The sequence below is a fragment of the Myotis daubentonii genome, chromosome 15 (assembly GCF_963259705.1).
Source record: "Myotis daubentonii chromosome 15, mMyoDau2.1, whole genome shotgun sequence".
NCBI classification, from domain to species: domain Eukaryota; kingdom Metazoa; phylum Chordata; class Mammalia; order Chiroptera; family Vespertilionidae; genus Myotis; species Myotis daubentonii.
In genome coordinates this window covers 6,438,157-6,499,104 of record NC_081854.1, presented here as the reverse complement: position 1 = coordinate 6,499,104, position 60,948 = coordinate 6,438,157, and the positions used below count along the sequence as shown (strand labels likewise).

The window sequence follows — 60,948 nt, the reverse complement described above, 5'->3', positions numbered from 1 at the left end:
ACCAGGACCAGTGATGACCACTGGGGGGCCACCCTCTCAACTTACACCTCATCTGTAAGGGGGTCACTTTCAGATTCACATCTGGATATGCCACTGAACCTCTGGGGGCCTCAGTATATTTACCTGCAGGCTCAGGAGGGGGGAGGGGAGATAGGAAGATTTCTCAGCCACCACACCCCCCAACTACTGTGTAGGCGAAGTTCCCCTTCCAGGACTATCCACAGTCTCTCCCCCTGGGCTTCCTGTTGGGGTATCCTCAGCTCCACCCAGAGCTGGCACTTTGCTCCCTGACACAGGGACCCGGACCTGCTCTGTGCTGAGAGAGGCAGACATGGTGCCCCTGTTGCTGCTGCTCCTGCTGTGGGGGGGTGAGTGGGCCCAGGGAGGGGGGGTGAGGAAGTGGGAGAGGGATGGGGCTGCCTCTGAGCCTCTGTGTCCCCCTCCCAGAATCTCTGGAGGAGCAGCAAGGCTTTGAGCTCCAAGTGCAGGAATCCGTGACGGTGCAGGAGGGTCTGTGCGTCCACGTGCCCTGCTCCTTCTCCTACCCCGGGAATTCATGGTCTTCCTCTAGTGAACTCTACACCTACTGGTACTGGAAAGAGGACAACATGCAGTACAATGAACTTGTGGCCTCAAATGACCCAAATAAACCAGCAAAGAGGGAGACCCAAGGCCGATTCCTCCTCCCAGACGCCAGGAACAACAACTGTTCCCTGCTCATCAGAGATGCCAGGAGGAGTGACACAGGAATATACATCTTCCGAATGGAGAGAGGAAGTGTGAAGTATAGTTACCAAGACAAGATGCTGAATTTGCAGGTGACAGGTAAGGCAGGGGTCCCGGAGAGAACTCTGAAATGTGGAACTTGGTCTTGAAACATGAACAGGACACTGGGTCACTCCCTGTCCAGGCCTTGGGCCCTGGGCAGTGGGAAGAGACACAGGGCCTGGGTGAGATTGGCCTGAGGCAGGGCCTCTCTCAGGGTCCCACTTCCTGGAGCTCAGGCACCTGCCTTTCTCCTGCAGCCCTGACAGAGAAATCCCACATCCGGATAAGGGAGCCCCTGGAGTCTGGCCACCCGACAGAGCTGGCCTGCAGCCTGCCAGGGGCCTGCGAAGGGGGACGACCTCTCACCTTCTCCTGGGCGGGAGCCGCTGTGGACTCGCTGAACCCCCAGACCCTCCGCTCCTCAGTGCTCACCTTCATCCCGAGGCCCCGGGACCATGGCACCAACCTCACCTGTCAGGTGAAACGGGAAGGGTCCCAGTGGACCACACAGAGAACCATCCGACTCAATGTCTCCTGTGAGTGTTGGGGGGATGGCTCGGTCTGTGTGGGTAATGGCACTGGCGAGTGTGTGTGTCTGTGTGTGTGTGTGTGTGTGTGTGTGTGTGTGTGTGTGCGTGTGTCTGTGTGTGTGTCTGTGTCTCAGGCTGAGCTATCCTGAGAACACCCATGCATGGATCTGCATATAGGTGGGGGGAGGGGGCCAGAAGGACAGCTCTCCCGCCTTCCTGGTTCCCACCACCCCTCCTTGGTGTTAGGGGTGTCTTCCATCCCACTCCTCCCCTCTGAACTGGGGTCATATTTTTCTATCCCAGATGCCCCACAGAACCTCACCATAGGCATCACCTTCAGAAACGCCACAGCGAGGCCTGGCCAGTGTGGCTCAGAAGTTGAGCTTCGACCCAGGAACCAAGAGGTCACAGGTTAGAATCTGAGTCAGGGCACATGCCTGGGTGGCGGGCTCTATCCCCAGTCGGGGGTGTGCAGGAGGCAGCCTATTGATAATGTTTCTCATCCATCTTTCCATCTCTCTATCCTCTCCCTTCATCTCTCTCTCTCTCTAAAAATCAATAAAAACATATTTTTTAAAAGAAATGTCAGAGATAGGAAAGAACCGCGCCTCTCTGGGCTGGGACCTGCCCCTGCAGACCATAGTGGAGCAGAGGGGGGAGTCTGAGTGTGAATGGGATCAGACTGGGGAAGGGCAAGGACTAAAATTATCACGCTTCCTCGCTTACATCCTGTTGGCGGTGCCTGTACCTGAGTTCCCCCTCCCCCTCCCCCTCTCCCTCTCCCTCCCCTTGTCTTCATTTCTCTACCCAAAGCCCTCAAGATTCTGCAGGCCACATCCCTTTCCATCCTGGAGGGAGAGGCCCTGAGGCTGCGCTGTGAGGCTGACAGCAACCCCCCTGCCGAGCTGAGCTGGTTCCGGGGGTCCCCAGGCCTGAGCGCCACCCCCCTCTCCAGCACCGCGATCCTGGAGCTGCCTCGCGTGGGGCCTGCACAGGAAGGAGAGGTCACCTGCCAAGCCCGGCACCCGCTGGGCTCCCACAGCGTCTCTCTCAGCCTCTCCGTGGTCTGTGAGTGGGGAGACCCCGGGGGGCAGGACAGCTGGGTTCTGGGGAGATTAGAGGCACCGCTGACCCTTCTGCTCGCTCCCCACAGACCCCCCGCAGCTGCTGGGACCCTCCTGCTCCTGGGAGGACCAGGGTCTGCACTGCAGCTGCTCCTCCAGGGCCCAGCCGGCCCCCTCCCTGCGCTGGCGGCTGGGGGCGGGGCTGCTGGAGGGGAACCATGGCAACGCGTCCCACGTGGTCAGCTCCAGCTCAGAGGGGCCCTGGACCAACAGCTCCCTGTTCCTCCATGAGGGGCTCAGCCCTGACCTCAGACTCAGCTGCAAGGCCTGGAATGTGCATGGGGCCCAGAGCGCCTCTGTCCTGCTGCTGCCGGGTCAGGGCCTGCTGGGGGCAGAGGCCACGGAGAAAGGAGTGGGTCAGAGAGAGGGTGGGGCTGGGGGAGGGGAGGGGGCTGTGGCCTGGACAGGGGGGATTGCTAGGACAGGGCCTGAATCTCCTGCCTGAACTGAACCGACAGCGGGTTCTGGGAGGAGGGGGAAGAGGAGAGACCAAGTCCCGTGAGTGGGTGTGTCACGCCCCTGTTCTCTGCAGGGAAGGCGGTTCTCCAGGCGGGAGTGGCTCCTGCGGCTCTCGGAGGTGCTGGAGCCCTGGCCCTGCTGTCCCTGTGCTTGTGTCTCCTCTCCTTTTGCAGGTGAGCCTCTGGGGCAGGGAGGCGCAGGGCGCTGTGTGGTAGGGAGCGCCCTGAGATGTCTCTGAATTTCACAAAAACAGAGCTTAGCACACCCAGAGGGGACATTTCTGTGGGGAGAGGGAGCGGCCGCTTTTTCACGGTGACATTTCCATGTATTTAAAGTGCACAGTTCAGTGACCCTAGTTCCGTCACAGAGCTGTACACCCAACACCACAATCAATTTAAAGAATTTTTTTTCATTCGCCCCAAATGAAAACATAGAAACGCTAGCCCCGGCAGGCGTTGCTCAGTGGTTAAGAGTCAAACTGTGACCAAAGGATCCTGGGTTGATTTCTGATCAAGGACAGAACCTGGGTTGCAGGTTGGGTCCCTGGCCGTGGTCAGGGCACGTGCAGGAGGCAACCAATTCATGTGTCTCTCTCACATCAATGTTTCTTTCTATTTCTCTTTTCCACCCCCTCCCATCCCTCCCTCACTTCTGTTTTCTCTAAAAATCAATGGAAAAAAATATACTCATGTGAGGATTAACAAAATAAAATAAAATAGAAACTCCACATCCATTCATTGTCATCCACCTCCATCCTCCCACAGCCCCACGCAACCACTATTTCTTGTTTCTCCGGATTTGCCCATTCTGACATTTCATAGAAATGCAATTATAAAATACATGTTTTTTATGACTGACTTCTTTCATGTAGCCTGAGATTTCCAAGGTTCATGTGTCAGCGCTGCATTGCATTTTATTTACAAATATATGCCATGATATGGATGGAGCACATTTTATTTGTCTGTTCATTCATTGGACATTGGGTTGCTTGGGCTTTTTGGCTGCCATGAAGTACTCTGATGATGGCTCGTGCACAGTCTCTGCGTGTGAGAGGGGCCTCGGTGATGAACATTCAGTCCTGGCCAAACCCTGGGCATCCAGGGAACGGGGTCCTCACCTGCACGTCAGGAGGGTCTCCGAGTCTGGCCTCGGGGCCTGGAAGCCTCTGTTGTCCCCACAGGAGGAAAGCAGCCGGGAGACCAAAGGTCACAAATGATGAAGAGCCTGTCATGGGCACAGTCACCTGGGTGAGTGACGGGGTGTCTCTTCATGCGGGTTAGGGGGGCCTGGGCATGTCCATTCAAGGAGGCCACACTGAGCTCCTGAGCAGCTCCCCACACCCGCTCCTCTGTGGTCAGCTGGACAGGCAGCTGGGAGTCGACTTCTCCCCTTCACCTCCCAAAGCCCATGGTCAGCCTCCTGCCTCAGGCCTGCTGACCACTGAGCCCACCTCACCGCTCTGATAGGCCCAGGCTGCCAGAACCATCTCCCCAAAACTGTTACTTTCTACCCATTGTGGGCATGTTACTTCACCTCTCCTCACCTCGGTTTCCCCATCTGTAAATGGGGATAAGAATATCATCCTTACTGGGTGTCTGTGAGGATGAAATGTGATGAGAGGCCCTCCATATGGTCTAATCGGTTGTAGTATTCCAGAATTTTAACTGAATGGGCAAATAGCTGAGTTTATAAGACAGGTGTGTGGAATAAGAGGATGACTGGAAAACTGTTCCTTCAGCCCAACTTCCCCTCGGGAAGTCTTATTCCTCTCTGACTCCCTACTCTCCTCCACTCAGGGCTCCAAGCAAAAACTTGGGCTAGACAAGCCCCCAAACCGAGGGCTGCCCACAGAGGACCCCCCTCTGTCAGAGGAACACTGGGAGGTCTACTACGGCAACCTCAGCTTCCATGGGATGAACCCACGGGAACCTGAGGACCCGGAGGCCACCAGCAGCATCAACGAGTACTCGGAGATCTAGGAGACAAGCACATGAGGACTCGCTCAGAGCCCGGTCCTGGCCAGGGGCATCCCACGCCCTCTGGGGGGAAGAAGTCAGGGACTCATTGCTGAAGCATGAGGAGGCCTTGTGGCACGAATAACATTAACTACTGTATGAGCAGCGCAGAAAGAAGACAGGTGACGAGATTACAGAGATGTGGTCTCAAACGCAGGCTTCAGCACATCCCAAGGCAGCGGCCGCCAACTGGTGGTCCATGAGGTCCGAAAGGTTGGCGACCGCCATCAAGGCTGTGTCTTCACGTGGTAATTGACTTCATGTCTCTGTTGCTCAGTGTCCCTCTGTGCAGAGGGCATGCATTGTGCTAAAAGCTGGTTGTTGCAGTAAATAAATCAGCACATGGACATCAACCAACATTGGTTCCGTTACAGACGTGCGCCCAGCACTGGCTGGTCTCTTTTCGAACAGGAAGGTCCTGCTGGCGAGTGCTCCTGAAGCCAGGGGTGAGAGGCACAGTGGACAGGGTGACAGCTTGTTGGTGTCATTTTCTATCCCAGAACGCTTCAAAGCCTCCCCAAGGATAGGCCACCCTCCTGACTTGGAATTTGGTTCATGAAATAGTTTCTTACCACTTCTCTGGGGTCATCTGGCCACACTTTTACCTGTTCATCCTCCCAGCACCTCCTGACCACCAGTCCCTCCCTTGTCTCATTTAAGGGCCCCACGGGGATCTTGCCAACATTTTGGGGACCATACCCAAAGCTGACCAGATATTGCATCACCAAACATGGTACAGGATTCCAGGGCAGGATGAATAGGGAAACTGAGACGGGAAAGTTAAAGGAGGCTAGACAGTGTGGGCAATTTGCAGCCAGCTTGTAACTAACAAGCCATTATCTTCTCTAGCCAAAGACACTTGAGAGAAATTGGTTAAAAACCTTCCTAAAGAGAGCATGCAGGAAGGGAAGGGAAAGGGGGAAAGGAAGAAAAGGACAGTTTTACTCCCTAAGCAGAGAAGTGTTATATTGTAAATCAGTGAGCTTAACAGAAGACACCTTACCTTAGTGAGCCAATTAATTTGGAGTCTTTTATTACGCTAGCAGGCCCAGACTGCTTCCAAAGTCTGAGCAAAGCAACATGGAGGAACTTCTCCCTTTATATCCCCCCTAGTCCCTTTGTCTCCAAAATATAGAGTTTCTGGACCTTTGCAAGTTTTCAAAGAGCCCCATGTATGCTTAGTAGCTATCTTGCAGGAAGCCTGTAACCTTGAGTACGACACAGTTCTATTCAGACAACTAACACACCTGGCATGAGAGTATGGGAGTATCAGTCCTTAGCCTACAAGGTCAGACGGCTAAGTTGATCTTCCCTATTATTCAAGTAAACTAAAAAGTGTATGTTTACAGAAGCTAATAAGCAGAGTTAATTAACAGAACAAGGAAATGTCTAAGAATAGCAGAGTTGACTCACAGAACAAGGGACCATCTAAAATAGCAGAGAATTTCAAACAGCAGTTTTACAAAAGAGAGATTACTGTGTTTCACCAGCAGTCTCAGGCCTGGCAAGATAAAGCTGCCAGGTGCTTCTCGTGAATTCTGGGAAGGCCACTCCAAGTTAAAAGGGACCTTGAGAATGAATCTGTACCAAGATATTCAGCAAAGGAATTTTGAAACCTATAGACAGGAGGGTATACAACGCCTCAGACCGGCTCACTTTTCTAAATTGGCCGGAAAAGCCCATCTGTGCTCCGAGCCGGGTGAAATACGACAGGTTTGCATGCTTTGCCTTTTCAATGAAGGTGCATGCTTTCATTGCTTTAATGAATTGGCCTTTCACAGCGCAGCCAAGGTCTTTGGTACAAATTCATTTACAGGAGGAGACAAGGATGGAGGTCAGGAGCAGCCCTCTCCCACTGACTCCGGGGCTGCCCAGTCGCATCTCTCCGGTGTTGGTGCCTCTAGCAAAAAGGACTTATTCAGGCAAAAAGAAAGCGCTGCCTTGTTATGGCGAGCCACGTGCACACATTGAGCAAGGGGAGAAGCCGGAAGGAAGCCCTTTTTAGAGGGGAAGCGGAAGTTAAGGGGCGGGGCTGAAAGGACCATAGAGCTCTGCTGTAACCATAGAGTGTATGCTGTAGGGCTCTCAGCGCTGCAGGGGGCACAAGACAGCGCCTCCCACAGGCCCTCCTGATTGCTGTCTGGGTGGCTCATTTGGAGAAGCCAGAGAGCTGACCCTGACTCTCTCCTACACACACCCCTTCCCGACTCCCAGGCTGTAGACAATACATCACAGGCACCTTCCCCGGCATTGATCGGCTCACCCGCCCTCTCCCCGTGGCCTTTTTCCTTAAATCCTCCACGACGGTTTGTACAAAAATCGTGGCCATTTGAGACCCCCTCTCCTGGAGGCCACACCTCCTCGCTTGCTTTCATCTGGTGCACACCTTCATGTCTTCAAACCTGCCCGTCAGCCCTTCTCTGTCCCACTGAAGGGCCCCGCGGGAATCTTCCCAACAGCCCGTGCGCCGTAACCAGAGCTGACCAGGTATTTCATCACCAAAAAGGACTTATTCGGGGAAGAAGAAAAGGTTGCGACACCCCCCACACAGTTACAGTGAGTCATGTGCACCCACAGAGCGGGGGGAAGAAGCAGGAAGGAAGCCCGTTTTTTTACCCAGGGGCAGCGGAAGTTAAGGGGCGGGGCTGAAAGGAACATAGAGCTCTGCTGTGACCATAGAGTGTTTCCTGTAGGGCTCTCAGCGCTGCAGGGGGTACGAGAGCGCCTCCCACAGGTCCTCCCGATTCCTGTCTCAGTGGCACATTTGGACAAACAAGAGGGATGACCCTGACTCTCTCCTACACACACCCCGCTTTCTGACTCCCCGACTGTAGACAATACGTCACAGGCACTTTCCCCCGGCATTGATCTACTCACCCACCCTCTCCCCGTGGCCTTTTTCCTTAAATCCTCCACGCCGGTTCGTACAAAAATCATTGCTATTTGAGACCCCTCTCCTGGAGGCCACACCTCCTTGCTTGCTTTCCTCTGGTGCACACGTTCATGTCCTCAAACGTGAGTGCTTGGACAGGCTTGAATTGAGAGGGTGGACTGAAGAAAGAGTGCATATCCTTTCTCCTCTAAAGTTGAACTAATTTTTTTAAAGAAAGTTCTAGAATGAATGCAGCCAAAAATTCGCCAGCAGTACTGTGGTTAGCGTAAGTGCCTAACAATAAACTTTTTTTAATCCTCATCCGAGGAGATTGTTCCTGATTTTTTTTAGAAAGAGGGGGAGAGGAGAGAGAGAGAGAGAGAGAGAGAGAGAGAGAGAGAGAGAGAGAGAGAGAGAGAGAGAGAGAGAGAGAGAGAGAAGAGAGAGAGAGAGAGAGAGGGAGAGAGAGAGAGAGAGAGAGAAAGAGAAACATTGATGTGAGAGAGAAACATCAGTTGGTTGTCTCCCATATGTGTCCCGACTGAGAATCTAAGCTGAAACGTAGGTATGTGCCTTGACCGGGAATTGAACCCCCAACCTTCTGGTGTACTAGAGACAATGCCCCGACCAACTGAGCCACACTGGCCAAGGCACAATAAATTATTTTGATTGTAAGTGCCTGACATTAAGCTATTGATTTCCAAAGCATCCATTTCAAAGGCAACCATGTTGCCAACTAGATAAACAGCCAGGTTGCCCCTCTAATGAAGTTCCCTTTTTTATTGTTTTTGTTAATCCTCACCTGAAGATATTTTCCATTGATTTTTAGAGAGAGTGGAAGGGGGAAGGAGAGACAGAGAGAAACGTCGATGTGAGAGACACACCGATTGATTGCCTCCCGCACACACCTCTACTGGGGACAGGGAACTGCAACCAAGGTACATGCCCTTGACCAGAAATGAGCCCAAGACTCTTCAGTCCTCAGGCCGAAGCGACTAAGGCATGAAGTTCCCTTTTAGAAAGCTCTGGGTGGCCTAGATAACTGATCATTTGAGTGACCCCACTTTTTTCTTCCTGAACTTTAATTCCTGCTCCTATGTTTGAAGTTCACCAATAGAGAATCTGCAAAACCCTAGGCACCACCACCTCCACCCCAATAGAGGCTGGACACTGGGTCCCCTCTGTCTCTCTACCTGCTGAGTGGCCCTCGGCGTGTTGTGTGTCCTCCAGGTCTTGTAAGTACAATTTCCCCCTTCTCCCCGGGAGCTATGCCCCAAGACGCCCAGTGGATGCTTTAAACTGCAGACAGTACCAAACCTTATATATAGTATGATTTTTTTCCCCCTATACACATCAAGGATAAATTTTGATGTGTAAATTAGAGATAACAATAATAATGAATATTATAATAGAAGAATTATAACATAGATACTGTACTGAAGGTTATGTGAATGTGGTCTCTCCCTCTCTCAAAATATCTCCTGGTACTGTACTCACCCTCCTGCCTGCGCTGATGGGAGATGACACACAATGCCTCCATGATGGACTGATGGGCGGTGAATGACGTAGGCCTTAGGCTACTATAAGGGTGACTTCAACACAAGCACCATGACACCAGGACAGTTGATCTGATAACCGAGACAGCTTCTAAGTGACTAACAGGTGGGTAGTGTATACCAGTGATGGCGAACCTATGACACGCGTGTCAGAGGTGACACGCGAACTCATTTTTTTTGGTTGATGTTTCTTTGTTAAATGGCATTTAAATATATAAAATAAATATCAAAAATATAAGTCTTTGTTTTACTATGGTTGCAAATATCAAAAAATTTCTATATGTGACACGGCACCAGAGTTAAGTTAGGGTTTTTCAAAATGCTGACACGCCGAGCTCAAAAGGTTCGCCATCGCTGGTGTACACAGTGTGGAGACACTGGACAAAGGCACCGTTCACCTCTTGGCAGGGCAGACCGTAAGTATGAGAGTCATCATATAATTCAGAACATTTTAAAACTTATGAATTGTTTATTTCTGCAATTTGTTATTTAGTATTTTCAGACCATGGTTGACCACAGGTAGCAGAAACCACGAAAAGCACAACTGGGGGAAAGTAGGAGGAGAACCACTGTAACAAACCTGGGTTTTCAATGTTCCGTTATTGTGTGGCCTTAGTGTGGCTTAAAATCATAGTAAGAACCACCAGGGCTGGTCCAGCCACAACACTGGCTCTGGTGGCCACAGTCCTATGGGCCCAGGTGACTGCCCCAGTGAACAAAACCAGCACCAAACCCAGGTAAGTTGTGCCCTAAACTTTAGAGAGTGGCCCCAAGGAAAGATGTGGACATTTACATGGTGGGACTAGGAGGGCATTGGCCCCCCACACCCACTACACAAACTCCACTGTCAGTGTGGTAAGAAGTTAACTTGTGACTCTTGTTTAACACCAAGTTAAATCATTCTGCTTAAGACTTGTGTTGAAAAATAACAAAATCCTTTGGGGGTAAAAAAAACAACAACAACAGTGAATAGAAAAAATAAAATCCCTCATTTTAAAAGCATAGAATAACTGAACGGAAAAGTAAATGGGACCTTATTAGGATGGAATTTTGAACAAGCTCAGATGCAGAAGATTAGGTAGAATATCGAAGCCAAAAATAACTCCCCACAGGCATTGCCCATACAGATCACATGAGCTTTGGTTTGTGGCCTCTGTGGCCTGGAGATGAGGAAGACAGGCCCTGTCCGAGGCGGGCAGTTTCAAAAGAGGCCACTCCCACGTTGAAGTTGAATAAGGGTAAGGGTGAGTCAAAGAAAACCAAAGACAAGGGGACAATCTGGACAGCAGCCAGAGAGGAAAAGACAGATTACATTCAAAAGAAGAGCCGTGTGATGGAATTATCTGTAGCAATGAGGGAAAGCAGAAGAAAGCAAATACTACCCATAAGTATCACTTTATAATCTATACTTAGTAGGGAGCATTAAAAAATGAGGAAGCAACACAGATCTTTAAAACAAAATGGGGAAAGTCATTGCCTATAGAATAAAACTACAGTTTTTAAATTCATGGCAATGATGACACCCAAGTCCAAACTGGTTGTGGTGATAGACACTGGCTGCCAGAACCATCTCCCCAAACAATTACTATCTACCCTTTGTGGACAGGGTACTTCACCTCCCCTCACCTCAGTTTCCCCATCTGTAAATGGGGATAATGAGTGTCACTCATGCTGGGTGATTAGTAAGCCCTCAATATGGTCTAGTCATTTGTAACATTACATTATGTTAAATGCATGTCCTGGTTAACCCTGAAGGCAGTGTCAAGTCAAATCTGCTTCGTTCACTTTTTTAAATCCTCACCTGAGGATATGCTTTTTATTTTTTTATTGTTGACTCTATTCCAGATGTGCCCCATCCCCCCACCTTGCCTCCCTCCACCCTCCACCCATCCCCCTAGGCCTTCACCACATTATTTTCTGTGTCCATGGGCTGGGCATATATGTACATATATATTCTTTGGCTGATCTCTTCACATCCTCTCTCCCCTCCTACCCTCTGAGATCCGTCCTTTTGTTCCATTTATCCATTCCTCTGGTCCTATTTTGTTCATCAGTTATTTTGTTCTTTAGATTCTACATTGATTTTTAGAGAGAAAGGAGGAGAGAGAGAGAGAGAGAGAGAGAGAGAGAGAGAGAGAGAGAGAGAGAGAGAGAAACATTGATCTGAGAAACATCAATTGGTTACCTCCCGTACATGACCCAACTGGGTTATAAAACCCAAACCTAGATATGTCCACTAATTGGGGATTGAACCCACAACCTCTTGGTACAGGGGAGGATGTTCCAACCAACTTAGCTGGACCAGGGCTGCTCAGTTCATTTTTAATCTCCTGCTCCTAGCACAGTGCAGGCAAATGCTCAAATGTATTTATGAATGTTTCAAAAGCTTTGCCTCCCCACAAATAGAGTTTATTATGAAAGATGAATTCCTATATTGCTGGTGCCCATGAGAAAACATTCAAACAGCTAACAGTCTTTCCAGCCTCTGAGCAATAAATGCATATGATCAATATTTCTTCTTGTTATTACTGGTGACTGCACATTCTTCCTCTTTTTAAAAAATATTTTTTATTGATTTCAGAGAGGAAGGGAGAGGGAGAGAGAGATAGAAACATCAATGATAATAGAGAAGCATCGATTGGCTGCCTCCTGCACACCCCCTACTGAGGATCGAGCCTGCACCCCAGGCACATGCTCTTGACTGGAATGGAACCTGGGACCCTTCGGTCCGCAGGCCAATTCTCTATCCACTGAGCCAAACCAGCCAGGGCCCATTCTTCCTCTTCATGTCCAGCTTCCTCCCCAGGCCCCTGCTTCTCCTTAACTGTCCTAACCTTCCCCCAAAACTACCCTCTCTGTAGGTCACCCTGAGATTTTAAATCCTAGTGGTGGCCTGAAAGCTTCGTAGATCCCCTAAGACATGTAGCAATTCACTGGGGAACTTCCTCTTTTGGGGACATTTCAGTGGTAAATGCTAAGTGGAATCTTAGCATTTCCTAGCACAAGTTCAAAAGAATAAGGCAACCAGAGAGGTGAGAGGAAAAGCACAGAGATGAGCCCAGCCCATTCCCACCCCTTCTCCTGACTTTTCCTTCCCAAGAGGAACCCAGCCTTTCCAAAGCTCCTCGGGGTTAGGTGTCCTGCTGGCCTAAGGCTGGGGACCTGGGGCTTGTGAGTTGGGATCCTTGGCAGAGCTGAGCCCAGGTGTGCTCCGGGACCACGGACAGCGCCAACCCTCTGGCCAGGAGCTCTCCAGCTGGATGGATTGCCCCCTGGAGGCCGAGCCTTGCCCTGTCTCCTGTGGAGGTAAGGCTGGGGAGTGAGACTGGTGACATTCTGTCCTACAGGACAGAGCTGCAGCCAAACTCCTCCTCAGTCTCCCCCTGGGACCTCCCTCATCCTAGGGAAGAGGAGACGGCTTCAGAGACACAGTGCATTTCTGAGAGGTCACTGGGCCCCTTGCCCCTCAGGGCTGAGTCTACCCTCACCCCCTCCAGAAAACCTGTCAGACTCCTGCCCTGCCCCTACTTCCTCCCCATCATTTTGCTTTTAAACCCTTCCATGTACTGTCACGGAGCTCTGGACAATGGAAAACATGAACAGTGATTCTTTTCTGTGCCTGGTACTGTGCCCAGTCCACTTCGTCAGCTCAAATGAAGAAATGAAGTATCAGAAGTTGGGTTGCGATATTGTATTTGGAGCTGGTAGGTCACACAAATAAATTCTAAGTTTTAATTTACATAAAGGTTAAATATTCAGATTGGGGGAAGGATCCTGTGGCCTTAGTGGACCACAGCATGGAGACAGTTGTCCTTAAGAGCAGAGCAAGCCAGGCCAAGGAGAAAAAAAAAAGAGAAAACTAGGAAAGCTGGATAAAAAAAATTTTTTTTTTAATGTTTGGAGTCAACAAAAAGAAAATTTGCACAGTGAAGAGGGAAGCAGCAGGAAGTCAACAGCGATGAGACAAGTATTTGGGGCCACTTTTTTATTCAAATAGACTGCTGACTCAGCAGTTACAGAGAAGCTAAGTAGAACATTCAAGAATCTCATGGGGCTCTAGCCGGTTTGGCTCAGTGGATAGAGCATCGGATTGCAGACTGAAGGGTCCTGGGTTTGATTCCCATCAAGGGCACATGCCTGGATTTTGGTTTCAGTCCCCGGTAGGGGGCGTGCAGGAGGCAGCTGATCAATGATTCTATCTCATGATTGATGTTTCTATCTCTCTCTCCCTCTCTCCCTTCCTCTCTGAAATCAATAAAAATGAGGAGGAGGAGGAGGAGGAGGAGGAGGAGGAGGAGGAGGAGGAGGAGGAGGAGGAAGAGGAGGAGGAGGAGGGCCAGAAACTGGGTTTTGAATTCCCTCGCTCCTTGATGGGATGGTAGTGACCCACCTGCTACAGGCCACAGTAACGATGCCTGGAGGAGGAGAGTCCCACCCAGGGTCTACACTGTAGTCTGTATTGCGCTTCAGACGGGGTGCGATCCTGGAGACAGCCACCCAGAGAACTATGAGAAGACGGGATTTATTAGAAAACCCAGACCTTAGACCATGTGCCAGGAGCCAGGAAGTGCTGTTCTGGAGGGCGCGGGAGGGTGAGAGACAGCGTCACGGAGCAGCTCACCTGCAGCACAGGTGCAGATGGACATGGGAGCCGGCCCATCCCGTCTCTCAAACCCCATCGCCTGTCTTCTTCCTGCTCTGCCTGGGGCTGCTCATCCAGCCGTTAATGTTAATCAGGCCACAAGGTCTCCTCACGCTTCAGCAATGAGTCCCGGACTTCTCTCCCCGGCGCCCCCACCCCCAGGGGCTGTGTATCCTCTGGCCAGCACCGAGCTCTGAGCGAGTCCTCATTGGCGTGCGCGCTTGACCTCTGAGTACTCGTGGGTGCTGGTGGCCGCCTGGTCCGGAGGCTCCCGTGGCTTCAGCCCCTCAAAGGTGAGGTTGGCGTAGTAGAGCTCCTGCGGCTCCCCCGACAGAGGGCCCTTCTCCGCAGGTGGCGCTTGGTCTGGGGGCGCGTCCGGCGGGAGGTTTTTCTTGGAGCCCTGAGTGAAGGGGAGAGAAGGGCATCCGAGAGGCATGAGGCAGACATGGTCCCAAAGAAAAGTGGGGCTGAGGGGACAGTTTTTTCCTTCATCTTCTTATTGCACAGACACTTCTCATAGACTCAACTATTCGCTTGTGCATTTTAAAAAATTTTGTTTTGGTTTTTGGGGGGTTGTGTTATTTTGGTGCAAAATGAAGGAGATTTATTCAGGTGCTGGGGCCTAGGAGAATGGTGGACTTTCATCTCGAAGACCATCCTCCTTCCTGCTCAAGCCTGCTGTTCTTTTCTTTTTAATTATTTTTTTGAGACTATTGCAGATGTTGATTAGACATATCAAAGGCCTACTGATCATATTCCATTCCCTCAGAAACCCAGTGAGCACGATGCTCTCATTATCCCCATTTACAGATACAGAAGCTGCGGGAAAGGGAGGTGAAGTCACATGCCCACAATGGGAAGGAAGTAATAGTTTGGGGAGATAGTTCTGGCAGTCTGTGCCTATCAGAGGGATGAGGTCGGCTCAGTGGTCCGTGTGGCTGGGGCAGGAGGCTGACCATGGGTTCCAGGAAATGAAAGGGAATTCAACTTCTGGCTGTCTGTCCAGCTGACCACAGAGGAGCGGGTGTGGACTCCTTGAATGGACATGCCCAGCCCCCCTACACGGCATGAGAAAACACCCCATCACTCACCCAGGTGACTGTGCCCATGACAGGCTCTTCATCATTCATGACCTTTGTTCTCCCGGCTGCTTGCCTCCTGCGGGCTTTCACTCTAAGGGAAGAAGTCAGCAGCCAGAATGGCTCAGGCACAGGAGGGCAGCTGCCCCCACTCCCTGATGGACAATGGAGGCATCCAGGCCCTGAGGCCAGACTCGGACCCTCCTGACATGCAGGTGAGGACCCCGTCCCCCTGGATGCCCAGGGGTTTGGCCAAGACTGAATGTTCATCACCGAGGCCTGCAGACTTGTGCACGAGCCATCATCAGAGTGATTCATGGCAGCCAAAACGTCCAAGCAACCCAATGTCCATCAATGAAGGAACGGACAAATCAAATGTGCCCCATCCAAAGCATGGAATATATTTGTAAATAAAAAGCAATGCAGAGCTGACACATGAACCTTGAAAATCTCAGGCTACATGCAAGAAGTCAGTCACAGTAAACATGTATCTTATGATGGCATTTCTATGAAATGGCAGAATGGGCAAATCTAGAGAAACAGAACATACTGGTTGCCTAGGGCTGGGGGAGGATGGAGGCGGGATGACAATACAGGGATGTGGAGTTTCTATCTCTCTTTTTTTTCAGACTAATAAAAAGTTATCAAACTTGACTGTGGTGATGGGTGCACAGCTGTATGACTGAAGTAAAAGCCATTGAATTGTACCGTTTAAATGCATTGGAGTTTTGCCCTAACCGGTTTGGCTCAGTGGATAGAGCGTCGGCCTGTGGACTCAAGGGTCCCAGGTTCGATTCCGGTCAAGGGCATGTACCTTGGTTATGGGTACATCCCCAGTAGGGGTGTGCAGGAGGCAGCTGATCGATGTTTCTCTCTCATTGATGTTTTTAATTCTCTATCCCTCTCCCTTCCTCTCTGTAAAAAATCCATAAAATATATTTTAAAATAAAAATAAATACAGCGGAGTTTTACCTCATTAAAGCTATTACCCCCGCCGTCCCTGCCCCCCCCCCCCCGATGTACTAAGCTTTGTGTTGGTGAAATTCTGTGACCTCTTCCAAACCCCTAGGACCCGGCTCCCTGCCCCAGAGGCTCACATGCAAAAGAAGATGAGACAGAAACATAGGGACAGCAGGGCCATGGCACCAGCTCCTCCAAGAGCCGCAGGAACCACGCCCGCCTGGGGCACGGCCTTCCCTGCAGAGGAGAGGGGCGTGAGACACCCACACCCGGACCTCGGTCTCTCCTCTTCCCCCTGCTCCCAGAACCCGGTGTCGGTTCTGTTCAGCCAGAGCCCAACTTACTCAGTAGATGAGCATCAACCTATGAAGCATGAGATCTTGGTTCGATTCTGGTCAAGGGCACATGGCCAAGTTGCGGGATCCAACCCAAGTAGGGGGCGTGCAGGAGGCAGCCAATCAATGATTCTCTCTCATCATTGATGTTTCTATGTCTCTCTCCCTCTCCCTTCCTCTCTGAAATCAATAATAATATTTTGGGGGGAAAACAGATGGAGTCCCTGCCCTACCAATCACTCCTGCCCAAGCCACAGCCCCTCTCCCCTAGCCACACCTTCTCTCTGATCCATTCCTTTCACACAAAGACTCTGCCCCCAGCAGGCCCTGACCTGGCAGCAGCAGGACAGAGACACTCTGGGTCCCGTGCACATTCCGGGCCTCGCAGCTGAGTCTGAGGTCAGGGCTGAGCCCCTCGCGGAGGATCAGGGAGCTGTTGGTCCAGGGCCCCTCTGAGCTGGAGGTGACCACGTGGGACGCGTTGCCATGGTTCCCCTCCAGCAGCCCTGCCCCCAACCACCAGCGCAGGGAGGGGGCCGGCTGGGCCCTGGAGGAGCAGCTGCAGTGCAGACCCTGGTCCTCCCAGGAGCAGGAGGGTCCCAGCAGCTGCGGGGGGGCTGTGGGGAGCGAGGAGAAGGGTCAGCGGTGCCTCTAATCTCCCCAGAACCCAGCTGTCCTGCCCCCCGGGGTCTCCCCACTCACAGACCACGGAGAGGCTGAGAGAGACGTTGTGGGAGCCCAGCGGGTGCCGAGCTTGGCAGGTGAACTGTCCTTCCTGTGCAGGCCCCACGCGAGGCAGCTCCAGGATCGCGGTGCTGGAGAGGGGGGTGGCGTTCAGGCCTGGGGACCCCCGGAACCAGCTCAACTCGGCAGGGGGGTTGCTGTCAGCCTCACAGCGCAGCCTCAGGGCCTCTCCCTCCAGGATGGGAAGGGATGTGGTTTGCAGATTCTTAAAGACTTGGGGGAGAACAGTTTTGAGAGAGAGAGAGAGAGAAAGAGAGGGAGAGAGAGAGAGAGAGAGAGAGAGAGAGAGAGAGAGAGAGAGAGAGATGTGTGGAACACAGGTCAGGCACCCACCCACCAGAGGTGAGGGACTGGGGTGATGACTTTCATCCCTGCCCTTCCCATGTCTCATCCCATTCAAAGTCCCGCTCCCCCCTCTGCCCCACCAGGGCCCCGGGAGCAAGTCCCACCCCAGAGAGGAGGGGTTCTTTCCTACCTGTGTCGTTTCTGAAGGAGACGCCTATGGTGAGGTTCCCTGGGGCATCTGGGATAGAAAGACAGGGCCCCCCTTCAGATGGAAGTCACCCCAACCCCAAGGAGGGGCAGTGGGAACACTCCCCACCTACATGCACATCCATGCCCGGGTGTTCTCAGGTTAGCTCAGCCTCCAGCACACACACACACACACACACACGTGCCCACAGGCCACTCCACTCTTCCCACAGACCCAAAAACCCCTTCAACACTCACAGGAGACATTGAGCTGGATGGTTCTCTGTGTGGTCCACTGGGACCCTTGCTGCTTCACCTGACAGGTGAAGTTGGTGCCATGGTCCCGGGGCCTCGGGGTGAAGGTGAGCACCGAGGAGTCGAGGGTCTGGCGGTTCAGTGAGTCCACAGCGGCTCCCGCCCAGGAGAAGGTGAGAGGTCGGCCCCCTTCGCAGGCCCCTGGCAGGCTGCAGGCCAGCTGTGTGGGGCGGCCGGACTCCAGGGGCTCCCGTACACGGATGTGGGGTTTCTCTGTCAGGGCTGCAGGGGAGAAAGGCAGGTGCCTGGGCTCCAGGGGTGGGGACTCAGAGCGGGACCCTGAGAGAGGCCCTGCCTCGGACTGAGCTCACCCAGACCCTGTGTCTCTTCCCACCACCCTAGGCCCACGGCCTGGACAGGGAGTGTCCAGTGTCCTGTTCCTGCTCTAAGACGGGTCCCCTGTCCCTGGGTCCTCTCCGGGGCCCCTGCCGTACCTGTCACCTGCAAATCCAGCATCTTATATTTGTAACTATATCCTTGGAAGTTATAACCTTGTACTTTTCCTTGGTGATTATATTCAGGATATCCTATCTCCACTCGGAGGAAGTAGCGTCCTCTGTCACTCTTCCTGGCGTCTCTGATTTGCAGGGAACAATTGTTGGTCGTGGGGTTTGCGAGGAGGAAGCGGCCTTGGGTCTCTGTCTTCACTGCTTTATCTGGATTGTTTGAGGCCACAGGAGCATGACGGTAAGTGTTCGCCCCGTTCTGGTACCAGTAGGTGTAGACTTTAGTAGAGGAATACCACGAACTCCACGGGTAGAAGGAACAGGGCACGTGGGCACACAGACCCTCCTGCACCATCACCGATTCCTGCACTTGGAGCTCATAGTCTTGCGGCTGCTGCACGGACCCTGGGGGAGAGAGGACACAGAGGCAAAGATGCAGCCTGAGCGCCTCCCCCACATTTTAACCCCCCCTCCTTCAGCCACTCACCCCCCCACAGCAGGGGCAGCAGCAGCAGGGGCACCATGTCTGCCTCTGGCAGGGCAGAGCTGGTCCAAGTCACTGTGTCAGGGAGGGAAGTGCCCAGCTCTGGGGTGGGGCCTAGGACACCCCAACAGGAAGCCCTGGGGGAGAGACTGTGGCCAGGCTGGAAGGGGAACTTGGCCTCCACTGGAGTTGGGGTGGTGGTGGTTGAGAAATCTTCCTGTCTGCCCTCCCCTCTGCCCCCATGACTCTGCAGGCAAATTTACTGAGACCCCCGGAAGTTGACTGGCTTGTCCAGAAAGTGACCCCCTTACAGAGGGTGTGTAAGTGGGGAGGGAGGTCGCCCAGGGGCCAGCACACTCAGAGCTGGTCCTGATGACTCTGGGGGACCCGACCTCCAGCTGAAATGGTTCAACATTCTGGAAAAGGATCATTTTAATATTTTTTTAGGCCAAGTGGGAGCAAAAGAGAGAGGAACTTAGACCCAAGTCCAGTGGAGGGTGGAACCCAGGGGCAGAGCTGAGTGGTAAAGGCCTTGGCTCTGAGGGCTTCTTGGGAACGTGAGACGCATCTGTGTTGGCTTCGAGGGTCTGAGGGTCTGTGGGACAGGAGGGCGCACAAGCCCCATTGGAAACGGACGCCCCATTTGGCAGGACCTCAGCACAGCAGCAGCACTGCTGCCTGAAAGTTCATGAAAATCCACCTTCCTGGCCCCTCATCGCTGGGTCCCTTTTCACAGCCCCACCCAGGCTGATGGGAAGTGTTCCCTTTCTGCTCCATCTGTGTCCCAACCCGGACATAACAAACCCTGACATTCCATTCCCACTGCGGGAGCACATAGTGGGGCTTCTGTGTGCCTCGCTGCCCTGGACTGATGGAATCTCAAGGGAGGAACCAGTGAGCGCGGGGGGATGTCAGAGGCCTTCAGGGTAACATCACAGTCAGCTAGGGATGCAGGAGGCTTCCCTGGTGGGATAGGGGGTGAGCTCAGCAAACTCCACACCTAACGCAGCAGCACCGGGTCCGATTCCAGCAAGGCAAGAGCAATAAGTAAAAGCTATGGAAATTCAAAACAAAATCAAGCTGACTTTCTCCATCGAGGATTGTGTCTTCATAGGGAAATCCACACGTACATACAGATGCATGTAGGGGCTTGAGAAGAGAATCAGCAAGGTTTCTAGAGACAAGATCAAATTGCAAAACTCAAATGCATCCGTATAGCACAGTGACCCACGAAACACAGGATGGTATAAAAGGTGTCATGGACACATCAAAACTGACGATGTTCCTGGAACATTCAGAGATGCATGTTACAGAGTAGGAAATTTTAGGCCTGCTTTATTACCCAGCCACCTCAGCAGCTTGACAGCCTGTGCAAAGTTTCTAGGAACTGAGCTCCCACACCTGAGCAACGGCCCACAAAGCACAGACAGATCAAAATTAAGAACAGTCCTGACCTTTAAGTTACCCAGAAACGAATAACAGGAGGAGGATGAATAGCTTGGCTAAAAACTACACGATTAGCTTTTGTAACTTGGCTTTGCTTGCTATGGGAACCTGAACACGGATGTAGTTGTCCCCTTTAAATATTGGACTCTGCAGATGGTCGGGGCCGCTTCTCTCTTGGGCTTCCCGAGTGGAGGAGCGGACACTGGCCAGTTAATAAAGGCTCTCTACATTTCAATCAGTCTGGAGTTCTGGTCATTCTGTCACTCAAGCTCCACACCATGCACATCACAAAAATATACTATGCACTTCTTCAGTGGAGGAAATCTTACATCTGTTTGGGAGGACATTACAGGTGTAGATAGATAGCCCTGGCCGGATGGCTCTGTTGGTGGAAGCATCATCCCTACAGCACATTGGTTGCAGGTTCAATTCCAGGTCAGGACACACACCTCGGTTTCCATACTAGCTCAGGGCAAGTATGGGAGGCAACCGATTTATGTTTCTCTCTCTCACATCTCTCTCTCTCTCTCTCTCTCTCTCTCTCTCTCTCTCTCTCTCTCTCCCCAAGCCACAAGGTATAGACAGAAAAGCAGAAGAGGAAATTTCCCCATGAGCTGTGTCAGGTAAGATGGGCTCGGGGACAGAGAAGGGGCCAGGCTGACTCACCTCAGAGCACAAGGCCCATCCTAAAGCAGCCCACACGAAAGCACTGGGGGAAGGAAGCAACTATTTCACATTCAAGAGGGGCCACAGAATCCATCCCAGAGAGAGGACTGTGTATGTGTATATGCATGTGTATGTGTGTGTGTGTGTGTGCACGATTTACAAATAAACTAATGCCAAAACTTTTGTGGAGGTGAGACTCACATAACATACAATTTCTAATGCTAGCTTTGGGTGTGTGACCTTCGGAGCTGCTTATCACTACACTTCCCCCATCACTTTCTGTACCGCGGGCCTACTATGCGCCTTCTCCATACCTTCCTTGTCCGTGTAGGAATCAGATTTGGGGTTTTGAATATTAATGCCCTGATGCACAGAGCAAAACTCCTACAGAGATAAGGAGTTCTTTTATGGTTCTTTAGGATTACTGATGTCGAGTCTCTTTTAATGACTTTGTTGGCCATTTGTACATCATCTTTGGAGAACTGTCTAGTCAAGGTTTAGGCCATTCTCCAATTGTGTTATTTTGACTTATTATGTTGTCTTGTATGAGTTTGTAATGTCTCTCTCTTCTCTTTTCTTTATTCTTTGTTTGTTAGTTTGTTTCATTAATCCGCACCCAAAGATATATTTTTCATTGTATTTAGAGAGAATGGAAGAGAGAGAGGGGGAGAGAGACTTCCAGCCTCCGGGTCTTGGAGCAATAAATTCCTGCTATTTATAAACTTTCAGCCCATAATCTTCTGATAAAATATCTGGAAAAATCTAAGACATTTGACCTTTTTTTTCAAATATATTGTTATTGATTTCAGAGAAGAAGGGAGAAGGAGAGGGAAATGGAAACATCAGTGATAAGAGAGAGATCACTGATCTGCCTCCTCCTGCGGGCCCCACACTCAGGATGGATCCTGCAACCACAAATGGAATGGTGATCTCATGATTCACAGGTTGACACTCAACCACTGAGCCAGGCCAGCTGGCCATGACCTTTTCTAATGCTATTATCCATCAATGGATATTTAGCTTGCTGTCTGACACCTTTTGACTAATGTGAATAATGCTGCTATAGATATGGGAGTGCAGGTATCTTTTTGAGGTCCTGCTTTCAGTTCTTTTGGATATACACTGAGTACCCAGATTATTATGACCACTCCATCAGTACAATGAAGTGAATTAGTTATGCTAATAATAATAATAATAATAATAATAATAATAATAATAAAACCTTGAGAGTATTTGCTTAGGAAGTTTTCAATATTCAGTATTTTTGGAAGTCTCAATGAAGTACTGATAGGGTGGTCATAATAATCTGGCCACTCAGTGTATAACCTCAAGAGGGGATGTTACATGTCATGGTAGTTCTATTTTTAATTTTTGGAGGAACTGCCATATTGTTTCCACAGCCAATACACCCTCTTACAATCCCACCAAATGTGCCTAACGGTTTCCATTTTGGAACATGCTCACCAGTGCTGATTATTTTCTGTGGTTTCAATTCACAGTGGCCATCCTAAAGGGTGTGAGGTGATCTCTCATTATAGTTTTGACTTATGCATTCCTTGGTTGTTTGTTGTATGTGCCCCAACCAGGATGGAACCGGCAAACTGGGTGTATCAGGAAGTCACCCACCAACTGAGCTACCCAGCCAGGGCTTTCATTTGTAGTTCTTTCATTCTACTGATGTTGCATCTCTCTTCATGACGTAGTTGGCCATTTGCACATCATCTTTGGAGAAATGTCTATTCAAGATTTTAGCCTTTTCTTCAATTGTGTTATTTGGTTTCTTATGTTGTCTTGTGTGAGTTTGTAATAGATGCTGGATATTAACTCCTGCACACATACAGCTTCTCTCCCATCCTGGAGGTGGCCTCTGGAATCTGGTGAGAGTGTCCTTTTGTGCTCAGGTGTTGAAGTTGGTACATCCCACTTGTCTATGTTTGCTTTCCTTGTCTGTGACTTTGATGGAAATACGTAGGAATTCATTGCAGAATCCAACGTCTCGGGCTGTCCCCCTATGTTTCCCTCTAAGAGTTTTATAGTTGTCTGTATTAAATTTAGGTCTTTAATATATTTTAGTTAGTTTCTATATAGAGGAAAGTGATTCTCTGATGGAAACCCAGAACTGCATGGAAGAAACAAAACTGTGAGGGGTATTTTTCAAAATAGTCATTGTTTATCTGCAGTGTGTTCTCCCAGTGGGGTCTGAAGACGCTGAGCTCACAGAAAGAGAGGAGAATGGTGATGATGGGGAGATGTTGGTCAAGGGTAACTTTTAGCTCAAGATGAAAAATTCCTGGGGATGTACTGGACAGCATGATGTCTATAATTAACAGTATTGTATTCTATCCCTGAAAGTTGTTATGGTTATACATCATGTGTATTATAATCATAACAAAGATAATTATGAGAGTATGGAAGTGTTACGCTTGCATGCATTCTGTTTAAAAAATTATCGCTCTGACCAGTTTGGCTCAGTGGCGCGTTGGCTTGTGGACTGAAGAGTCCCAGGTTTGATTCCAGTCAAGGGCATGTACCTTGGTTGTGGGCACATCCCCAGTAGGGGGTGTGCAAGAGGCAGCTGATCAATGTTTCTCTCTCGTTGATGTTTCTAACTCTCTATCCCTCTCCCTTCCTCTCTGTAAAAAACCAATAAAATATATTTTTTAAATATCTCAATAAATCTGGAAAAAAATAATTGTTTACATCCAAGTAATTATGAATGTTCTATAAAGTTTATCAAATTGATAGATGTAAGATAATTGAACATAATAATACAAAATGGTGAGAGGAAGTGTCTTAAATATTGCATTTTTTATTATTCAAGAATAGATATAGCCTGGCCCATGTGGCTCAAAAGTTGAGTGTCGACCAATGAACCAGGAGGTCAGAGTTCGATTCCCAGTCAGGCTACATGCCTGGGTTACGGGCTTCCACCCCAGTAGGCGACATGGAGGAGGCATCCAGTCAATGATTCTCTCTCATCATTGATTTCTCTCTCTCTCTCTCTCTCTCTCTCTCTCTCTCTCTCTCACTCTCTCCCTCTTCTTCCCTCTGAAAAATCAATAAAAATATTTCAAAAAATAAGAAGAGATATAAATACCAATTGAAGAAGAATTACAAGAATAAACAAAACCCCGTGATGCAAAAGGTTCAACAGCAGCAACAACAAGAGGAGATCCAGATGTAATTGGACTCAAGAAACTCCCACAGACACTAAAGAGTAAAATCAATTGTCATGTGATATCACAGAAACGTTCTCATTTATGATTAAATGCTGGGATGTGTTATGACAATAATTCTGAGGTTGGGGTCTATGCACATGGAGAGGAGAGTGGCTCCTAACTCTACTGCGTATCAGCACCTACAGATGGGAGACCAGAAGCTCAGGTGGTGACCAGGTAACTCCTGGGCAAGGTGAGGATAAGCTGCCAACTTCAGTCCGTCTCTGGGCTGAGCATGGAGAGAGAGGACCAGGGGGTCGGGGGATAAGTGGGCAGAACCAACAGAGAGAAAAAAAGGGGGCGGGCAGGGGAACAAGTCAAATGGGAGAAGCACAGGCTGAAACAAGGGGGCCATAGTGGGTGTGTATTATTGTTTATTTCTGCATCTTATGATGTTTTGAGCCATTAAACAGATCGGAAGTCATGGAGAGACAAGGCCTCCCAGGGCCCGCCCATTCTCAGGACAGCAAAGAACTTCAGATGCAAACCAACCCATCCTGAGCCCGTATTCCCAGCCTCCCCACCTGCCCCAAATCACCCAGGACCTGGGACCAGACACACGGAGACCACGCCACAGGCCCATCCCCCAGACTGATACACACCAGCTGGTCCTGAACTGCTCACCCTGCCCTGCCTGCGTTTCCCATGGAAACCCCAATCAAGGCCTTCGCTAGGCGGCCCTGCACCTGCATCTGCTTCCTGAGGAAATCCGGGGCTTCCGGGCACAGCGGCCCCTCCTCTCAGGAGGTGAAAGGAGGGAAAGTCTTCTCTCCATGGCACTGACTCCCCTTGGCGTCACTCAGTCACGTCCACAGACTGAAACCCCAGGGGCACATTAGAGGCAGGTGAGTCAAGAGCTTCCAGGGAGAAGGTGACGTTGACGCCCCAGGAAGGTCCCTCTCGCCTGGTGTCCGCACCTCAGTCCCATCCTGAGAGGAAGGAGGATCCATCAGGAGCTCTGCCTCCTGCTCCGGGGGCCTCCACACCTGCGGGGCCCACACAGGTGTCAGCTCAGAGACTCGGTCACTTTGGCTCTAACTCCAGGCAGAGCCGGACAGCTCGGCCCCACCTGGACCTCAGGGCCAATCCCTGACCTTCCCCGGGAGAGACAGGCCTGCTCACCTGGTGTAGTAGAGCCAGGTGAGGACGTAGGTGAGGAGGAAGCCAGCCCCCATGAGGGCCCCTCTGATCAGGGTGAAGACCAGGGGCCAGGACCCCTGCTGCTCCTCGGTCACACATCTGCTGGAGTGAGGGCTGCCTGGGGACGCGGGAGAAGGGTGACGTGTTGTCCAGGTGTCAGTCCACCCACAGCCCGACACCTGACCAGGCGGCCGACCCACACCTGTCCTGCACCTCACTCTGCACAGAGAGGCTGAAGGAGACGTACTGGGAGCCCAGCGGGTGCTGAGCCAGCAGGTGAACTCCCCTCCGCCTCCAGCCCCACATGGGGCAGCTCCGGGAGCCCTGGTGCTGAGGGCTGGAGGGGCTCAGGGCTTGTTCCTCCAGCACCAGCTCAGGTGACACCACCCACTCCCAGGACTCAGTGTCTTCTCTTCCCACCTCCTCCCAGAACCCGCTGTCGGTTCTGTTCAGGCAGGAGACGCAGGCCCTGTCCTAGCAATACCCCTGTCCCCAAGCAACCACCACTGCCAGCTCCACCTTCTCTCTGACCCACTCCTTTCTCCATGCCATCTGCCCCCAGCAGGCCCTGACTTGGCAGCAGCAGGACAGAGTCGCTCTGGGCCCCGTGCACATTCCGGGCCTCGCAGCTGAGTCTGAGTCCCTCACTGAGCCCCTCATTGAGGCTCAGGAAGCTGTTGGTCCAGGGTCCCTCTGAGCTGAAGGTGACCCTGTGGGAGGCGTTGCCATGGTTCCCCTCCAGCAGCCCCACCCCCAGCCACAAGCGCAGGGAGGGGGCCGGCTGGGCCCTGCAGGAGAAGCTGCAGTGCAGACCCTGGTCCTCCCAGGAGCTGGAGGGTCCCAGCAGCTGTGGGGGGTCTGTGGGGAGTGAGGAGAAGGGTCAGTGGTGCCTCTAATCTCCCCAGAACACAGCTGTCCTGCCCCCTGGGGTCTCCCCACTCACAGGCCACGGAGAGGCTGAGAGAGACGCTGTGGGAGCCCAGTGGGTGCCGGGCATGGCAGGTGACCTCTCCTTCCTGTGCAGGCCCCACGCGAGGCAGCTCCAGGATCGCGGTGCTGGAGAGAGGGGTGGCATTCAGGCCTGGGGACCCCCGGAACCAGCTCAGCTCGGCAGGGGGGTTGCTGTCAGCCTCACAGCGCAGCCTCAGGGCCTCTCCCTCCAGGATGGAAAGGGATGTGGTTTGCAGATTCTTAAAGACTTGGGGGAGAACAGTTTTGAGGCGGTGGGGTAAAGAGAGGGAGAGAGAGAGAGAGAGAGAGAGAGAGAGAGAGAGAGAGAGAGAGGTGTGTGTGTGTGGACCACAGATGCAGGCACCCACCCACCAGAGGTGAGGAACTGGGGTGCTGACTTTCATCCTTGCCCTTCCCACGTCTCATCCCATTCAAACTCCTGCTCCCCCCTCTGCCCCACCAGGGCCCCAGGGGCAGGTCCCAGCCCAGAGAGGAGGGGTTCTTTCCTACCTGGGTCCTTTCTGAACGAGACGCCTATGGTGAGGTTCCCTGGGGCATCTGGGATAGAAAGACAGGGCCCCACTTTACATGGAAGTCACCCCAATCCCAAGGAGGAGCGGAGGGAACCGGGAAGGGGGGAGAGCTGTCCTTCTGGCCCCTCCCCACCTACACGCACATCCATGCCCGAGAGTTGTCAGGTTAGCTCAGCCTACTGCGCACGCGTGCGCGCGCACACACACAGACAAACACACACACACACACACACACACACACACGTTGCTCCCACTGCCCCCATGGACCCAGCTCCCCCTCCAACACTCACAGGAGACATTGAGCCGGATGGTTCTCTGTGTAGCCCCCAAAGATCCTTGGACTTGGACCTGACAGGTGAGGTTGGTGCCATGATCCGGGGGCCTCGGGGTGAAGGTGAGCACCGAGGAGCGGAGGGTCTGGGGGTTCAGCGAGTCCACAGCGGCTCCCACCCAGGAGAAGGTGAGAGGTCCTTCCCCTTCACAGGCCCCTGGCAGGCTGCAGGCCAGCTGTGTGGGGCGGCCAGACACCAGAGGCTCCCGTACACGGATGTGGGGTTTCTCTGTCAGGGCTGCAGGGGAGAAAGGCAGGTGCCTGGGCTCCAGGGGTGGGGACTCAGAGCGGGACCCTGAGAGAGGCCCTGCCTCGGGTTGAGCTCACCCAGGCCCTGTGTCTCTTCTCACCACCCAGCGCCCACGGCCTGGACAGGGAGTGTCCAGTGTCCTCTTCCTGCTCTAAGATGGGGTCCCATGTCTCTGATCCTCTCCGGGTCCCTGCCTTACCTGTCACCTGCAAACCCAGCATCTTCTTTTGGTAACTATATCTCACAGAATTTCCTCTCTCCACTCGGAAGAAGTAGCGTCCTGAGTCACTCCTCCTGGCGTCTCTGATTTGCAGGGAACAGTTGTTGGTCGTGGGGTCTGCGAGGAGGAAGCGACCTTGGGTCTCGCTCTTCACTGGATCAGCTGGGTTGCTCGAGGCCACAGGAACATTACGGTTTATTTTGTCCCCGTCCCGGTACCAGTAGGTGTAGACTTTAGGAGAGAAAGACCATGAACTCCACGGGTAGGAGAAGGAGCAGGGCACGTGGACACACAGACCCTCCTGCACCGTCACCGATTTCTGCACTTGGAGCTCATAGTCTGGCTGCTGCTGCTGCAGGGACCCTGGGGGAGGGGGACACAGAAGCTCAGATGCAACTCCCGCCCCTTCCCCACCTGCCCAGCCCCCCTCCCTCAGCCCACTCACCCCCCCACAGCAGGGGCAGCAGCAGCAGGGGCACCATGTCTGCCACTGGCAGGGCAGAGTGGGTCCAGGTCCCTGTGTCAGGGAGGGAAGTGCCCAGCTCTGGGGTGGGGCCTAGGACACCCCAACAGGAAGCCCTGGGGGTGAGACTGTGGCCAGGCTGGAAGGGGAACTTGGTCTCCAATGGAGTTAGGGGGTGTGGTGGCTGAGAAATCATTCTGTCTCCCCTCCCCCACCCCCTACACCCCTTTACACCCCCCAGCCCTGCAAGTAAATGTACTGAGGCCCTGGGGAGGTTGAGTGGCTTGACCAGATGTGAATCTGAAAGTAACCAGCTTGCAGAGGATGTGTAAGTGGAGAGGGAGGTCGCCCAGCAGCCAGCACACTCAGAGCTGGTCCTGGTGACTCGTGGAACCCGCCCTCCAGCTGGAACTATTGAACATTCTGGAAAAGGATCATTTTAATATTTTTTTAGACCAAGTGGGAGCAAAAGAGAGAGGAATTTAGACCCAAGTCCAGTGGAGGGTGGAACCCAGGGACAAAGCTGAGTGTTAAAGGCCTTTGCTCTGAGGGCTTCTTAGGGACATGGGACGCACCTGTGCTGGCTGGAGGGTCTGTGGGTCTGAGGGACAGCGAGGTGCACACGGCCAATCAGTAATGGACGCCCCATTTGGCGGGACCCAACCAAACAAGCAATGTTGCCACCTGAAAGCTCATGAAAATCCACCTTCCTGGCCCCTCATCGCTGGGTCCCTGTCAGAGCCACACCCAGGCCGATGGGAAGTGTTCCCTTTCTGCTCCATCTGTGTCCCAACCCGGGCATCACAAACCCTGACATTCCATTCCCGCTGCTGGAGCACATAGTGGGGCTTCTGTGTGTATCGATGGCCCTTGACTGATGGAATCTCAAGAGAGGCACCAGTGGGTGGTACAGGGAGAAACTAAGATGGCGACATAGATAAACACTGGGAAATTGCTGCCTCCCACAACAATTGAAAATTACATCAAAAACACAAAACGGACATCATCCAGAACTTCAGGAAGGCTGGCTGAGTGTAAATTCTACAACTAGAAGGAAAGAAAAGCACACTGAGAGCCAGAGGAGCTGCGGAGGTGGAGTGCAGAGGTACGGGGGCCCGCGGGTGGAAAGGGTCTGGCACCTAAGGACACGGCTGTCTTTTTGAATCCCGAGGGAGACACAAGCTCCCAACGGCCCTGAAATCCGGTTCCAGGAAGTCTCTGGGGACCCAGAACTCATACGGGGAGAAACTGGTCTGTCTGGCAGCAAGCAATCTTGAGGGCGGCTTTCCCTCAGAGGTGCTTGCAGCCATTGCCAGGACACTGGGACTCGCGACTCCTTAGGGCGGGGCTGAGGCTTCACCATAGCTGCTTGCTCCGCCCTTTGATTCCTTGAGACCCCGCCCCGCCCAGGCTGTGGCAGAGGCTTTTGCATATGAATGCCCCGGCCATTTGCAACCTGTAATTTTACCTAACCGCAGCTGGGCCAGATAGACCCAGAGCTTCCAAGAGAAGGCCCAAGGCCCCACACCAGCTTGCATTGCTACACAGCTGAGCAGCATCAGGGCACTTCCAAACTCCAAAAAAAAGGAAGGGGAATCTGCAGTTCTCTTCATAGTTCCTGCTGTGTAACCTCAGGCAGAGGCTAAATTAGCACCTCCTTAGATCCAAGAGCCACTGTACCCAGTGGTCAGAGGGGGACCATCCAGATCACAACTCCTCAGATCCATAAGGGACACACTCAGGGTGCAGTCTCAGTGAGCACCAAAGCCCCACTGAAGCAAGTCTTGCCCCAGAAGGGTGTCTCCAGCACAGAAGTTCTCCCACTGCAGACACAGCTGATTCTCACTGCCAATTGGCCTGGAGGTCAATTCCTCCCAGTGATCCTACAACAACCAAGGCATAGCTACAACAAGACTGTGCACAAAGCCCACAAGGGGGTGCACCAAGAGTGTCCACCTCAGGTAACTGGGGAGGCTGAGCCACTGGGCCCTACAGGACACCTAGCACACAAAGCCACTCTATCAACACAGGGAAGCAGCCAAAATGCGGAGACAAAGAAACAGGTCACAAATGGCAGAAACGGAGGAAAGCAAATGACTGGATATAGAGTTCAAGGCCACGTTTATAAGGTTTTTCAAGAATTTTATGGAAACCGCCGATAAATTTAATGAGTCCCTCAATAAGTATAGTGAGACCATGGAGGACATGAAAAAGGACCAACTAGAAATTAAGCATACACTGACTAAAATAAAGAATAATTTACAGAGATCCAACAGCAGACAAGAGGATCCCAAGAATCAAGTCAAAGATTTGAAATACAAAGAAACAAAAAATACCCAACCGAAAAAGAAAAAAGAAAAGAGATTCCAAAAATATGAAGATAGTGTAAGGAGCCTCTGGGACAACTTCAAGCATACCAACATCAGAATTATAGGGGTACCAGAAGAAGAGAGAGGGCAAGATATTGAAAACCTATTTGAAGAAATAATGACAGAAAACTCCCCCTACCTGGTGAAAGAGATAGACTTACAAGTCCAGGAAGCGCAGAGAACCCCAAACAAAAGGAATCCAAAGAGGACCACACCAAGACACATCATAATTAAAATGCCAAGAGCAAAAGACAAAGAGAGAATCTTAAAAGCAGCAAGAGAAAAACAGTCAGTTACCTACAAGGGAGTACCCATACAACTGTCAGCTGATTTCTCAACAGAAACCATGCAGGCCAGAAGAGAGTGGCAAGAAATATTCAAAGTGATGAATAGCAAGAACCTGCAACCAAGATTACTTTATCCAGCAAAGCTATCATTCAGAATTGAAGGTCAGATAAAGAGCTTCACGGATAAGAAAAAGCTAAAGGAGTTCATCACCACCAAACCAGCATTATATGAAATGCTGAAAGGGATTCTTTAAGAAGAGGAAGAAGAAAAAGGAACTCTTACCATTTGCCACAGCATGGATGGAACTGGAGAGTGGATAAATACCACATGATCTCACTCATTTGTGGAATATAATGAACAACATAAACTGATGAGCAAGGACTGATCCAGAGACGGAGAGGCATTGATTGGACTGTTGGGCTTTGGAGGGAGGGGAGGGGAGGGGAGGGGTATGGGGGAAAGATCAACCAAAGGACTTACATGCAGACATATAGGCCTAACCAATGGACACGGACAACTGGGGGGGGGGGGTGAGGGCATGAGTGGGGGGGGGGTAGAGGGTAACGTGGGGACAAGGACACATATGTAATATCTTAATCAATAAAAAATATATTAATAAAAAATAAATAAATAAATAAATAAATAAAAAGGAGAGGCACCAGTGAGCGCTGGGGGATGCCAAAGTCCTTCAGGATAACATCACAGTCAGCAGGGATGCAGGAGGCTCCCTGGCGGGATAGGGGGTGAAATCAGCAAGCACCACACCTAACGCAGCAGCACTGGGTCCGAGTCCAGCAAGGCAAAAACAATAAGTAAAAGCTATGAAAATTCAAAAGAAAATGAAGCTAACTTTCTCCATCAAGGATTGTGTCTTCATAGAAAAATCCACACATACATACAGATGCATGTAGGGGCTTGAGAAGAGAGCCAGCAAGGTTTCTAGAGAAAAAATCACATTGCAAAACTCAAATGCATCCGTATAGCACAGTGACCAACGAAAAACAGAATGGTATAATAGATGTCATGGTCACGTCAAAACTTATATCATTCCTGGAATATTCAGAGATGCACATCACAAATATCTACTATGCGCTACCTCAAAGGAGGAAATCATACATCTTTCTTGGGAGGACATTACAGGTGTAAATAGATAGGCCTGGCTGGATGGCTCAGTTGGTTGAAGCATCGTTTCTACACCAAATTCGTTGCAGGTTCAATTCCGGGTCAGGGCACATACCTCGGTTTCCATACCAGCTCAGGGCAAGTATGGGAGGCAACCTATTTATGTTTCTCTCTCACATATCTCTCTCTCTCTCACACACACACACACACATCTCTCTCTCTCTCTCTCTCTCTCTCTCTCTCTCTCTCTCTCTCTTTCTCTCTCTCTCTCTCTCTCTCTCTCTCTCTCTCTCTCTCTCTCTCTCTGTCTGCAAGCCACAAGGTAGAGACAGAAATGCAGAAGAGGAAATTTCCCCATAACCTGTGCCAGGCAAGATGGGCCTCAGGGGCAGAGAAGGGGCCAGGCTGACTCACCTCAGAGCACAAGGCCCATCCTAAAGCAACCCACACGGAAGAACTGGGGGAAGGAAGCAACTATTTCACATTCAAGAGGGGCCACAGAATCCATCGCAGAGAGAGAACTCTGAGAGAGAGAGAGAGAGAGAGAGAGAGAGAGAGAGAGAGAGAGAGATTTCCAAATAAACTAATGACGAAACTTTTGTGGAGGGGAGACACATGACATTAAATTTCTAATGCTAGTTTTGGGTGTGTGACCTTCGGAGCTGCTTATCACTACACTTCCCCCATCACTTTCTGTACCGCGGGCCTACTATGCGCCTTCCCCATACCTTCCTTGTCCGTGTAGGAATCAGATTTGGGGTTTTGAATATTAATGCCCTGATGCACAGAGCAAAACTCCTACAGAGATAAGGAGTTCTTTTATGGTTCTTTAGGATTACTGATGTCGAGTCTCTTTTAATGACTTTGTTGGCCATTTGTACATCATCTTTGGAGAACTGTCTAGTCAAGGTTTAGGCCATTCTCCAATTGTGTTATTTTGACTTATTATGTTGTCTTGTATGAGTTTGTAATGTCTCTCTCTTCTCTTTTCTTTATTCTTTGTTTGTTAGTTTGTTTCATTAATCCGCACCCAAAGATATATTTTTCATTGTATTTAGAGAGAATGGAAGAGAGAGAGGGGGAGAGAGACTTCCAGCCTCCAGATCTTGGAGCAATAAATTCCTGCTACTTATAAACTTTCAGCCCATAATCTTCTGATAAAATATCTGGAAAAATCTAAGACATTTGACCTTTTTTTTCAAATATATTATTATTGATTTCAGAGAAGAAGGGAGAAGGAGAGGGAAATGGAAACATCAGTGATAAGAGAGAATCACTGATCTGCCTCCTCCTGCGGGCCCCACACTCAGGATGGATCCTGCAACCACGAATGGAATGGTGATCTCATGATTCACAGGTTGACACTCAACCACTGAGCCAGGCCAGCTGGCCATGACCTTTTCTAATGCTATTATCCATCAATGGATATTTAGCTTGCTGTCTGACACCTTTTGACTAATGTGAATAATGCTGCTATAGATATGGGAGTGCAGGTATCTTTTTGAGGTCCTGCTTTCAGTTCTTTTGGATATACACTGAGTACCCAGATTATTATGACCACTCCATCAGTACAATGAAGTGAATTAGTTATGCTAATAATAATAATAATAATAATAATAATAATAATAAAACCTTGAGAGTATTTGCTTAGGAAGTTTTCAATATTCAGTATTTTTGGAAGTCTCAATGAAGTACTGATAGGGTGGTCATAATAATCTGGCCACTCAGTGTATAACCTCAAGAGGGGATGTTACATGTCATGGTAGTTCTATTTTTAATTTTTGGAGGAACTGCCATATTGTTTCCACAGCCAATACACCCTCTTACAATCCCACCAAATATGCCTAACGGTTTCCATCTTGGAACATGCTCACCAGTGCTGATTATTTTCTGTGGTTTCAATTCACAGTGGCCATCCTAAAGGGTGTGAGGTGATCTCTCATTATAGTTTTGACTTATGCATTCCTTGGTTGTTTGTTGTATGTGCCCCAACCAGGATGGAACCGGCAAACTGGGTGTATCAGGAAGTCACCCACCAACTGAGCTACCCAGCCAGGGCTTTCATTTGTAGTTCTTTCATTTTACTGATGTTTCATCTCTCTTCATGACATAGTTGGCCATTTGTACATCATCTTTGGAGAAGTGTCTATTCAAGGTTTTAGTCTTTTCTTGAATTGTGTTATTTGGGTTTCTTATGTTGTCTTGTGTGAGTTTGTAATAGATGCTGGATATTAACTCCTGCACACATACAGTTTCTCCCCCATCCTGAAGGAGGCCTCTGGAGTCTGGTGAGAGTGTCCTTTTGTGCTCAGGTTTTGGAGTTGGTACATCCCACTTGTCTATGTTTGCTTTCCTTGTCTGTGACTTTGATGGAAATACGCAGGAATTCATTGCAGAATCCAACGTCTCGGGCTTTCCCCCTATGTTTCCCTATAAGAGTTTTATAGTTGTCTGTATTAAATTTAGGTCTTTAATATATTTTGAGTTAATTTCTTCATAGAGGAAAGTGATTCTCTGATGGAAACCCAGAACTGCATGGAAGAAACAAAACTGTGAGGGGTATTTTTCAAAATAGTCATTGTTGATCTGCAGTGTGTTCTCCCAGTGGGGTCTGAAGACGCTGAGCTCACAGAAAGAGAGGAGAACGGTGATGCAGGGGCAGGGGGTGGGGAAATGGGGAGATGTTGGTCAAGGGTAACTTTTAGCTCAAGATGAAAAATTCCTGGGGATGTACTGGACAGCATGATGTCTATAATTAACAGGATTGTATTCTATCCCTGAAAGTTGTTATGGTTATACATCATTCATATTATAATCATACAAGGATAATTATGAGAGTATGGAAGTGTTACGCTTGCATGCATTCTGTTTAAAAAATTATCGCCCTGACCAGTTTGGCTCAGTGGCGCGTTGGCTTGTGGACTGAAGAGTCCCAGGTTTGATTCCAGTCAAGGGCATGTACCTTGGTTGTGGGCACATCCCCAGTAGGGGGTGTGCAAGAGGCAGCTGATCAATGTTTCTCTCTCGTTGATGTTTCTAACTCTCTATCCCTCTCCCTTCCTCTCTGTAAAAAACCAATAAAATATATTTTTTAAATATCTCAATAAATCTGGAAAAAAATAATTGTTTACATCCAAGTAATTATGAATGTTCTATAAAGTTTATCAAATTGATAGATGTAAGATAATTGAACATAATAATACAAAATGGTGAGAGGAAGTGTCTTAAATATTGCATTTTTTATTATTCAAGAATAGATATAGCCTGGCCCATGTGGCTCAAAAGTTGAGTGTCGACCAATGAACCAGGAGGTCAGAGTTCGATTCCCAGTCAGGCTACATGCCTGGGTTACGGGCTTCCACCCCAGTAGGGGACGTGGAGGAGGCATCCAGTCAATTATACTCTCTCATCATTGATTTTTCTCTCTCTCTCTCTCTCTCTCTCTCTCTCTCTCACTCTCTCCCTCTTCTTCCCTCTGAAAAATCAATAAAAATATTTCAAAAAATAAGAAGAGATATAAATACCAATTGAAGAATAATTACAAGAATAAACAAAACCCCGTGATGCAAAAGGTTCAACAGCAGCAACAACAACAAGAGGAGATCCAGATGTAATTGGACTCAAGAAACTCCCACAGACACTAAAGAGTAAAATCAATTGTCATGTGATATCACAGAAACGTTCTCATTTATGATTAAATGCTGGGATGTGTTATGACAATAATTCTGAGGTTGGGGTCTATGCACATGGAGAGGAGAGTGGCTCCTAACTCTACTGCATATCAGCACCTACAGATGGGAGACCAGAAGCTCAGGTGGTGACCAGGTAACTCCTGGGCAAGGTGAGGATAAGCTGCCAACTTCAGTCCGTCTCTGGGCTGAGCATGGAGAGAGAGGAGCAGGGGGTCGGGGGATAAGTGGGCAGAACCAACAGAGAGAAAAAAAGGGGGCGGGCAGGGGAACAAGTCAAATGGGAGAAGCACAGGCTGAAACAAGGGGGCCATAGTGGGTGTGTATTATTGTTTATTTCTGCATCTTATGATGTTTTGAGCCATTAAACAGATCGGAAGTCATGGAGAGACAAGGCCTCCCAGGGCCCGCCCATTTTCAGGACAGCAAAGAACTTCAGATGCAAACCAACCCAACCTGAACCCATATTCCCAGCCTCCCCACCTGCCCCAAATCACCCAGGACCTGGGACCAGACACACGGAGACCACGCCCACAGGCCCATCCCCCAGACTGATACACACCAGCTGGTCCTGAACTGCTCACCCTGCCCTGCCTGCGTTTCCCATGGAAACCCCAACCAAGGCCTTCGCTAGGCGGCCCTGCACCTGCATCTGCTTCCTGAGGAAATCCGGGGCTTCCGGGCACAGCGGCCCCTCCTCTCAGGAGGTGAAAGGAGGGAAAGTCTTCTCTCCATGGCACTGACTCCCCTTGGCGTCACTCAGTCACTTCCACACACTGACACCCCAGGGGCACATTGGAGGCAGGTGAGTCAAGAGCTTCCAGGGAGAAGGTGACATTGACGCCCCAGGACGGTCCCTCTCGCCTGGTGTCCGCACCTCAGTCCCATCCTGAGAGGAAGGAGGATCCATCAGGAGCTCTGCCTCCTGCTCCGGGGGCCTCCACACCTGCGGGGCCCACACAGGTGTCAGCTCAGAGACTCGGCCACTTTGGCTCTAACTCCAGGCAGAGCCGGACAGCGCGGCCCCACCTGGACCTCAGGGCCAATCCCTGACCTTCCCCGGGAGAGACAGGCCTGCTCACCTGGTGTAGTAGAGCCAGGTGAGGACGTAGGTGAGGACGAAGCCAGCCCCCATGAGGGCCCCTCTGATCAAGGTGAAGACGAGGGGCCAGGACCCCTGCTGCTCCTCGGTCACACATCTGCTGGAGTGAGGGCTGCCTGGGGACGCGGGAGAAGGGTGACGTGTTGTCCAGGTGTCAGTCCACCCACAGCCCGACACCTGACCAGGCGGCCGACCCACACCTGTCCTGCACCTCACTCTGCACAGAGAGGCTGAAGGAGAGGAGCTGGGAGCTCAGCAGGTGCTGAGCCCGGCAGGTGAGCTCCCCTCCGCCTCCATCCCCACATGGGGCAGCTCTGGGAGCCCTGGTGCTGAGGGCTGGAGGGGCTCAGGGCCTGTTCCTCCAGCACCAGCTCAGGAGACACCACCCACTCCCAGGACTCAGTCTCTCCTCTTCCCACCTCCTCCCAGAACCCGCTGTGGGTTCTGTTCAGGCAGGAGACGCAGGCCCTGTCCTAGCAATCACCCCTGTCCCCAAGCAACCCCCACCGCCAGCCCGCCTTCTCTCTGACCCACTCCTTTCTCCGTGGCCTCTGCCCTCAGCAGGCCTTGACTTGGCAGCAGCAGGACAGAGGCGCTCTGGGCCCCGTGCACATTCCAGGCCTCGCAGCTGAGTCTGAGCCCCTCATTGAGCCCCTCATTGAGGCTCAGGGAGCTGTTGGTCCAGGGCCCCTCTGAGCTGGAGGTGACCAAGTGGGAGGCGTTGCCATGGTTCCCCTCCAGCAGCCCCGCCCCGAGCCGCCAGCGCAGGGAGGGGGCCGGCTGGGCCCAGGAGGAGCAGCTGCAGTGCAGACCCTGGTCCTCCCAGGAGCAGGAGGGTCCCAGCAGCTGCGGGGGGTCTGTGGGGAGCGAGCAGAAGGGCCAGTGGTGCCTCTAATCTCCCCAGAACCCAGCTGTCCTGCCCCCCGGGGTCTCCCCACTCACAGGCCACGGAGAGGCTGAGAGAGACGCTGTGGGAGCCCAGCGGGTGCCGAGCTTGGCAGGTGACCTCTCCTTCCTGTGCAGGCCCCACGCGAGGCAGCTCCAGGATCGCGGTGCTGGAGAGGGGGGTGGCGTTCAGGCCTGGGGACCCCCGGAGCCAGCTCAGCTCGGCAGGGGGGTTGCTGTCAGCCTCACAGCGCAGCCTCAGGGCCTCTCCCTCCAGGATGGAAAGGGAAGTGGCCTGCAGATTCTTAAAGGCTTTGTGGAGAATGAGTTATGAGGGGGGGGGGGGAGAGAGAGAGGTGTGTGTGTGTGGAACACAGATGCAGGCACCCACCCACCAGAGGTGAGGGACTCAGGTGCTGCTGACTTTCATCCTTGCCCTTCCCTTGTCTCATCCCATTCAAACTCCTGCTCCCCCCTCTGCCCCACCAGGGCCCCGGGGCAGGTCCCAGCCCAGAGAGGAGGGGTTCTTTCCTACCTGGGTCGTTTCTGAAGGAGACGCCTATGGTGAGATTCCCTGGGGCATCTGGGAAAGACAGGGCCCTCCTTCAGATGAAAGTCACCCCAATCCCAAGGAGGGGCGGTGGGAACCAGGAAGGAGGGCTTCTCTCTTTCTGGCCCCCTCCCCACCTACACGCACATCCATGCCCGGGTGTTCTCAGGTTAGCTCAGCCTCCAGCACACACACACACACACACACACACATGCACACACACACACACACATGCACACACGCCACTCCATCCTCTCCATGGACCCAGCACCCCCTCCAACACTCACAGGAGACATTGAGCCGGATGGTTCTCTGTGTGGCCACCAAAGATCCTTGGACTTGGACCTGACAGGTGAGGCTGGTGCCATGGTCCCGAGGCCTCGGGGTGAAGGTGAGCACCGAGGAGCGGAGGGTCTGGGGGTCCAGCGAGTCCACAGCGGCTCCCGCCCAGGAGAAGGTGAGAGGTCGTCCCCCTTCACAGGCCCCTGGCAGGCTGCAGGCCAGCTGTGTGGGGTGGCCGGACTCCAGAGGCTCCCGTACACGGATGTGGGGTCTCTCTGTCAGGGCTGCAGGGGAGAAAGGCAGGTGCCTGGGCTCCAGGGGTGGGGACTCAGAGCGGGACCCTGAGAGAGGCCCTGCCTCGGGCTGAGCTCACCCAGGCCCTGTGTCTCTTCCCACCACCCAGAGCCCAAGGCCTGGATCAGGGAGTGTCCAGTGTCCTGTTCCTGCTCTAAGACGGGTCCCCTGTCCCTCATCCTCTCTGGGGCCCCTGCCGTACCTGTCACCTGCAAATCCAGCATCTTATATCGGTAAGTATATCCTTGGGGATGAAATCTAGAATATTCTGTCTCCACTCGGAAGAAGTAGCGTCCTGAGTCACTCCTCCTGGCGTCTCTGATTTGCAGGGAACAGTTGCTGGTCGTGGGGTCCGCGAGGAGGAAGCGCCCTTGGGTCTCTGTCTTCACTGGTGTATTCCGGTTGCTCGAGGCCACAGGAGCATCACGGTTTATGTTGTCCCCGTGCCGGTACCAGTAGGTATAGACTGTGGTAGAGGAATACCACGAACTCCACGGGTAGAAGGAGCAGGGCACGTGGACACACAGACCCTCCTGCACCGTCACCGATTCCTGCACTCGGAGCTCATAGCCTAGCGGCTGCTGCTGCAAGGACCCTGGGGGCAGAGGACACAGAGGCTCAGATGTAGCCTTAGCCCCTCCCCCTCCTGCCCTGCCCCCCTCCCTCAGCCACTCACCCCCCCACAGCAGGGGCAGCAGCAGCAGGGGCACCATGTCTGCCTCTGGCAGGGCAGAGTGGGTCCCGGTCCCTGTGTCAGGGAGGGAAGTGCCCAGCTCTGGGGTGGGGCCTAGGACACCCCAACAGGAAGTCCTGGGGGAGAGACTGTGGCCAGGCTGGAAGGGGAACTTGGCCTCCACAGGCTGGGGGCAGAGGGTTTGTGGGGCTGGGGGGCAGGTTGGTGGGGGGGTTGCAGGGAGGGATGAAATGTACTGTGTCCCCTCCCCGACAGTTCCACATGAGAACTCTGAGCTAGGGAGCTGGGGACAAGCTTGTGCAGGATCTTAAGGTCCGGTGGTGGCAGCGCTTGCCTCTGGTGCCATGTCTACACAGGAAAGAGACTGCTGCCCGGCCACCAGCTCCCTGGGGCCCAGAGCCTCTGGGGCCTCTGGCCGTCGTCCAAAGACCAAATCTTTTTCACAACATGGGAGCAGCCTGGGGCACCCAGGCTGAGGGTTCAGGTGGCGAGGTCTCCTCTTCTGGGGAAGGTTCATTCTCAGGGGCAAACACCTCAGGTGGACAGGAACTGTGGGCCCCACCAGTGACCCTGGGCCTGCGGCATTCTCACCGCCTTACCCATCACCTGTTCCGTTTTAGCAACGTTCCTTGGCCTCTCTGGGCCTCCGTTTGCTGGTCTGTAGACTGGAATTGTTGCATGAGGATTAGAGGAGTTCGTACGGGTCTGAAGCACAGGGGGCAGTGCCTGGAACGGAGTATGGGTTCATTCAACTGATGTTTCATGGACATCAGCTGTGTGCCCCGCCTGCTTTAGTGGCTGTAGATACTGCAAAGGGTAAGCTCTCAGGATGGAAAAGATGAGTCAAACACTCATCCTTGCCCGACAGGCGTGGCTCAGTGGTGAAGCATCCACCTATGAACCAGGAGATCATGGTTCGATTCCTGGTCAGGGCACAGGGTCCGGTTGCTGGCTCCATCCCCAGTGGGGGGCGTGCGGGAGGCAGCCAGTCAGTGATTCTCATCATTGATGTTTCTATCTCTCTCCCTCTCCCTTCCTCTCTGAAATAAATAAAAATATTTTTTTAAAAAACAACTCACCCTCCGAAACCAGTTTGGCTCAGTGGATAGAGTGTCGGCCTGCAGACTGAAAGGTCCCGGGTTCGATTCCGGTCAAGGGCATGTACCTGGGTTTCGGGCACATCCCCAGTGGGAGATGTGCAGGAGGCAGCTGATCGATGTTTGTCTCCCATCGATGTTTCTGGCTCTCTATCTCTCTCCCTTACTCTCTGTAAAAAATCAATAAAATATATTTTTGAAAAAACAACTCGCCCTTTAGTCCTACCTGGTTTGGCTGGGTAGGCAGAGTGTTGGTCTACAGACTGAAGGGTCTCTGGTTCGATTCCAGTCAAGGGCATGTACCTTGGTTGCGGGCACATCCCCAGTGGGGGGTGTGCAGGAGGCAGCTGATCGATGTTTCTCTCTCATCAATGTTTCTAACTCTCTATCCCTCCCCCTTCCTCCCTGTAAAAAATCAATAAAATACTTTTTAAAAAGAATGAAATAGAACATTTAAATAAATAGATGATAAATAAATAAGAAAGAGATGAGGACCATGTCCAGAGCATCAAACATGTCACTCCACTGAAAAATGCAAGGAGGAAAAATTATTGTAAATCTTAAAACCGTGGGAGGGCTAATGAGAGAGAAGAATTTTCCGTCCAAAATCTAGGAGAAGGTGGGAACCCAGAAAAGGCAGGGCAAGAACCAAAGTCACACACATGCCCCGGGCAATTCCGAGGGTGGGAAACTGGAGTTGGGGGCCTCATTGGCCTGAGGATCAAAGCCAGACTAGATGTCAGCGTAGGGGAAGGCTCGGGGCTTGCGGTCGCAGGTATCTTCCTGCAGGCTCTTGCCTGGTCCCTTGCACGGAGGGTAGAAGCATCTCTAGGCAGCTGGATCAAGACCCTGCCGGGGGATGGCTGCATTCTCTCACCGCGAGCTCTGATTCATCCGTGAGGAGATGGAGCAGGTGACATCAGTGAGCCGGAAGGAAGCTGCCTCCGGAAGCCGCAACGTGTGGACATAAGGACCCTGACTGACCGGGAAGGAAGTTTCCCCATCACGTCTCCCAGGAAGGAGGGGCCCCGATCTGACAACCTCAGAGCCCGGTAAGCCGTGAGACTGAACCTGAGAACAGAGCCAGCAGGGGGCAGCAGAGCTACAGGCTTAACAGCCGCAGCCAAAGGATTTGGGGCAGCGGTTCTCAACCTGCGGGTCGCGACCCCTTTGGGGGTCGAACGACCCTTTCACAGGGGTCGCCTAAGACCATCGGAAAACACATATATCATTACATATTGTTTTTGTGATGAGTCACTATGCTTTCATGATGTTCAATTTGTAACAATGAAATTGGGGGTCACCACAGCATGAGGAACTGGATTAAAGGTCCGCAGCATTAGGAAGGTTGAGAACCACTGATTTGGGGGACATTGAAGTAGCTCTGTGCCCCGAGCCAGTGCAGTTCAGAACCTTTCAAGCCGGCACTGGGCTTTGGGTTTTTTTGTTTTGTTTTAATCAGTTGAATTGCTTTCTTTTTTTAATATATTTTTATTGATTTCAGAGAGGAAAGGAGAGAGAGAGAGAAACACCAATAATGAGAGAGAATCATTGATCGGCTGCCTCCTGCATGCCCCCTACTGGGGATCGAGCCTGCAACCCCGACATATGCCCTTGACTGGAATCGAACCTGGGACCCTTCAGTCCACGGGCTGATGCTCTATCCACTGAGCCAAACCAGCTAGGGTGCTTTATTTCTTAAAGATATATATTTTTATTTTTTATATATATTTTATTGATTTTTTACAGAGAGGAAGGGAGAGGAATAGTTAGAAACATCGATGAGAGAGAAACATCGATCAGCTGCCCCCTACAACCCCCCATCCCCACCCCCCGGGGATGTGCCCGCAACCAAGGTACATGCCCTTGACCGGAATCGAACCTGGGACCCTTGAGTCCACAGGCTGACGCTCTATCCACTGAGCCAAAGCGGTTAGGGCAAAGATATATTTTTTAAGTGCAAATTTTTCCATAGTCCCAATTAGGCATTCTAGCCTAAAACTCTTTTTTTTTTTTCTGAGTATATTTTCTGTTAGATATACAAAGGAATATAGTTTCTTTTTCTTTTTTAATCTTTATTGTTGAAAGTATTACATAGGTCCTCCTTTCTCCCCCATTAACCTCTTCCAGCCCCCAGCCCCCCACACACACACAGGCCCTCAGCACCCCATGGTCTTTGTTCATGTGTTATGCATACATGCATACAAGTTCATTGGTTGATCCAAAGGAATATTTTTTCATAGAGTGTGTTGGAAATTAGGAAAATCAACGGTTCCGGTTCTGTCGGGTGCAGTGTTTAGAGTGTTATTTTCATAAAATCCCATCGCTCTGAGATGCCTTGAAAATTCTCACTCTTTTGGATACAAATGCAGGGAGAAAAACTGTGGTATAGGTGAACATTCACCGTAAGGACTCCGACTGGTTTTATGCAGCCTCTCCCCTACCCACCGTGCCCACACCCCGTGACCTCCTCTGCCTCAGCCCCTGACGCTGCCAAAACCCTCCTCTGGTAACTTGACTTCAGGTTAACAACTCCTTGCACTCCTATTGGCTGTGTGTTCATGCAGGTTCCTACCACGCACTGCCCTCTCCCTCCAGCCGCGGGATCCCTCGCCGTCAGTCAGAAGCCCTGCCCAGTTGTTCCCCTCACACTCCTCGTCTTCACTCATGGACCGTTAACTGCCTTGTCCATAGAGGGATTTTAACAGGGGGGACCCTGACGGGACTAAACAAAAATCCTACCAGCTGAGAGTGTCCCTCTAATTACTGGTCTTAGAGGCCAAACACACCAAAGGCAAGAAATCAGTGGGCAACAGCACCCCCTGCTGGACACGTTAAACTTAGCATTTTGAACATATTTCCCACGTTAACTAGGCAAGATCCCGAAGTACTGGTATACCTGTGCAAGGCCCAACCTGCAACAAACATGTGCAAAAGAAAGAAAAAGGGCAAAAATGAGAGTGAGAGCCCTGACCGGTTTGGCTCAGTGGATAGAGCGTCGGCCTGCGGACTGAAGGGTCTCAGGTTCGATTCTGGTCGAGGGCATGTACCTTGGTTGCGGGCACATCCCCAGTGGGGAGTGTGCAGGAGGCAGCTGATCGGTCTTTCTCTCTCATCAATGTTTCTAACTCTCTATCCCTCTCCCTTCCTCTCTGTAAAAAATCAATAAAATATATTTTTTTAAAAATGAGAGTGAGAAATTCCTGTGGGGCTCGGTCTTCCAGGTCCCACACCTTCTTGGGTTTTACCTCCAGGAGCCCCACCAGGTTTGCACAGCAAAGGGCCTCCTGTGGAGCTGGCAAAGAGAGTGAAGAATAATCATTGTGAAATAAACCCTGCACCTTTGCCATGGGGAAGACTATACCAGAGCCTCTTCCCACCCGGAGAGAGGCATTTCTCTAAATCCAGCACAGCTGAGCTTTCCTGTCTCCCCTGAGAGGGGTGGAGGAAAGCCGCAGCCCAGAGACACGGCCCCACTGTTGTGTGGGTCCCAGCCTCAATGGTTGCCAGGGCTGACCAGCAGACCCTGAGTGGCGGATGAATGATTGCTCTGACACATGTTTCTGTGAAAGAGAGGCTAAGGGACTACTTGGCTATAGCCACCAAGTAGCCCTGTTCGCCTGCCTCCTTAGGCTTGTCTTGTAACAACACCTTGAACTAAAATTAGCCTCTAGATCAGCCGTGGGCAAACTATGGCCCTCGGGCCGGATCCGGCCCATTTGAAATGAATAAAACTAAAAAAAAAAAAACTAAAAAAAACCCATAACCTTTTATGTAATGATGTTTACTTTGAATTTATATTAGTTCACACAAACACTCCATCCATGCTTCTGTTCCGGCCCTCCAGTCCAGTTTAAGAACCCATTGTGGCCTCGAGTCAAAAAGTTTGCCCACCCCTGCTCTAGATACAATCAGCAGGGTAAGCATCCTTGAGAAAACACCTGCATCTGTAGTGTCTTTCAAACAAGGGCGTTTTGAAGTCTAAACATAAAGATTCCAGTAAAACACCTGGGGGCTCAGACTTGTTTGGAAAAGTCAAGGCAGGGTCTGCCGCCTTCGGTGAGGTTCCCCTAGAGCAGCGGTTCTCAACCTGTGGGTCGCAAACCCTTTGGGGGTCGAACGACCCTTTCACTGGGGTCACCTAAGACCATCGGAAAACACATATATAATTACATATTGTTTTTGTGATTAATCACTATGCTTTAATTATGTTCAATTTGTAACAATGAAAATACATCCTGCGTATCACATATTTACATTGCAATTCATAAAAGTAGCAAAATTACAGTTATGAAGTAGCAACAAAAATAATTTTATGGTTGGGTCACAACATGAGGAACTGTATTTAAAGGGCCAGAAGGTTGAGAAACCACTGCCTAGCCCAGTGATGGCGAACCTATGACACGCGTGTCAGAGGTGACACAAGAACTCATTTTTTTTTTTTGGTTGATTTTTCTTTGTTAAATGGCATTTAAATATATAAAATAAATATCAAAAATATAAATCTTTGCCCTAACCGGTTTGGCTCAGTGGATAGAGCTTCAGCCTACAGACTGAAGGGTCCCAGGTTCGATTCCAGTCAAGGGCATGTACCTTTGTAGTGGGCACATCCCCAGTAGGGGGTGTGCAGGAGGCAGCTGATCGATGTTTCTCTCTCATCGATGTATCTAACTCTCTATCCCTCTCCCTTCCTCTCTGTAAAAAATCAATAAAATATATTTTAAAAAAAGACTTAAGCCCTGACCGGTTTGGATCAGTGGATAGAGCGTCGGCATGCAGACAGACTAAAAAAAGACTTAAGGGGGCAACTTCCTTCCATATTTAAAAAAAAAAAAGAAGCCAGCAATGCTTATTCAAGGTGGATGCGTTTTGAAATGGACGTTTTGGCAACCCAGAGCTCAGCATCAGGCACTCACACTACACCCATGACATTTTTTTTCAAGTTTTTCTTTTGCCTCAATTACAGCTGACATTTAATGTTATATTCGTTTCAGGTGCACAGCGTAAGAGTTAGGCATTTATATAATTTACAAAGTGACCCCCTCCCATAAGTCTATCACCACCTGGGTTTAATCAGAAAGTGTCATGGGCTGAGAGTGGCCCCCAGGTCCTCATGTCTGGAGCCTGTGAATGTGACCTGACGTGGCAAATGAGGTTTTGCAGATGTGATTCAGCAACAGTTTCCAGTTTCCACTGTAGAAGTCTTGAAACAGTTTTATTGGCTTCACTTTTAGGAATGTTGTGATTTGGGGTACTTTAAAACATGATATTTTTAGCGCTTGCCGGATAGATAGAGCGTCGGACCAAAGGGTCCTGGGTTTGATTCCGGTCAAGGGCACATACCTCCTTTTCAGGCTCCTCCCCAGCCCGGGCCCTGATCGGGCTTGTGCAGGAGGCAACCAATCAATGTGTTTCTCTCACATCGGTGTTTCTTTCTTGTCTTTCCCTCCCTCTTTCTTTTCTTTTTTAAAATATATTTTTATTAATTTCAGAGAGGAAGGGAGAGGGAGAGAGAGATAGAAACATCAATGATGAGAGAGAATCATTGAACGGCTGCCTCCTGCATGCCCCCTACACAACCCAGGCATATGCCCTTGGCCGGACTCGAACCCAGGACCCTGCAGTCCAAAGGCTGACTGATGCCTATCCACCGAGCCAAACTGGCTAGGGCCCCTCTCTCTTCCATTCTCTCTAAAGATCAATGGAAAAATACCCTCAGGTGAGGATTAAAAATAATAATAATAATAATAATACATGATAATTTAGTTTAATCTTCTGATGTTGCTAATGTAGATGTAGGCGTTGTCTCTGCACACTGGTTCTGGAAGCAGCCGCTCTGCTAAATTCACGGACCGATTCCAGGAGGTTGCCTTTGAGATGTGTCTGGCTTTGCACGTACACTGTCCTGTCGTTGGAAACAATAATGTTTTATTTCCCTTTTCCCAATCCCGGTGCCTTTTATTCCTTTTCGAGACTCACTGTTCCTTCTAGAAATTTCCTTAAAATGTTGAAAAGAATTGGTGAGACTAGACAGCCTTGTCTTTCTCTCGACCTTAGGGGAGAAGTGTTCATTCCAAATTTCACTTCTCAGTGTACGTGGAATCCCAGGCGACAAAGATAAGGAGACTCCGGTGCCTCTCGCAAAAAATAAAAATAAAAATAAATCCTAGTTTGTATTTCGTTTACACACAGGTTTTTCAAGCATTTTTAGTGTCTTGGTCACAGCTTCACATTTGGAGATCTCTCTCAGTAATCTGAATGCCTGGCTTTTGAAGAATGTCAGTATCTGGCATTTCCGTGGGACAGAAATCAGCTGGGCCGAGCCGGAGCTGCCGGCTTATGTGCTGCATTCTCTCACCAAGTGCTGCGGTCTCCCCTGCGCTGAAACCAAACAAACATTCCTTTAGCCGGCCTTTGGCTCTCTCACTTCTTTTCTCAACAGTGGGTCTTTGTCAACCTGAGTCAGGGAGAAAAATCACAGCCAAGTCCGCCACCTGCTGGACAAAGTGTGCTCAGCACACTCGACAGGTAAATCACAGAGAGACCAGGATCCGCAATTCAGATGCCCATGGGGGGTTGGGGGGAGAGAGAGAGAGAGAGAGAGAGAGAGAGAGAGAGAGAGAGAGAGAGAGAGAGAGAGAGAGAGAGAAGACGCCCAAGGCTCCAGCTCTCTTCCAACACAATTTTGACAAACAATAAAGTAGGAAAAGAATATAGCGTGGAAAAAAATTATAAAAAGTATTTTAATTGATTTTATGAAACAAAAAGACTGGTCGGCTGTAACAGCTAAGGAAATTAGAGAAAACTTTCATTTTAGATATAAGCAATAAAGACAACAGAATAAGAACTGAACTGGAAGAGCGAGGGGAAATAATTAGAGAAAAAATAATGAGAATTAAACATAAAATGTACTGCCCTGGCTGGTGTGGCTCAGTTGGTTGGGCGTGGGCCAGTGCACCCAGAGGTTGCCAGTTTGATTCCTGGTCAGGGCACATGCCCCGGTTGCAGGCTCCGTCCACGGTGGGGCACATGCAGGAGGCAGCTGGTCGATGTTTCACTCTCCCATCGATGGTTCTCTCTCTCTCCTTCCCCCTTCCTCTCTCTCTCTCTCTCTAAAAGTCAATAAAAATACTTTTAAAAATAAAAATGAAATGCACTTAGAAGCGTGAAATACAGTACTTGGCACACAGAGAATAAAAGAGTCCACGGTGGGAAGAATCGCCTGGGATGCAGGGGAAAGGACGAAAGGGTAACAGTGATGGCGGGGGAGGGGAAAACTCCGAAGAAACCACATTATTCACGAAGTTCCTTGTTAATAACTGGAAAACTTGGGGTGAATGGGTGACTTTTGGGGGACATGTAAATTACAAAACAATCTCATGAAGAGATGACTATGTTAACTACATGGGTAACTATAAGATAAGCTGGCAGAATTATATGAAATTATTTCAAACTAACAACAGACAATTCTGATTCAATGTACACTAATGATATAAACAAAAAGCTTCCCAATTATCTGTATAGAGACAGCATCGCTTCATATAAAAACCTAATATGGTGCCCTGGCCTGGTGGTTCAGTCGGCGGGAGCATCCTCCCATACACCACAAGGTCACCGGTTCGATTCCCTGTCAGGGCACATGCCTACGCTTTAGGTTCAATCTCCGGTCAGGGCATATACTGGAGACAGCCAATAGCTGTTTCTCTCTCACATCCATGTTTCTCTCTCTTCCCCTCTCTCTTCCTTCCTCTCTCTCTCAAGTTAATAAAAACATTCCCTTGGGTTGGGATTAAAATTTTTTTTAAGTTTTTTAAAAACATAACATGATGCCCAGCCAGTGTGACTCAGTGGTTGAGTGTCAACCTATGAACCAGGAGGTCACGGTTCTATTCCCAGCCAGGGCACATGCCTGGGTTGTGGGCTTGACCCCCAGTAGGGGGTTTGCAGGAGGCAGTCAATCGATGATTCCCTCTCATCATTGATGTTTCTATCTCTCTCTCCCTCTCCCTTCCTCTCTGAAATCAATAAAAATATATGCATTTTAAAAACCTAACATGGTGACACAAAAAGGGAAAACTATAAACAAAGCTCTTTAATCCTATATAATCCTATATAATAAAAGGCTAATATGCAAATTAACCAAATGGTGGAACGAATGGTCGCTCTGACACACACTGACCACCAGGGGTCAGACGCTCAATGCAGGAGCTGCCCTCTGGTGGTCAGTGCACTCCCGCAGGGGGCACACCGTTCAGCCAGAGGCCTGGCTCACAGCTGGTGAGCACAGTGGCGATGGCAGGAGCCTCTCCCGCCTCCGTGGCAGTGCTAAGGACCCCTGCAGGGGATGTCTGCCTGCGGGGAGCGAACCTCAGCCGGCAGGCGGACATCCCCCAAGGGGTCTCGGACTGTGAGAGGGCCCAGGCTGAGCTGAGGGACACCGCCCCAGTGCACGAATGCCGTGCACTGGGCCTCTAGTATATAAATAAAAATAGAGCTCCGAAGTCATCAGGATGGCAGAGCAAGGCGGATGTCTGTGCAAAGCAGTGACCTAGAATGAGGTGGAGAGAGAGAGAGAGGAGGGTGTCTACTCAAAGTGCCAGCAGGGAACGTCAGAACCCAAGCAAGGTGAGAAGGTTGTGCTGCTTCCACTCAGGAATGACCCAATACCTAGCGTTGTGATGAGGGAGTCCTTGAACAGGTGGCGGGGGGAGGGGACATCTCAGCAGGTGAAACACGGCCAAGCAGGATGAGGAGGAAACCACGCTGGGGAGGCCCTGGGGTTTTGATGGGGATTGGTTCCACTCAGGGCGACTGCCCAAATAAATAGGCTAGGGATGACGGGAAATAGGTTTCTCCTCTCAGAGAAAAGAGTTACTCACAGGAAAAGGCAGAAAACTAGAGTGACCCCCTTGGTACTGGCTTAGAACTGGAGGCAGAAGGAGTGAACTCACGGATTTCAACATTCGTTTTGTGAATTAATTAATAAATGAGTGCAGATGAGAGGTTGCTTGGAACAAAGTCAAGAACGAGACAATGGCACCTGCTATCTCAGTTCTTACTTAATATTCTACCAGCACAACCCTCGGTTGCGAAGAGAACCAATTTGGGTTCACTTAAGCAAAAAAAAAAAAAAAAAAGTGGTGGTGTTTTTTTTGTAGGACATTGGGCAGCTTTCAGATTGGACGAGAAAGCCAAAGTACCAAGTTTAGAAAATGGGTCAGAACCCAGGGAAACAATGAAAGGAGACTCCTCGCCAAGTTTGCCTGGGGACAGCCTGGTTCGAGGCCAGAGCCGTCAAAGGGAGCCCTGGGCAATCCTTACCTCTTTATAAAGTCGCAGTGTCCGCTAACTCAGACGCCTGCACGCCAGCCAACGGGTTCCAGGGAAAGCAAGCTATGCTTTTAATGGATTTCAGAGGGAGGGGAAGGGGGAAAGAGAGAATCATCAATGAGAGCAAGAAACGTCCAACACTAGCTTCCTTCGTGTGGGGAAGTGGGGCCACACACGACGATGGGGTTCCCAGGCAGAGAAATAAGAGTTCGGCTGCTGAGTGCAAACATCGTTCTGAGAGAGTTAGCCATGGGCAATCAAAAAGAGAGCCAGAGAAGAAGTATACGTACTGGGAAGGACCTACCCTCGTTATTTGCAAGTCGTATAATTGTATGCCCGGGAAATCCACAATGCGCTGGAAAAACTATTAGAAGCAGCCCCATAACTCATTAAGGCGTCAAGTTACACCACACTTTTTCCATTTCGGGGACTCTTCAGAGTTGGAAACCGACAACAGTATAAGGACACGCTTAGCCTGCATGGATGTGTAGGAAAAGATCCCCTTAGGTTGGGGCGGGGGGAGCAATTTGGCATCATCCATGAGCACTGCACCTACACACTCACTTAATCTCCACAATCCCACTCCTGGGAACCCATCCCATTAAACCCAAGCCATCAGCGTGTGAGGATAGACGTACAAGGAAGTTTATGGCACCCATAAACAAAAACCACAAAACTGGAAACAAAACAAGTGCCCATTAATCGGGTAATGGCTTTGGCACATCAACACCACTGAACACAAGGCAATTTTTTTTATCCTCGCCCAAAGATATGTGTGTGTGGTTGTTGTTTTTACCTTGATTTTAGAGAGAGGGAAAAGGAGAGAGAGAGAACAGAGAGAGAATCATCCAGGTGAGCAAGAAACATCCATCCGTTGCCTTCCCGCATATGCCCTGACCGGGAATCGAACCCAAACCTTTTGGTGTACGGGACGACGCTCCAATCAACTGAGTCACCTGACTGGGAGATACAACGCAAATTTTTTTTAAATATATTTTTTTATTGATTAAGATATTACATATGTGTCCTTGTCCCCACGTTACCCTCTACCCCCCCCCCCCCCCGCTCATGCCCTCACCCCCCCGTTGTCCGTGTCCATTGGTTAGGCCTATATGCTTGCATAAAAGTTCTTTGGTTGATCTTTCCCCCTTACCCCTCCCCTCCCCTACCTTCCCTCCAAGGCCCGACAGTCCAATCAATGCCTCTCCGTCTCTGGATCAGTCCTTGTTCATCAGTTTATGTACAACGCAAATTTTAAAAAATATCACAATATCCCTGGCCCGTGTGGCTCGGTTGGTTGGAACGTCATGCCCTACACCAAAAGGTTGCGGGTTTGATTCCTGGTCAGGCACATACTTAGATTTTGGGTTCAATCCTCAGTCGGGGTGTGAACAGAAAGACAACTGATTGATGATGTTTCTCACACTGATGTTTCTCTCTCTCTCTCTCTCTCTCTCTCTCTCTCTCTCTCTCTCTCTCTCTCCCCCCCCCCTTTTTCCCCTCTCTTTAAAATTAATAAGCATGTCCTACAGTGAGGATTAATATTCAGGTGTTCCAAAAAATGTGTACACACTTTGAATAAGTATAAAGACAGTGTTTATTAAAATACATTTCATTTTCAAAATGTAACAACTACCTGCTGTTAAAGTGTGAATATCACCCTGTGAATATCACCAAAAAAATTGACTAAAGAAGCAGATATGCCATTTCAATTGCCTTCCATTAAGCCAGATGTTTTAAAAACATGCCAACATGTAAAACGATGTCATTCTGTACATTGATTTTCGGTTTTGAAAATGCAGGCATATATTGTTATATAGATTAACCATTTTATGTTAAATTACTTAATACACAAATATTTTCACAACAATTTTCACTGGGTGGGGATGATAAAGAACCCACAAAATTTAATTGGAAAAAGATGCAAAAACCCAATAGAAAAATTGGCTAATGACCTGAGCAGACTTTGCAAAAAAAAAACAAGTCCAAAGACTAATTAGATGACAAGGTTCTCAATAGCTTATTTTAAAATATATAATGTTAATAGTTTTGCACCCATGTTAATTTCCTGAGTTTATAAATTTTTTATTATGATAACACATAACATGAGATTGACCTTCTTAACAAATTTTTAGGAGCACAATGAGGTGTTGTTGACTGTAGGTCAACAGTGTTATATAGCAGATCTCCAGAACTTGTTCATCTTGTTCAACTAAACTTTATGTCAGATTACTAGTAACTCACTAACTCCCTCTCCCTCCAGCCCTGGCGACTACAGTCCCACTCTTTGGTTCTATGAATTTTTTTTTAATATACTTTATTGATTTTTTACAGAGAGGAAGGGAGAGGGATAGAGAGTTAGAAACATCGATGAGAGAGACACATCGATCAGCTGCCTCCTGCACACCCCCCACTGGGGACGTGCCCACAACCAAGGCCCATGTCCCCGACCGGAATCGAACCTGGGACCCCTCAGTCCACAGGCCGACACTCTATCCACTGAGCCAAACTGGTTAGGGCTATGAATTTATTTTTAATATTTTTTAATTGATTTTAGAGAGGAAGGGTGAGGCAGAGAAAAATAGAAACATCAATGATGAGAGAGAATAATTGATTGGCTGCCTCCTGCCCAGCCCACATTAGAGATGGAGCCTGCAACCCGGTCATGTGCCCTTGACCGGAATTGAACCTGGGGCCCTTCAGTCCGCAGGCCAACGCTCTATCCACTGAGCCTAACCAGCTAGGGCGGTTCTATGAATTTGACTCTTCTAGATATCTCACAGAAGTGGAATCGCTCCATATTTGTCATTCTGTGACTGACCTATTTCAGTTCACATGATCAAGTTTCATCCTATGATTGCACCCTGCAAAGTTTCCCCCCTTCTTATTGCTGAATAATGTGCCACTGCATGTATGCACCATATTTCATTTATTCATTCACCTGTCAATGAACATTTAGATTACCTCCACATTTTAGCTGTTGTTAATAGTGCTACAATGAGTACTGATATGTTCTCGAGATTCTGGTGTGTCAACTCTTTTGGATAAATATCTAAAAGTGGGATTGCTAGATCATGTTTTTAATTTTTTGAAGAACCTCCATGCTACTTCCAGAGCTACGGCACCATTTGGCATTCCCACCAACAGTGTACAGGGTTCTAATTTATCTGCATACATACCAGCACTTGTCATCTTTTGTGTTTGTTTGTTTATTTACTTATTTTAAATACTAGAGGCCCGGTGCACGAAATTTGTGCACTCGGCAGGGGGTCCCTCAGCCCAGCCTGAGCCCTCTTGCAGTCCGGGAGTCCTTGGGGGATGTCCGATTGATGGCTTAGGCCCGCTTCCCCGGTTAGTCGGACATCCTTAGCGCTGCCATGGAGCCTCTCCCACCACTGCCGCTGCGCTCGCCAGCCATGAGCCCCGCTTCTGGCTGAACAGCACCCCCCCTGTGGGAGTGCACTGACCATCAGGGGCAGCTCCTGCATTGAGCATCTGCCCCTTGGTGGTCAGTGTGTGTCATAGCAACTGGTCATTCCGCCATTCAGTCGATTTGCGTATTAGCCTTTTATTATATAGGATGTTTTTATTGATTGTAGAGAGATCACCTTTTGTGTTTGTTTGTTTACTTATTTTAAATATATTTTTATTGTTTGTAGAGAGAGAGAGGAAGGAAGAGGGAGAGAGAGACACATGGATGAGAGAGAGAGAGAGCATTGATCGGCTGCCTCCTGCATGCCCCCTACTGGGAATGGAGCTGACAACCTGAGCATGTGCCCTGACCAGGAATCAAACTAATGATCTCTTGGTGCATGGAAAGATGCCCAACCAACAGAGCCACACCAGCCAGGCCTTTTGTGTTTTATATTAGCCATCCTGGCAGGTGGGAGGTGATAGCCCACTGTGGTTTTGATTTGCATTTCCCTGATCCTTAGTTATGTTGAGCATTCTTTCATAAAGCCACACATCGACCACTCTCCAAAACACAATGTTGGAGGAAATAAAAAGACACACAAAAGTATGTAAAGTCTTGTTCCAAATATAAAAATATTTACTCTCAATATTTCTGTCTTCTTTGGAGAAAAGTCTATTCAAGTCCTTACTCCATTTTCAAACGGGGTTACTAGGATTTTTCTTTTTTTTTTACTCTGGAATTGTAGGTGTTCCTAATACATTTTTGGAGGTTAACTCCTTATCAGATATATGGTTTGAAATATTTTCTCCCATTCTACAGGCTGTATCCTTTTTCACTCTGTTGATTGCTGTGCAGAAGCTTTTACAAATATATGTTTTTTATTGATTTCAGAAAGGAAAGGGGAGGTAGAAACATCAGTGATGAGAGAGAATCATTGATGGGCTGCCTCCTGCTAACCCCACACTGGGGATTGAGCCCACAACCCAGGCATGTGCCCTGACCGAGAATCGAACCATGATCTTTCTGGTTCATAGGTCGACGCTCAACCACTGAGCCACACCAGCCAGGCTGTGCAGAAGCTTTTTAGTGTGATGTACTCTCACTTGTTTTTGGTTTGGTTTTGTTGTTTTTTGTTCGCTGGGCTTTGGTCATAGCCATAAAATTATTACCAAGAACAATGTCATGAAGCTCTTTCCTGGTGTTTTCTTCTAGGAGTTTTATAGCTTCAGGTCTTATGTTTGAGTCTTTAATCAATTTTGAGTTGATGTGTGCGTGTGAGTATGTGCGTGTGAGTATGTGCGTGTGTGTGTGTGTAAACAAAAAGGGGGGGGTCCAATTTCATTCTTTATATGTGAATATCCTGTTTTTGCAGCAACATTTGTTGTAAGAGACTGTCCACTCCCCCACTGTGTACTTTTGGCGCCAGTAATATAAGACGCTAACATTAGGGGAGTTTGCGAGAATTGTATCTGGGAATTCGGGGTACTATTTTTGCAACTTTTCAGAACACTAAAATTACTTCAACATAAAGAGTCAAAGCTGTATAGTAGTCTCATTTTAACATTCTGACATTAGAATGCGGAAACTATTATTTCTCAACATTTTTAGCTGTCACTCCTTTCTCAGTTCTGATGCTAAATAGATGCTCACTTGGCCATTAAAAGATCTTGGTGAGCCCTAGACGGTTTGGCTCAGTGGCTAGCGCACCACCCCTCTGACTGAAGGGTCCCAGGTTCAATTCTGGTCAAGGGCACATACCTCGATTGCAGGCTCGATCCCCGGCCCTGGTTGGGGTGCATGCAGAAGGCAACCAATCAGTGTGTCTCTCTTACATCGATGTTTCTCTCTCTCTCTGTGTGTGTGTCTCTTCCCCTCCCTTCCACTCTCTCTAATAATCAATGAAAAAAATATCCTCTGGTGAGGATTAGCAAAAAAAAAAAAAAAAAATCCTAGTGAGAGTGATACTGCCGCCAAGTTATTAAGCTTTCCTTCCTCACTAATAGAAACTAACTAAGGGAATGGATTACTTCCTCTTTGGGAAACTTTGGTCGAAAGTGATTATGTAATTTCATTCAAGCTGCACCACAAAATGGATCTCTGCTGCTTCCTCAATAATTTCAGAAGCAGACGTAAGATTGCTATAGCTTCTGTGAAGTATAGCATACATAGAGAGAGATTCCTGAAACAAATGTCATCATACACATATTATAAACTAGGGACCCGGTGCACGAAATTCGTGCACTGGGTGTGTGTGGGGAGGGGAGTGTCCCTCAGCCCAGCCTGCCCCCTCTCACATACTGGGAGCCCTCAGGCGTTGACCCCCATCACCCTCCCATCGCAGGATCGGCCCCTTGCCCAGGCCTGATGCCTCTGACAGAGGCGTCAGGCCTGGGCAGGGGACCCTCATTTCTTCCCATCACTGGTTCTGCCCCCAGCCTAGGCCTGATGCCTTGGCCAGAGGCGTAGACCCCCATCACCCTCCAATCGCCTGATCGGCCCCTTGCCCAGGCCTGACGCCTCCGCCAGAGGTGTCAGGCTTGGACAGGGGACCGCCATCTCCCCCTGATCACTGGCTCTGACCCCCGCCCAGGCCTGAGGCCTCTGGCCCAGGAATCATGCCTGGGCAAGGGGACCATCATATCCCCCCAGTCCCTGGCTCCACCCCCCGCCCAAGCCTGATGCCTCAGCCAGAGGAGTTGACCCTCATCACCTTCCGATCACCAATCACCGGATCGGCCCCTTGACCAGGCCTGAGGCCTCTGGCAGAGGTGTCAGGCCTGGGCAGGGGACCCCCAGCTCCCCGCGGTTGCAGGCTCCGCCCCTGCCCAGGCCTAACGCCTCTGGCTGAGGCGTCCGGCCCGGGCAGCGGGGACCCGCAGCTGCAGCAGCCCCGCGATCGTGGGCTTCGCTTTAGGCCCAGGCAAGGGACCCCCAGCTCCCGGGACTGCCAGCTTCGACCGTGCCTAGCTCCCATCGCTGGCTCCACCCCTACTTCCTGCTATCACTGGCCAGGACAGCAAAGGCACCTGATTCTCCGATCATGGCTGGGGGGGCAGGGCAAAGGTGGCCCTGGGGCCGCCTTTGCCCTGCCCCCCAGCTCTTAGCTCCCCCCTGGGTTTCCGATCACTGTCAGTGGCAGGGGGCTTCTTCCTGCTTTCCCTTTTGCCTCCCTGCATTGTGCCTACATATGCAATCTTAGTTGGCAGTTAATTTGCATATAGCCCTGATTAGCCAATGAAAAGGGTATCGTCGTACGCCAATTACCATTTTTCTTTTTTATTAGATAGGATGTAAGGCGAACACTCTTGTCGTAGAGGTCAAGGAATGAAATATACACCACATTTCAGAATCTCCTCCAGTGGCGTCCTCAAAGTAACTCCTCCATCCCTCCAGAAGTGAGTAAGAATCCTAACATTTTTATAATCTTGCCCTCTCTCTTCTTTTGTCGTTTTCTTTTGACTGATATTAATATTAAATATTTTTGGAACAACACTTTATGCATTCTTTTTTTAAAAAAATATTTTTGCTGAAACCGGTTTGGCTCAGTGGATAGAGCGTCGGCCTGCGGACTGAAAGGTCCCAGGTTCGATTCCGGTCAAGGGCATGTACCTTGGTTGCGGGCATATCCCCAGTAGGAGGTGTGCAGGAGGCAGCTAATCAATGTTTCTCTCTCATCGATGTTTCTAACTCTCTCTCTCTCTCTCTCTTCCTTCCTCTCTGTAAAAAATCAATAAAATATATTTAAAATATATATATATTTTTTTTATTGATTTCAGAGAGGAAGAGAGAGGGAGAGAGATAGAAACATCAGCGATCGGCTGCCTCTGTACACCCCGCACTGGGGATCGAGCCCAGAACCCAGGCATGTGCCCTGACCGGGAATCAAACCATGACCTCCTGGTTCATAGGTCGATGCTCAACCACTGAGCCATGCTGGCCGGGCTATGCATTCTTCTGTGTCTTCTTATTTTCTCCATTATGTTTGGAAGAGTTGTCTGTGTCATCATGTAGCTGTTAGTTTTTTTTTCATTGCTCTAGAGTATTCCATTGTGTGGATGTATCGCACTTTATCCATCTGATACTAAGTGGACATCTGGGTTGCTTCCAGATTGGGGCTATGACATACGATGCTGCTGTGAACATCCTTGCACATGCATCTGGTGTAACTGTGCACAAGCATCTCTGAGGCAGCAGTTCTCAAACATTTTGGTCTAAGGAACCCTTTACACTATTAAACATACTGTAAAAATATCTCCAGCGCTAACCTGCTTGGCTCAGTGGATAGAGCGACGGCCTGCGGACTGAAGGGTCCCAGGTTCGATTCCAATCAAGAGCACATGCATAGGTTGTGGGCTTGGTCCCCAGGAGGGGGTGTGCAGGAGACAGCCAATCAATGATTCTCATCATTGATGTTTCTATCTCTCTCCCTCTCCCTTCCTCTCTGAAATCAATAAAAATAAATATATATTTTAAAAATAATAATAATAAAATGATGTGCATGAACATAAAGAAATTAGGATAGAGCTATTTATCTATTATTCTGTAGGAATAATAACAACAAATAATTTTTTATGTGGTTTACCATGTGCCACTCACGGTTTTAAGCACTTGACATTTATTAACTCCTTGAATTCTCATATATCATCAACCCTGCAATGTAGGTAGTTACTATCATTCCCATCACAAAACTGAGGCATAGCCAGGCTGATGTGGCTCAGTGGTTGAGTGTTGACCTATGAACCAGGAGGTCATGGTTCCTGGTCAGGGCACATGCCCAGATTGTGGGGTTGATCCCAGGTTGGGGGCGTGCAGGAGGCAGCCAATCAATGATTCTCTCTCATCACTGATGTTTCTATCTCTCTCTCCCCCTCTCCCTTCCTCTCTGAAATCAATAAAAATATTTTTTAAAAAACAACAACTGAGGCATAAAAAGACGTAGTTAGGCCCTGGCCTGGTAGCTCAGCAATGCGCCAAGGTTGCAAGTTTGATCCCAGGTCAGGGCATATAAAAGAACAACCAATGAATACATAAATAAGTGGAACAACAAATCAATATTTCTTTCTCTCTCTCTCCCTCTCCCCTCCTCTCTGAAATCAATAAAAACATATATTTAAAAATAATAATAAAATAAATAATTTTTTTTAAAAGACATAGTTAGTAAAATAGTTGAGCCAGGAGTCAAACAGAGGCAGCCTGGTTTCAGAGTCTGTGTTCTCGACCACCTTGGTATAATACAACAGAATTCTGTTCTTGAAAAACTGCAGAGTATGTCAGGACAAATGCTCGCATATTTGAGAAGACATGAAATAAAGGGTCAAGGCGTTTGTTTGTCTTTAAATCTTGGATGTGAACAACATAGCAGCTGAAGGCCCGAGCTGTTCTGATAAGCAGAAGGGGTGGCCCACAAGGGAAGAGGCCGAGAGGCCGGCTGCAGACGAACCCTTCCCCAAAATCACACCTATGCTTCCCACCAGCCTGTCCAGAGAAAGGGTTAATAGTGAGAATGAGATTGGTCTTCTCCCCACCCACCCACCAAAGAGAGAGAGAGAGAGAGAGAGAGAGAGAGAGAGAGAGAGAGAGAGAGACCTGTCCCCAATTCCCACATCCACCAGTGAGAGTCACCACTCAGGATTATTATTTTTTAAATATATATTTCAGAGAGGAAGGGAGAGGGAGAGAGAGAGAGAAACATCAATAATGAGAATCATTGATTGGCTGCCCCCTGCTGGGGATGGAGTCTGCAACCCAGGCCTGTGCCCTTGACTGGAATCGAACTCGGGACCCTTCAGTCCGCAGGCTGATGCTCTAACCACTGAGCCAAACCAGCTAGGAGCCTCCATTGCATTTGGATCAGCTGTATTGGGGACGCTCTGCTAGTCTGAGGATTATGGAGCCTGTGGAGATTAACTAGTGCTGTGGGATTATCTCAAATTTGGGGTGTAACCCCCACCGGGAAGGATTCTCTGCGGTGCTGTAGGATTAGTTCGGGTTTGGGGTTGATCCCTCACAAGGAAGGATTCTCCGATGCTTTGATATTCCTCGTGCCCCGGGGCCTCTTTCTCTGGAGTATCAGTGAGTTCTTGACTCAGACCCACCTCAGGGCGGGTTGAAGTGTGTTCCTGGCTACCAGGTCCTGTTCCAGGCACTTGGGGGGGGGGGGGGGAGGGGGAGGCGGGGGATGGCTTGTGAAGGGCGGCTGCTTCTACCTTCACAGGGCCTGCTGTTCGGAGGGATAAAACGATGGTGGAACTTGCGTGTCAGGGCATGATGGGGATGGTGGTTCCTGTATCTTAGGGGTATAGGAATTATGGGTGTTGGGTATCAGGACTGGCAAGAACGGTGGTCCTTGTGTGCCAATGTCTGGTGAGAAAGTTGGTCCCAGTGTCTCCAGGATTGAGGGGGATGGTAGGTTCTAGCTGTCGGGAGCTGATGAGAATGATGGATCCTATTCACAGGGGCTGATGGGAAAGTGGATATGGATTATATATATATATATATATATACATATATATATATATATATATATATATATATATATATAATTGATTTCAGAGAGGGAGATAGAGATAGAAACATCAATGATGAGAAAGAATCATTGATTAGCTGCCTCCTGCACATCCCCTACTAAGGATCAAGCTCACAACCCGAGCATGTGCCCTGATCAGGAATCGAACCATGACCTCCTGGTTCACCGGTTGACGTTCAATCACTGAGCCACCCCCGCCAGGCTGGGAAAGTGGATGTTGAGTTGCAGGGGCGGATAAGAATGATGGATCCTGCCCTAACCGGTTTGGCTCAGTGGATAGAGCGTCGGCCTGCGGACTGAAGGGTCCCAGGTTTGATTCCAGTCAAGGGCATGTACCTTGGTTGCAGGCACATCCCCAGTAGGGGGTGTGCAGGAGGCAGCTGATTGGTGTTTCCCTCTCATCGATGTTTCTAACTCTCTATCCCTCTCCCTTCCTCTCTGTAAAAAAATCAATAAAAAATATATATATTTTTAAAAAAGAATGATGGATCCTGAATCTCAAGGGCTGATGGGCTATTCTGTCACAGAGGCTGCCTGGATGGTGGACCCCAAGTCTCAAAGGCTGATGGGAATGGATGGTGGCTCCCGAGTCTTGGGAATTTATGGGAATTGCGGTAGCTGAGTCTTAGGTGCCCAGGGCCCTGTGAACCCTGCGTATCAGAGAAGGATGGCAACAGTGGCTCACGAACTAATGGGAATGGAAACCATGCTTCAGGAACTGAGAGGAATTATGTTTCCTTATCCCAGAGGCTTCTGCAAGCCCCAGCCTAACCCATAAACCATGTTATTCATCCATCTCTCCCTGTTCCTGAGCCCCGGCTTCCGAGCCACACCCTCCTGGGTGATACTGAGGACAGAGATGACTCAGACCTGGATCCTGCCCTCAGCGGATTCCCAGAGACTGAGAGTCACAGCACCAGGGGCTCAGAGCCAGGCCCAGGAGACACGCAGGGTGGCATGGTGACCACCCCTGCCGGGGCCTGCGGGGTGAGGCAGAATGACGGCAATGACGGTCAAGGTGCGGGATGTGACGCAGGTCCTTCTCAACGTATGGGAATTGGTGTGTGTGGCCAGTCCATTATGTGGCCAATGTCAATCCCAAGTCGGTCGCACATGTTTGCAGAGGCGGCCCACTTCCAGAGACAGAACATGGGACTTGGGGCCAGGGAGGCCTGGGTTCGAATCCTACTCTGCCATTCACAGTGTGTGCTTGGGGAACTCACGATTCAGAACCTTAGTTCCCTACATGGAGATAAAATAGTTCCTGGTAAATGAGATTGCTGCGAT

General features: G+C 50.0%; 4 protein-coding genes across 8 annotated transcripts; 1 reads left to right on the top strand and 3 right to left on the bottom strand.

Annotated features, from left to right (window-relative positions):
- The first annotated feature begins 267 nt into the window (after positions 1 to 267).
- LOC132216565 (sialic acid-binding Ig-like lectin 5) lies at positions 268 to 5,500 on the top strand. Of its 2 annotated transcripts, XM_059665838.1 has the most exons (9): positions 268 to 368; positions 448 to 825; positions 1,026 to 1,304; positions 1,602 to 1,709; positions 2,112 to 2,366; positions 2,452 to 2,736; positions 2,955 to 3,054; positions 4,062 to 4,128; positions 4,678 to 5,500. In XM_059665838.1, exons 1-9 carry the CDS (start codon positions 332 to 334, stop codon positions 4,858 to 4,860), a joined length of 1,692 nt encoding a protein of 563 aa, XP_059521821.1. In that variant the 5' UTR covers positions 268 to 331; the 3' UTR covers positions 4,861 to 5,500. The 2 variants fall into 2 exon arrangements, with proteins under 2 accessions (XP_059521821.1, XP_059521820.1); XM_059665837.1 differs by lacking the exon at positions 1,602 to 1,709 and having other exon boundaries at positions 292 to 368.
- Positions 5,501 to 13,828: 8,328 nt separating this feature from the next.
- LOC132216564 (sialic acid-binding Ig-like lectin 5) lies at positions 13,829 to 18,897 on the bottom strand. Its single transcript, XM_059665836.1, has 9 exons — positions 18,804 to 18,897; positions 18,305 to 18,721; positions 17,814 to 18,092; positions 17,560 to 17,607; positions 17,043 to 17,297; positions 16,673 to 16,957; positions 16,143 to 16,242; positions 15,058 to 15,139; positions 13,829 to 14,366 (listed from the first exon to the last, which is right to left on the bottom strand). Exons 1-9 carry the CDS (start codon positions 18,838 to 18,840, stop codon positions 14,172 to 14,174), a joined length of 1,698 nt encoding a protein of 565 aa, XP_059521819.1. The 5' UTR covers positions 18,841 to 18,897; the 3' UTR covers positions 13,829 to 14,171.
- A 6,082-nt stretch (positions 18,898 to 24,979) lies between these two features.
- Positions 24,980 to 28,194, bottom strand: LOC132216578 (sialic acid-binding Ig-like lectin 14). The gene is made up of 7 exons (XM_059665856.1): positions 28,001 to 28,194; positions 27,535 to 27,918; positions 27,045 to 27,323; positions 26,732 to 26,779; positions 26,214 to 26,468; positions 25,253 to 25,388; positions 24,980 to 25,116 (listed from the first exon to the last, which is right to left on the bottom strand). The coding sequence occupies exons 1-7, from the start codon at positions 28,035 to 28,037 to the stop codon at positions 25,080 to 25,082; spliced, it is 1,176 nt and encodes a 391-aa protein (XP_059521839.1). The 5' UTR covers positions 28,038 to 28,194; the 3' UTR covers positions 24,980 to 25,079.
- A 7,608-nt stretch (positions 28,195 to 35,802) lies between these two features.
- LOC132216566 (sialic acid-binding Ig-like lectin 14) lies at positions 35,803 to 39,454 on the bottom strand. Of its 4 annotated transcripts, none has more exons than XM_059665843.1 (8): positions 39,276 to 39,454; positions 38,802 to 39,194; positions 38,311 to 38,589; positions 38,009 to 38,056; positions 37,531 to 37,785; positions 37,161 to 37,445; positions 36,569 to 36,704; positions 35,803 to 36,375 (listed from the first exon to the last, which is right to left on the bottom strand). In XM_059665843.1, exons 1-8 carry the CDS (start codon positions 39,310 to 39,312, stop codon positions 36,297 to 36,299), a joined length of 1,512 nt encoding a protein of 503 aa, XP_059521826.1. In that variant the 5' UTR covers positions 39,313 to 39,454; the 3' UTR covers positions 35,803 to 36,296. The 4 variants fall into 4 exon arrangements, with proteins under 4 accessions (XP_059521826.1, XP_059521823.1, XP_059521825.1 ...); XM_059665840.1 differs by having other exon boundaries at positions 35,803 to 36,432; positions 39,276 to 39,432; XM_059665842.1 differs by lacking the exon at positions 37,161 to 37,445 and having other exon boundaries at positions 35,803 to 36,432; positions 39,276 to 39,432.
- Between the last annotated feature and the right edge of the window lie 21,494 nt (positions 39,455 to 60,948).

Bases quoted from the DNA above. Each gene is read 5' to 3' on its own strand.
- LOC132216565 (XM_059665838.1), top strand. From the start codon at position 332: ATGGTGCCCCTGTTGCTGCTGCTCCTGCTGTGGGGGG. The intron at 1,305-1,601 runs GTGAGTGTTGGG...TTTCTATCCCAG, and splicing joins CATCCGACTCAATGTCTCCT to ATGCCCCACAGAACCTCACC. The intron at 2,737-2,954 runs GTCAGGGCCTGC...TGTTCTCTGCAG, and splicing joins CTCTGTCCTGCTGCTGCCGG to GGAAGGCGGTTCTCCAGGCG.
- LOC132216564 (XM_059665836.1), bottom strand. From the start codon at position 18,840: ATGGTGCCCCTGCTGCTGCTGCCCCTGCTGTGGGGGG. The intron at 18,722-18,803 runs GTGAGTGGCTGA...TCTCTCCCCCAG, and splicing joins GCTGCCCCTGCTGTGGGGGG to GGTCCGTGCAGCAGCCGCAA. The intron at 17,608-17,813 runs GTGAGTGTTGAA...TTTCTATCCCAG, and splicing joins CATCCAGCTCAATGTCTCCT to ATGCCCCAGGGAACCTCACC.
- LOC132216578 (XM_059665856.1), bottom strand. From the start codon at position 28,037: ATGGTGCCCCTGCTGCTGCTGCCCCTGCTGTGGGGGG. The intron at 27,324-27,534 runs GTAAGGCAGGGA...TCTCCCCTGCAG, and splicing joins GCTGGGTTTGCAGGTGACAG to CCCTGACAGAGAAACCCCAC. The intron at 25,389-26,213 runs GTGAGTGGGGAG...CCGCGTCCCCAG, and splicing joins TCTCAGCCTCTCCGTGGCCT to GCAGCCCTCACTCCAGCAGA.
- LOC132216566 (XM_059665843.1), bottom strand. From the start codon at position 39,312: ATGGTGCCCCTGCTGCTGCTGCCCCTGCTGTGGGGGG. The intron at 37,786-38,008 runs GTAGGAAAGAAC...TTCTCCACAAAG, and splicing joins CTCCTTCAGAAACGACCCAG to CCTTTAAGAATCTGCAGGCC. The intron at 36,376-36,568 runs GTGAGCAGGCCT...CCTTCCTCTCAG, and splicing joins ACCTGGCTCTACTACACCAG to GATGGGACTGAGGTGCGGAC.